The sequence below is a fragment of the Lissotriton vulgaris genome, chromosome 12, assembly GCF_964263255.1.
Source record: "Lissotriton vulgaris chromosome 12, aLisVul1.2, whole genome shotgun sequence".
NCBI classification, from domain to species: Eukaryota; Metazoa; Chordata; class Amphibia; order Caudata; family Salamandridae; genus Lissotriton; species Lissotriton vulgaris.
The window spans coordinates 524,392,617-524,464,705 of NC_141700.1; positions in this window are offsets into that span (position 1 = coordinate 524,392,617).

Genomic DNA, 72,089 nt, shown 5'->3' on the forward strand with positions numbered 1-72,089 from the left:
CACAAGCCACACTATTAACCTTATCTGTGAAGCACTCACACCTTTGTGTAAAGTCTGCACTATATAAAACGCGCCAATTACATAAATAAAATTGCACATCCCTTCGCCTTGAAACTGTGCTCCCGCGCCTCGCCATCACTGCATCCTCCAAACTGACCAGCTCACCCACAACTCAAATCCGCCCCCCCCCTTCTCAAGCTCTTAATGGCGCGTCCAAGCCTTCACGTGTACGCCCCTATCCACGACTTCGCACCTACCCTTCCTTTGATCACTCTCCTCCTCTCTGTCGCCGTTGAAACCTCCCAGAAACTTACAACAATTATGCATCAACTCACACTGACAGTGGCCCAAAGAAGGCATTGCGACAGCGCCGGACCCCGCATTGACCCCCCCCCCCCCCCAGCGCTGAACCCCATCCCAATCTGGCCAGGAGGAATGAAGGGCCCGTGCCGCCCCCCCCCCCCCTGCCCCCCCCCACTCCAACCTCTGCTCCTGGGCACAGTCGACTCGGGACCCCGTCGGCAGCTCCACTCTCGGATCCAGCCTCCTCCCTGCCGCCCCTATTTGTGCTGCTCCAGACACCCTAGCAGCTCTTTTCCATCTTGCGCAACGTTCTTTCCTGAGCCCTCCTTACGCATCATCCTATATCTATTTATTTATTTATCCACGCGCCTCTACACAGCGCGGACCTTACCCTAAGGCGCCAGAGGGCCCCACCAACGAACAGAACTGTCACCCAAGGAGAACACCACCGCGAACAAACCACAAAAGCAGGCGCCAAGCCCCCGAGGCAAAAGCGACAAACCGCGAGCAAACAAACACACGAAGCAGCAAAGGTGCCATGAGGAAAAAATGACAAGTGTGCCCGTCACCGAGAAAACAAAGTACCAAAGAGGTATAATACTTGCAAAATTAAGCTAGCCACTCAGGAACTCTGCCTGGACCCATCCCCCCTTTGGACCTCCGAGGCCCCCATTCCCACCATCATCCGTCTTTCACCCCTTATCCATTACTTTTTGTGTTCACTTCAACTGCCGATCTATGTTCCCCCCCCCCACATTGCTCGTGCCATTGTCCTCGATGCCCAGACACCCTCTTCCTGGCAACAATACTTTCGAGTTCAACTTTCGCTTATTGCGCTCGCCCCGCAGCCTCATGTATTTTGCTTGCTCACAATTGTCACCACTACCTTATGTAACGTAACGTATGCCTTCGCAATCCGCTCTTTTGCAATGTTTCTCACTATATTTCACCCCTGCCCCCTTTCGTGAAGCGCCCTGACACCCCGGGCAAAGTCCACGCCACACAAAATGCACAAACAAATATCCCCTTGACTTTCGTCCACGCTCCGTCATTCCCATCAGCCCTCCCGCATATCTTTCTTTTGACCCCTCGCAGTCCGGGACCCTGCCGCCGCCCGCCCTGCGCCCTTCCACCTTTTGTCATCTCCCGAACCCTCCCTTCGAAAACAGAGCCCCCTCGGCTTTGAGAGCTGCCCAGCTACCCCCCTCCACGAATGCGCACTTCTCATCACACCTTCATTTATCCATCTATGAATAACATGGTGAATAACATTCTTAATTTACAATGCATGAACCGTACCTAATGCTACAAAGCGCATTCAAACCCAAACATTAACTCTTAAACACCATAACCAATGTTACTGAGCATCTGCAGCAATACTGTACCAAATAAAAACACGAGATACAACGGCAGCCAGCGTATCAGTTGTGTCGAGCAGCACGCGTCGAACACCATCCTACATGTGAAGGTTATACAGTGAACTGTCTTATGTACTTTATTAACTCGGAAGGGGGGGGAGAGGAGCGTTTCCAACTCCATGCCGGTACTTCCAAGGCTCCCTGCAGCCTTCGCCCCCCCCTACCCCACTCCCCTTATCTGCCGCTCCCTGCCATGCCTGGTGGAGTGGGCTCCGCGCCCCCCCCCCCCCACTTCACCAGCCCTTACCCTCGGTGGCCCTCCCTGCTCTCCTCCTCCTACAAATTCCTTTCCTCATTCCCTGCCTCCTGTCAGTAACCACCTACGCTGTGTCTTCCCTGGCCGCCCAGTCCCGCCCCCCACCTTGTGGCACCCTTACCGTCCCCCGCCCCCTGTTCTTCTCGCACCCTGCCACCCTCCCCCAACCCCCCCCCCCCCCAGCCCAAACCCGCCTGAATTTCACCGGAACCGCGCCGGACATTCTAAGCCTCCATAGTTCAACTTCGTGTTATCCCTTCATGGCAAGGTGAAACTTATTCCGTTCACTCTGCTAGGACCCCCCCCCAAAGGCCACAAAGTTCTGTGTTACCCAATCTATGCCTCATTCCTGCCGTATACCTTTAGTGCCTATTCGCCCGAGTGCCGATCAAACATCTGCTGATGCTACACTTTTCTAGCTCTTCTTCATTCTGCTCCCTTTGCATTGGAGGCCTATTCTCCGAATGGCACTTAACTGTACGTCTCTCGCCCGCGCCCATAACCCTATCTCCCCACTTTCTTTCTCCTGGACGGCCCCAAACCCAATTCATCCCTCCTTTGCCCTGCCATCCGACCCCCATTAGGCCTCCTCTCTTGGCGCCCTTTTCCGCTATCCTTGTATGTCCGTTCTTGCGCCTCCCATAGTCCCTCCGCACCTTCCTTACCTACCCTCCCCCCATCCTCTAAGCGCTGTAAATTAAGGCAAATCAACGTACTGCGACTTAGCCTTTCAGCCTCGAGAAGATCACAGAGTGAGTTAGCTAGGGGCCAGTTTATTGCCTATGAAAACCCTGTATGTGAGTTACGTTTGGTGCTGTCCTTTATGTGTTGGTACTTACTTATGTGATTTTTAACTTAAACTTGTTTTTATTTCGCCTCATTCATACTGCCCTTAGAGTGCTTTCTGCCGGACAAAACAGTGACAGTTCCCTCTGCTATTACTACTCATACGCTTGACGCCCGGAGGCTGTGCCTTCCCTCGAAAACAGAGCCCCCAGTACCCAGAACCAGCCCCTCCCCTCTTGTTACGCCAAACTTCGATCCTCAGCCCCATGACACTAAGGGGCATATACTACCCGGCCCCCATCTCAGTAACCTTTAAGCCAGCATCCAGCCCTTCCACTCCGTCCTCCTTTTACCCGCCGCCTGGGGGTGTGTGCCCTTCTACACACTTATCCTGGCTCAAATCCCCAACCTCCCATTGAATATCCTTGAGCCCCCCCATAGAAGAGCACACCCTCTACTTCTGGCCCCTCTGGCCACCATCCCTCCATGCCTTTCCTTATTCTAAACTTGCGCTCGAGCCCTCCCGTGGGTCCCCCGTCCCCAAGACTTCGCACCTGACCGACTCGTGCTCGGCCTCCTCCCCCCCTCTGCTATTGTTGTTGCCTGGGCACTCTGACGCCCCGCCCCAGCGCCCTCCGCTGTGTAGGAGCCTGACCCCACTGTCCCGTGCCATTAAAGCCTGCGCCACGGACCCCAGCGCCCCCCCCCCCTCCACAGAGGTACCCTTGCCCCCTCCATTACTTGTTGATATTGCGGGGAGTCTTTAACTTGCTACTCCCACCCCTCCTTACCTTTCTTAATATTGCACACCCTCTTATGGCGTCCCTTCCTTTACTTGTTCCTCTGCACACCCAGCCCCCGCACCGTCCCCCCACCCTTGCTACCCCACACGTTCTCTTCTGTACCCACTACACTGCAGCCCACCCTAGATCCATCCCTCCATCCCTCCCTCCCCCGCTTCCCCCCACCTCACCTCGCACTTTGTCGACGCTGCACCTCTTCTCCTGCCAAAATTCCCCGGAGAAAGAGGGCCTTGTGCCCTGTGCCCACCCTTAAATAGCCCTTATCTCCCTACCACATTCCTACCTTAAATTTATGGCTGAGCTGGCCCAGCCCCAATGCTTGGTGGGCCCGCCCTTTCTCGTTCCCTGCCTTTGCTCCCCTTATCTCCCGCCGATCATTGGGTGCTCGGGCTCTGCCTCCCGGGGGTGGCCTCCACTGAGACCCCCGGTCCAGCCACTGTCCCCCTCCCCCTGGGGAGTGGGGGGGCCGAACCAAGGGCCATTGTTTTCTCTTGTAACCTGCCCACTTGTCACTTATTGCACTGTTTGCTACCTCATGTATTTTGTTTGCTCACAATTGTCACTTTTACCTCATGCTACTTATCATTTTCGTCTGCTTTTGTAATTTTGTTCATTTGAAAATCAGGACAGTTCGACTAGTAGTTTGCCCTGCCAACTTCTGCCTCCTCCCCCCGTCCCTCCCCCCATCATCCCGTGTTTTCCCAGAAAGTCCAGTGGGTGCTGCTGGTTGCGGCCCCCCCCACCCTTTAAGTATAGCGCGTGACGCATGGTGAGCACGTTATCTCTTCCCTGTACTTGTGCGTGCCCCTGCTCGCGCTGAGCACGCCCCTTTCAGTCCCGCCCACACCGCTCTCCGAGACGCGGGCTCCCTCGCGAGCTCAAGACTTGGTCCAGTTCCCGCGTCGGTCTGCCAGGGGCGGGAACAGTCCAAAACGGAGGGTGTGGGGGTGCTGATACTGATCATGCTTTAACTTGGGCATTGAGCTCTCTCCCGCCGGCGGGCGCTGCCTGAGGATTCCGGAGCCTCCCAGTAGGAGGCGCGCTCACCCTGTGACACTCTCAGTAGAAGCGCAACTCCGCGTGAGGGAGATTTATGTTAGGGTGTGCAAATAAGAAAACTACTTTGTCATTTCGGCCCGCGGCGGCGAACCCTCAGTTATCTCCTTTTGGACCCGTGCGGTCGCCACGGCGCACCTCGCCGTTTGGGAGCCGTAAGGCGGCCGTGTATTTTCAGCGGTAAACCGGGAGAAATCACGGGAAGACTCCAACGCTGCGCGCTCGCGGGCAGCTGCACGTGGCGAACTTGCCCATCGGGGGTTTTCAGTGTGTATTTCTCACACCCCGCCTGTGCTGCGGCCATATTTATATAGGCTTGGGATTAAAAATCGGCACTGTAACAAAAAATTGTCCACATTTGCACATTGCCTTTCCGGAACACTGCTTCGGCGAAGTATTTTATAAAAAAAAAAATACAAAAAAAAGTGGGTGTCTCTGACAGGCATGTTTTCTCAACTTTACTTAAATTAAAGAAAAAATGCTCAGATTAGTTCACATTGAAAACAAGTGAGGCCGCTTCTGCTCAGGCCCCCTGCCCCTGCTCAATATGCATACATTAATGGGCCGGCCTAGCGAGAGAAAGGGAGCAGCACCTCTGCCTGTTGATAAAAGGGAGGTAATGGACTCCCATCTGGCTCCAGAAAGGCCCCTCGTGGCACCCAATGGGCTGCTGGCTGCATCCAAACAACACAGACACTGCCCAAATGGGCCCTTAGGCTGCCCAAAAATGCAGCTCACAGCTGGACTCTGATTCCGGCCCCATGGCCATTACCCTTGTGCCCACTTTAGCAATCCGCACCTGTCTAGAGGCCATACCTTGAGGCACTAGGTCTTGTGGATATATGAAGGCCAGTCCTCCACGCGGCCACCCCTTCAATTTTGGGAAACTAACTACTATAGTCCATGTGGTAGGTGTCCAGAGGCATCTGGACTACACATGGTGTAGTGGGTACCGCAAAGGGCGTAATAGAAGCACAAGAACGCTGTGGCCTGTGTTTTCATGGTGATATTGTAATTGTAATTGCATTTATATAGCGCTTACTACCCCTGATGGGGCATCAAAGCGCTTTTTCGGCGAGTAGCACGCTACTCTGGGACCCATTGAGGACTAGTGTTGAATTAGTATAGTGAAACATGAAAGTACATTTTAAGTGGTGGATAGGTTAGTCAGTTATTTGGATTTGGAATGATAGCAGAAGGATAGAGGAGGAAAAAAGGTTTGTATTTATATAGCGCTTGTTGATGGGGTGTTGAAGCACGCTATTCAGGAAGCCCATAAAGGATTAGTGGTGACTTAATATGGTGAAATATGAAAGTAATGTCAGTAGTCGATATTAGTCAGTTATTTGGAGTGAGAAGGATAGCGGAGGGATAAAAGTGGAAGAAAGGTTTGCATCCATATAGCACTTGTTACCCCTGATGGATGTTGAAGCGCTTTTCTGCCGAGTAGCTCGCCACTCCGGAACCCATAAAGCATTAGTGTTGAAAATTAGTATAGTAAAATATGAAGTAATTTGAGTAGTGGCTAGGTTATTCAGTTATTTGGGTAGAGAAGGGTAGGTGGCGGGATAGAAGAGGGAAAGAGGTTTGTATTTATAAAGCACTTGCTACCCCTGATGGGGTTTTGAGGCGCAAGTAGCACGCTACTCTGGAACCCATAAGGATTAGTGTTGAATTAGTATGGTAAAACATGAAAGTAATTTTAGTGGTGGATATGTTAGTCAGTTATTTGGATTGAGAAGGGTTGGGGAGGGGTAGAAAAGGTTTGCATTTATATAGCTCTTGTAACCCAGATGGGGTGTTGAGTCGCTTTATTGGCAAGTAGCACGCTACTCTGTAACCCATAAAGGATTAGTGGTGAATTAGTATATTTGAATATGGAATTTGAGAAGTGAACATGTTAGTCTGTTAACATGTTAATTTTGATTGAAAAGGATAGTTGAGGGACAAGAGTGAAGGATGATTATTTTTTTTAATGTCTTAGCAGTAGGAGGGGAGGAGTCAGAGGGAAGAGTTTAGAAAGGTTTGTTTTAGGGGATCGGTATAGTAAAAAAAGGTGTCAGATGATGCAGTGCATTATGATTCTCGTTTTCTTACTCCCTAAACTGCTGCATTGCATACCTCGATACTTTGACGCATATCGTTTTGATTCTTATTTATTCAGGGTAATGAGTGCCATTTCCGGACCTGCATGATATGCACTGTACAAATGATACATAGTGATTCACATCTTTTCTGCTATAAGCCAACTATTGTATTATATGCCCTGATGTTATAGTGTATGTCGTTCTGATTCTTGTTTGGTCAGTATACCAAGTTCTACCTCTATATTTGCCTAATTTGCGCAGTATTTTCATGTCTACGTTGTATGAACAATACATGGTTTATTTTTATTGAACCTTGTGTGGTCTCTTTTGTGGTGCATTTATAGTGTTACTGGTGTGTGTTGCGCAAACACTTTACACATTGCCTCTGGGGACAAGCCTGACTTCTCTGTGCCATGCTACCGGAGTGAGCACAGGTTATCTTTTGTGTGGATCGTACTTTCCCTGATTAGAGTGATGGAATCTGCCTGTCTGAAGTGCATACCCTAGCCAACCAGAGCCCCTTTTTTTTACATTTGTCCAGCTTAGGCACATTCCCCAGAACAAGCACAAACTGGCAGGACTTCGGAGGTAAGGTAACGTATGAACAAACGTTCTTTTGATCTGAGAAGAAGTTCTGGTTTGCCTAGCAGGGTAGCCGCCACAAATCCTCCTCAGGCCGCCAATAAATTCTCCAATGGAGTAATCAGGCAGAGGCCTCAAGAAAGACCCCCAGGAGGGAGGATGATCTTCTACTGGATGCATCAGGGCCTGGGAAGGCTCTCACGCACCGGGAGGAAAATGTAGGTGGCGCCAGCATTGGTGCCAATGGGACAATAGGAGAGGCTTCAGATGAGGAAGGGCCTGTTTGGTGTCCACAAAAGCTAATGAGCTTTGACATTTTGGCATCCAGCTTACCTAGTCTATCAAACAAAAGTGCCAAACAAGTTTTCAGGGTACCTGTAAAAAAGGGTCAGTAGAGGCTCCCAGGTAGTCAGATCCTATGAGCCACCACTTGAAACCATGGAATGGCCTGGCTTAGGGCAATTCACCTCAGCCGCTCTATTGATGTACACCTTTTTAATCTTCCACTTGCATTTGAGAGCGGGCTCTGAGCCAGAAGCTACTCCTACGCAGCTGGAGCCCAAACTGACTCTGTGAAATATGGAACAACTGTATCCATGGACACTGGTAGAGCTGTGCACTTGGCAGTAGTTGAATTAGATGCAACAGCCAAAATAGAGTTTGGGAGGTCTGGCTGATCCAAGGATAGGCGTCTACCCACCAAGTCCATTTCTTTAGTAATGACCCCCACAGCCCTAGCCAGAAAACTGTTGATAGTTGTGCAGTTTGTGCCCCCTGCCGATTGTGTGGTTTTCCTCCTACCCATTGTTCAATGCAGAAGCACAGCTCAGCCTCACACACTTGTTTGGCAAAACTGAGAGAACAGGCAAAAATCAAAATAAGCTCAACTTACTATAAGGTCTCTAGTCTGCTCCTCCTTGAAACTCAAAGTGAGGGGGCCAAGCCACAGGGTGCAGACGAGAGCTTAATGCGCATTGCTGTCCCTCCTTGCAGAACAAACACCAGCAGCACCCTGGGACGCTGAGTCCAGACTTAAAATGCAGCCAGTCTCCAGCGGGTTGTGTGAGTGCTTTATGTGCGTAGGGCCCCTCCTTGCAGCGGGAACACCAGAAGCGCACTGAAAGCAGGAGCTGTTCCTGCCACTCATAATTTGGCCCCCTTTTATGTGTTCATATCATTTTACTTAATTTTATTTTTTAAACTCTCCACCTACACATTAGGGACTGGGGGTTGATCAAAGCCGCAACCCCCGTCTCCTGATGAGCTGTGAGTTTGCCTGCTCAAGCCAATCTTGGCACTACTCATACTGTGTAATAGCAAGGGAACAGAGTATGGATTGGCTGGCAGCTGCGGTTGCTAGGCCTCTAGTGAAGACAGCATGGCACCTGAGGGTGGGAGACTTTACCGTCGACACTTAAGGTGACTACGGCCTCGTCATCAAAGACCAAATGTCCATTGACGATGGCACTTCTGCCGACCACGTCGACTGACGCTCTTTTCTCGTCAGCAATACTCACAAACACGACGTCATTGACGATCCAGTCGACAAAGGAAAAAACTGCAAAAACAGGAAGAAATAATGCATTTGACCCCTGAGCACACCCCTCCTAGCAAGGTGTCCCAGCTGTTGGAGGAGGAAGACTCTGACCATGGTCCTTTTGGGTATGCACTCAGCCCTTCAGAACTCCATGTCAGGGGCCAAGAGGAAGATTATGATGAGGTGGAATATGAAGGTCAAGATTATTACGCCCTCAGAAGTAATATAAGCAATATCAGCAGGAAATGGTATGCTGGCCTTCCTCTCTAGTTACAGAATTACAATTTACGCTTTCAGATTATAGAAAGTGTTTTCTTACAACGCCTTCTACCACAGTGCCAGTCTCTTCACCAGCAAAATCTCTACTAATACGCCCATCTACTCCACAGCAAATTCCACAATTAATGCCTATGTTAGTCTGCCATATGCCACAACCTAATCTTCTTCAGGACTCTGCAACTTTCACTGACGATAGGGAAGAGGACGACCCCCAACAAGAATGGAATGATTATCTGATGCCCACACCATCATCTCCAACTCTAGTGGATTCCCAACACGAAGAAGTTGGAAGTTTTCACAACTTGCTGAAAAGAGCAGCAAAGAGGTTTAATTTGCACATGCCCACTACGCAAACCGACTGCTTTCTTTTTTATTTTAAAGAACCATTTCAGAAGATCGTAAGAGCGATGCCCATTGTAAGCTACATCTGGGAATAGGGATTAAAAGTCATGAAGACTCCAGCCACTGTAACAGCGTTCCTTCCCTGCTTGGATAAAAAATACAAAGCTCCAGTAGACACTCCTACTTGCTTGACTGGTTACTCAAAGTCTGATTCAGTTCTCTCGCAAGCAGCATAGCGTAGAGCAAAAAAAACATCATCACCAATTACAGCGCTTCCGCACAAGGTAGGTAGCTGCCTTGACCACATAGGAAAATGTTTTCATTGATGTAGATGCCAACAGAGTCGCAAATTCACTTTCTGTTCTTAGTCGATATGATCGCCAAATGTGGATCGATATCACCCAGTATCTGGATCAGCTCCTGGAGGACAGTAAAGCAGAGTCCAAGAAGATCATTTAGGAAGGAGAACGCACATTATCGGAAGTTTTCGACTGTGCCACGGACATTCCCACTAATGCATTTAGACAACTTGCAGGTGCTGCTCTGTTTCTCTTCCAGGGTTGGCTAAAAGCTGCTTCAGTCAGGCTGGAGGTCCAAAACGAAATACTAGACTTCCCTTTTGATGGGGAAGCTTTTTTCGGCAAGCACTTAAATGAGGCACTACAAGCTATCAAAACCGATAAACCGATATGGACACAGCTAAGTCACCGGGGAGGCTTCAGTATAGGAAAGTGCCCTACAGGGGTGGTTACTAACAAAATCCTTACCCCGCTATACATCTCCCTCACAATAATTTAATTTCCAGTACTCCCTACACCAACCACCACCAGCGGCTTACAATCGACCTGCACAAAGAGGTAGACCGGGCGTTAGGGCAAGTACACAGCCCGTCACCAATGGCCACCTGCAGGCTCCGGCTATTCATCCTTTATCATCAATCAAGTTAGGGGGCAACGTTTCTGCTTACCTCCATCGCTGGCAGGATACAACTAAAGACCAATGGGTGCTGAACCTTATTCAATTTGGCCATATTCTAGAATTTTTTTAAATCCCCTCCACCCTTTGTTCAAAAGCATCTACATTTTCTCAAGTTCGAGATCATTACAATGCTCAAGCAAGGATCAATACAACCAGGTCCAGCATTACAACGAGGGAGGGGATTCTATCCCAGTTTCTTTTTGGTCTGCTAAAGTTCAAACAATAGCGACCATTTTTAGACCTGACAACTCTTAACATCTCCAGAAGCTGTTCTTTTCGCCTTGTGACTTTACAGGACTTTCTGTTGCTCTTAAATCAAGGTGATTATATTGCATCCCTTGACTTTCAGGATGCATATTTTCACATACCCATCCCACAAAGTTCCTACGATTTACAATAGCTAGGACCCATTACCAGTTCATAGTCCTAACCTTTTGTCCTACAACCTGTCCCCCGGATATTTACAAAGTGCTTGGCACTGGTAACAGCTTTCCTAGGAAAACAAAGACACAAAGTGTTCCTGTATTTGGATAATTGGTTAGCAAAGGCGCCACCCGTTTGCCTAGCACAGACCTCAACGGTGACCTGTAGAACACTGATAATGACCTGGGTCTTATCCTGAATACAAAAAAGTAAATCTTGCATCCTTCAAAAACTATCACGTTCCTAGGAGCAACGCTCAACAAAGCATATCCTTTAGTGGAGAGACAAAACTAACAACCTAAGCAGAACTGATGCGAAAAAATTTCAGTTCCTCTTTGCAAATCCCTATTGGGGATGATGGAATTGTGCATCCCCCTGGTTCCATTCTGCTGTCTAAGGATGAGTCCCCTGCAAGAGGAACTAAATAAGCATGGCTGCAGGCAACGGGATCTTTTGAGAATCTACTCATCATCACACCTTCCTGGAAGGATGGGGAGCGTACCTTCAGGAGCTGCAAGTCAGTGGCAGGCGGCAAGAGCCTCATTGTGAGAAGTTGGCCTGGTATATGATGTTCACTATTCTTGTGAGCACCTTGCACCAGTCCAAACAACCCTTATGGTGATGTTTGTAAAGTCAACCTTATAGACCAGCTATTCTAGAGGTAGCATGGACAAAGCAGTCTTAGGCTAAACTCAAGAGGGCATGTGAAGCCAGCTGTTTTACCATATGCAATCCCTTTAATACCAAATGAAAGGACACCACACAGGATATATATTCAAAATATATATGTATTTATTTCTAAAGAAATCCCCTGAACTCTTTATGAGCACAGAAGCACAAGCGCATAACAAGTACCTTAATATAACATACAAAAGTTGCACAAATATGGATAGGGCCGGGTGGCCCGCTAAACCATATACTTAAAAAATTGTATAAGTACCACGTCACCAACAATGGTAAGGCCTAGGGCCTTGGGAATCGCTGGGGCTACACTGGACTAACAATGGTTAGGGAGCAGGAGGTCCACTGGATGCGTGTGCATTGTCTAAAGGCACAAGTGTGCACACATAGAAGTCAATGGGTGCGTAAAAATAGAAAGTTAAAGGTTTTGGAGTCTTCCGACTGGACTAGAAGCTAACCACTTGAAACTAGGACACTAGGAGAGTTACTCTTTACAGGAGCACCGCAGTACTCGCGTTACCTAACCCACAGGAAGTGGGTGCATAGGTCCCAAAGTGTGTCGGGTTTTGTCGTGGAGTTCTATGGAGCCTTGGAGAAAAGATGCTGCAGGCGGCCAGGAGAGAAGAGTCCGGTTGGATCCAAGGGTGGATCGAAGATGTAGAGGACCTGAAAGCAGAGGGGACAGAGTCCGGGTCACTAGCCAGTGACCAGGAAGGAACCAGGAAGGAACCAGGCGATCTTGCGAAGCAATCAGGTGCTGATGGGAAGCTTGTCTCTGCAGCCACGTGGACCAGGAGGCGTCGACGATGACCAGGAGTCAAGCACGGACTGTACCACGAAGGTTCTCACTGTCGGCGCTGTCGGCTTCAGGATTGGAGTCAACAAGCCTTGGCAAAGGCAACCCACGCAGTATACGATGTAGGCTTCTTACTCAGACCAGCAAGGTCTGAGGGGCTGCTTCTTTTGAGGGAAGCAAGGGCCAGTCTGGAGCAACCAGACCAGCGGTGTAGATTCAAAGGATCGTCGCCAAGATGGCCACTAGCCAACGGGCAAGTGACCGGGCAGACGCATCAAGCACGAAAATGCAAAAGGGCCCCACGCAGAACTCGTGGAGCGTGCAGGGCTGATCTTTGGTGCAGATGCTGCTCGGGGCTGGGGCTTCTCAATCCCCAATGCACAGCTTCGAGGAGGCCTTGGGGGCTTCACAGTTAGCATGTCGCAGACTTTTCAAGATGGCTGGTCCCACGTCTCTCGTCGCCTCCACGGGTCTCAGCTTTGCAGGGACTGTGGTTCAGGCTGTTGGATGTCTGGGAATCCGGTTCTTGTCAGGCTCTGGGCTCTGGCTCCTGCGGGAGGCGGCGGCAAAGCAAGTCGTCGATCGCTGGATGGTGCCTGCTTGTGCAGGGTGGTCACTCCTTGACCACAAGGGAGATTCTTCAGTCGTCTTCTTCAAGTAGAGTGATGAAGGTCTAGAGTTTCGTTTCAAAGTTTCAGTCCGGATAATCTAAAGTCCTGTGACTCAGCTCCTACCTATATACCAATCTTAGGGGCTGGATTACCTGCTAGGTCCCTCCTATGGGTGGGACCAGGGAAGGGGGTGGTTACACCCCTTTCCCTTTGTCCAGTTTCGCGCCAGAGCTGGGGCTGGAGTGCCCCAGCACCGGTTTGAACTGGACTATGCATGGGACACCTGGTGTGCCCCAGGCAGTGTCCCAGGCAGTGTCCCTATCCTTTCAGCCCTCCCTGTCCAATACACAAAAGCCTGTGTGGGGTGGTGCTAGCATCTCCCAAGGCAGGAAACCTATTGTCCAAACCTCCCTCGCTGGAAGGACTCCCAGCAGCAGGAGGTCAGACTTGTGTCTGTGGCAGCAGCATCCATTTTGTGATGCTGAGGCTCTGGTTAACTTTAACCGGGAATAGTAGGAACAACATGTCTTCTCCCCCTAGAAGGGTGGAATGCTACCCCTGTCGCCAGAACTGGTGAGGGGTAGTATTCCAAATCGTATGACACCGTACTCGACATGTTTTGATAAAGCTAAACCAGAGTTAGCATTTAACCGCAAGGTTCATAATGCACTTAAGAGTATATGGTATGGCAATATCCTAGAAGTCAAAGTCAAAGTCAGATAATTTATATAGCGCGCTACATACCCAGAGGGTCTCAAGGCGCTTGAGGAAGGGTGGGGACTTACTTGTCGAATATCCAGGTTTTAAGTTGCTTTCTGAATGCTAGGTGGTTTTGAGTGAGGCGAAGGTGAATGGGAAGTGAGTTCCAGGTTTTAGCTGCCAGGTAGGAGAAGGATCTTCCTCCCATGGTGGTTTTGTTGATGCGAGGAACAGCAGCAAGGGCTTGGTTGGAAGAGCGTAGCTGGCGGGAGGGGGTGTAGAAGGAAAGTCGCGTGTTGAGGCATTCGGGTCCAAGTTCGTAAAGTGCTTTGTGTGCGTGGGTGAGGAGGCAGGATTGTTAAGGCCTGCCATAGGAGTGACTTATAGGTGTATATGTGTCTAGATATAAGGTTAGATATAGTTATACTATATCTAAGCAAGGGGTGATTACACCACCTTGCCCCAGCTGAGTGATCAGTCAGTTGTGTCAATTTGAATGGCCAGCCAGGGGTGGCAAAAGATATGCTGCAGCCCCTGGTAGGCCCTGGATGCACCTATGCCCTGGGTACCTATAGTACACTCTACAGGGGCTCATAAGGTGACCCAGTATCCAATTGGAGATGTACCTAGGGTACATGGAGTCCATTTTAAAAAGAGAGCAGATAGCCTGGGGCCCTGATTAGCAGGATCCCAGGCCAACTAAGTCGAAAACCAGCTAAACACTAGGCAAAAAATCTGGGGTAACCATAGTCGGGTATCCACCTTGCTACACTCATTTCCTTCATATCAATTTGTTGGACCTCAAGGCAGTCCATCTTGCCATGTAGGTTTTCCTTCCAAGAATAAGGAACTCGGCAATACTCTTCCGGACAGACAATATGACCACAATGCACTACATCAACAAGCAAGCCGGCACAAGATTGTACCTCCTCTCTCACGAAGCGCAGTGCATCTAGGAGTGGACTATTTTCAACGTTGTGTCCCTATGGAACATGTCCCTGGAAAGCAAAACACGATAGACCTACTCAGAAGACTAAGTTCATCTTGCCACGAATGGGAACTGGATCAGGAAACTCAACAGCAAGTTTTCTCCAGTGGAGCAAGCCAAGTTTCGACTTCTTAGCGACCCCCCCAGAACAAGAAATGCCAGTTTTTCGCAAGTTGGTGTCACCATCTGGGATCATGGGGGAATCCATTTTCGATGACATGGGCTGGTATCTTTGCCTACGCCTTTCCCCCCATTTCTCTCCTCTCAAGAGTCATCATTAAGATGAAGGCCAAACCATGCAGGATGATTCTCAAAGCCTACGCCACGCCAGCACTGGTTTACGAAGCACCTCTCTGAGAAACCTCACATCCAGTTCAAACAGATACTATCTCTTTTGACAATGCCCTGGGGCCGAGTGTTGCACCAGGATCCCAAATCCCTCCATTTATCACCCTGGATCCTGAGCACATTGAGTTTTCCCATCTGAACTTATCTTCGGACTGCAGGGAAATACTATACAGAGCCCGAGCAGAAAGTATTAACAAAACCTATTGCCTCACTTGAAAACGTTTTTGCATTTGATGCCAGCGAGCTAATGCGCATCCACTCTCTACTTTGCCGTTGTCTTTATCTCATGCACTTAGCCAGATCAGGATTGACTCATTTATCCATCAAGGTCCACTAGGCAGATATCTCCCGCTTTAGGAGATCATCTACCTTGCTTTTCTTATTTTCCCCTAGAATTGTTAAACAATTCCTCAAAGGGGTTTAGGGTTTTTCCACCAGTGAGACCTCCTCCACTGCTCTGGTAGCTCAATATTGTCCTCTCACAGCTTATGAAGCACCCACTCAAACCCATTCACAGAGCTGATCTGAAGTTAATTTCTTGGAAAGTTGCTCTCCTAGTAGCTTTAACGTCTGCCAGGTGAGTTAGCGAAATTCAGGCCCTCACCATTCAGGAACCTAACCTGCAAATTCAGGACGATGGAGTGGCTCTTCGTACGGACCCTAAGTTCATTCCTAAAGTCCTTTCAGACACCAGCTGAGAGCCCTTCATTTAGACACCAAGAGGTGTTTAAAATTCTATTTACAAAGGTCTAAAGATTTTCACAAGTCTAATCAATGCTTTGTCGCTTACAATGTGCCACAGAAGGGTTTTCGTCTGTCTAAGCAAAGCATTGCTTGATGTATATTCAGTGCCATTCACTACTGCCATCAAGCAGCAGGTAAACCACTACAGACGTCAGTTCACCCTTACTTTACCAGAACTGTTTCTGCCTCAACTGCGCGATTGCTGATGTGTCATTCAGGGCATCGCTATGCAGCTACCTGAAAAAAAATACACACACCTTTACCAGGCATTACTGCTTGGACTCCGCCGTCTGCAGCGACACAGCAATGGATCAAGAGGTGCTGCGCCAGCTTTTCCAGTAACAGTGAGCCTTCCTTTTCTTTCCACCATCCTTTTCTAGTTATACACATTTTTTTCTTTGCACTGTATTCTTGTATGTGTGTGTGTATATATATATATGTATATATATACACATACATACATACACACACATACACACACATTTCTTAAGTCAAGATGTTTATGTATCTTGTACATACTCAACCCTTGAAGAAAAAAAAAGAAAATGTGCTTAATAACTGCTATTTAATCTGATTGAAGCATGTGAATCTATATAATTTCCAATACTGGAGTAAGAAAATAAGTTACCTCTAACTGCACTTCTCCAGTATTGCTTGTTTTTTGGTCCAGGGAGGAAATGGCCTGGTAGTTTGGGCTGGACTGTTCCCATAGGAAGCTGGGTCAAGACTGGCATGATTAGCAAAAAAACAATAGATTTAACCCAGATGTGTGACTGGGGGTGGCTATTTGATTTGTTATGCATTCTGTCCATCATTTGTGTATTCTTTTGTTTTGTTTATTCCTATGATAGGCCTGAATTGGGGAACAAATGTGAGGGGTCGATGGACCCTTATGGATACCAGTAAGAAGAGACAACTGGTACAAGGATCTGGTGGATACCAGTGGGCTAGACTCAGACGCAAGCCTGATCTCTCCCCCTACCGTGACTATGAAGGAGGGTGCCTCTTTTGCAATGGTAGTGTGACGGACAGATATGGTCCTGGACCTTACGTTGCCCTAAGTGGCAGTCAAGAAGAACGTCTTGACAGAGGTGCTTCAGCCGGCACTTACATCCCTCAGTACCCTTTCTTCCATTTAATGAAGCCCTTACGAATGTCGTTCTTGGGGTCTGGTCCAAGCCTTGCACAGGGGCTCCTGTGCCTAGGACAATTTCCCACTGCCATCCCCCTGACCGCAGTTTCCACACCCAGCACCCCACCCCGGATACCTTGGTAGTCCAGGCCACCCCCTCCAAAGATCATCCCACCGCATTCCCTTCCACTCCATTGGATAGGGAATCCAAAAGGGTGGATACCGTCGGGAAGAGTATGTGCTCAGATCCTCAGTGATTGTCATATCATGCCAGTGTGTACACATGTGTAGTAAATAATCACTCACCATCCACTGTGGTAAAATGCTGACATGCTACACTACCAAGAAGGCATATTAGCCTAGGGGTTAGCAATGGACGTTGCTGTTGACTTCACAACACTATACCCATTGCAGGTACATGGTGCAACAAGTAAACACAGAATCAAGATCTGTAGCTGCCCCATCAGGTTACAGCAACACTTGTCATGGTGAAGGATGACAAATGGATGACCTAGTACTGAATATCTGTGTGCAAACAGGAACAGGGGTATCCATTGAGCAGAATGGTGGTGCGCAGTGTTTTGGCAGAATTGATGATGATGTGCTCCAACATTTGGATAATGCATGGAAGCATTGAATGTGCAATTATACGGGGCACCCTTGCGTTTTCCCAAGCCTCGGAGACATATTTAGCTGCCTAGCGCCAATGCAGGCACCATAGTGCAAGGGCCCCTGTGTTGGCACTATGCAGCTAAATCTGGCACTGATGCTTGGGAAAACGCAGGGCTGCTCCGTAGAAAAGTACATTCGAGCCATCCCTGCATTCAGAAAATGTTGGGGTGCAGTGCAGCAGATTTTGCTGAAGCTCAACGCCACAGCATCTTCTCATGATTTTACCTCATTGCGATTGAGGTAATATCCATGTTATGCACATACAGTGTGGAGTCAACACTTTACAGGACCAGTCATCACAAACACTACTTTGGGGATCAAACATACATGGACTAAGGCACTCACCAGTGGCGTGGGGGTCCTTGAAGGCATCAATGTACCCTTGTGTGAACAATGGGCGTCCCGCTGTAAAACAGGAAATAGAAGTGATGATCAGTCATCATGTGGCACATGTATCATGTGTCGTCACAACTTATCTAAATACAACATCTAGTAATTTAAACCATGTTTAGGGTATGTTGAATGGATGAAGGGGTGTGAAATGACTGACTCACACACAACACATTATCAATGCAGAATTGTGTTCAAGACAATCCGGGGACAATAGGTGCTGCCCTTGTGATTTCTATTTGAGAGTGGTAGTCACACCATTCAACGCTGAACCTCCTATTAACAGCTGAATGTCAGAAGACACCTGATTTACATCATTTGTATTCAAGCCCTACAAGGTGTTGCTTTTTTCCATCTCACCAGCACATAAGATTCAGACATCAGTGTGAGAAAGTGGCTCTATATACACTGGACTATAATGAAGTACAGTTTGTATAGAGTCCACAAACCCCAAAGGTATAACCAAGGTTAAAGTCAGGACTGACCTTACTCTCAAAAGTGGTAGCTTGGTCGAGCAGTAAGGCAGTACCAGAGGGCAGTGCGAAGCATTTGTTGTACACACTCAGTCAGCAAAGGATTTCACACACTCAAAGGCTGAACTCCAGACCAATTGTTTTTATATCCAAAAGATATAGATGTTTTATTTTTAGAACAGGCATAAACATATACTTTGCTAGATATGAGTACTCTCATGTAATTACTTTGCAAGGAAGCAATAAAGTTAGTGAACACAGTAGGTACAGGGTTGCTGAAGGCAAATCAAGTCTAGACACACTTTAGCATTGAACTCAATGGATTGTCATCATAAAAGTACTATTGATTACAGTACAGATTACTTTAGTAGTTCCGGGACTAGATCCTAGATTCAGTCCTGGGGTCTAAGCTGAAACCAGATTAGCAAAACCGTTTTAGTTACTGTAGTGAATTTTCATGAATATAAAACTGTTTTAAAAGTTCACAGTTTGAAACTTTTCAATGAAAATCTGGCAATGTTATTCAATGGGAGAAAATTCAGGTTGCAGGTAAAGTACGATTGCGTTACTTTTGTAATCCAGTACTGGGCTCCTAGGGCCAGCACTGGGGTCTTAACTTAAAACAGGTAGGTAGTTGCGTTTCAGTATTTTGTATGATTTTTAAAGAATATTTCAAGTTTTCAAAAGTAGATACTTAGAAGAAATTTCATAAAAAAGCAGACAATGGGTTCCTATGGAGAAAATACAGATTACTAGTAAACCCGGTAAGGATTACTTTTGCGGTTCAGTACTGGGCTGCAAGGTACAGTACTGGCTTCTCCCCTGCTCACAGGTGAGTACTTCGGAATTTGGCTTATTTTATATGAATATTTTCAGTTTCCAAAACTTGACACTTAGAAAATTTTCGAGTCAAAATTAGTCTATGTTATCCAATGGGAGGTAAGTGAGTTACGGGTTTCCAGGTGAGTACTTGGCTGGTGAAGTTAAGGTTCTGGGCATAGACTCACGGGCCCCCCAGGGTCAGGTAAGTACAGTTGATTCAGCCCCAGCAGCACAGGGGGGCCGGGTGCAGAGTGGGCTGGTCCGGAGTTTCCTGGCTGGCACCAAGGGGGTTGTTGCAGCAGAGCCACTGCTGATGGAAGTCCCAGTCTTCAAGAGGGTCAAGGCAGGCAGGTCCTCTGGGTGTCCCAAGGTTGCTGTCCGCAGGAATCGCCGTGAAGTTAGGCAGGAGCAGGTTCCAGGATCGACAGGCGGTAGGGCAAGTCAGTTGTTGTCGTCCTGTTGTTAGCAGCTGCACGGCGGGTCTTCTTCCTCTTGATCCTCTTTCTTCTTTTTTCTTTCGGGATCTAAGGAAGGAAAGTTAAGGTTGCCCCTAAATACAGAATTAAGGGGTTTTATAGGTAGACCAATGGGTCCCTGTCCTGGGGTGAGTACACCCCCTAGCCTGCTCCTCTCCTGTGGGAGGGGGGCAAGAACCTAGCTGGGATTGGGCAGGGCTCCCCATCTACAAGATGGCCGGAGCCCGGGGTCATGCTTCACCTCATCTCCCCCACCTGAGGGGTGGGGTTGGCACAGTCTGGCACAACCCCCTTCTTGATGTAGTTTTTCCTGCCAGTCTTCCCGCCAGAGTGGGGGTTAGGACTGGTGGGGGCCAGTTGCTGGGTACAGCAAATGATCTGGAGAAGCTCACAGAGGCGGCATGCCTTTGAAGCTTCCCCCTGCCCGTCCTGGGGGAGGAGACCTAGCACCTCGCCCAGGATGTGCAATGTTGCAGGCCCAGGAGAGCGGGGGGCTCTCCACCCAGGGGTCCAGCAACATGTCTGCTGTGTGACAGCCTCTGCAGGCACTCAGCCCAGACATGGATGGTAGGTCAGGGTTTCAGAGGGCATCTCTAAGATGCCCTCTGGTGCATTTTACATTAAATCTCACACTGGCATCGGTGCGGGTTTAATGTGCTGAGAAGTTTGGTACCAAACTTGTCAGTCTTCAGTGTAGCCGTTATGGTGCTGTGGAGTTCGTAATGACAACCTCCCAGCACCATATACTTTTAATGGCATCACTGCACTTACAGTGCCCAGGAATGGCCCTGGGTACTGTAGGGGCACAGGGCTCATGCACCTGTGCCCACACCTCTGGCATAGGGCACCCAGCTAGAGGGGTGACTGAAGTATGCCAGGGCAGAGGGTTCTGTGGGCATGGCATACACAGATGTGTGCCATGTTGACTCTTGGTTTAGTTCTGTACTTAGGCACTCAGCCTGCACAGGCATTGTGTGGATGCCAGGGTACAGGGCCCCTGAGGGTGGCACAATATGTGCTGCAGCCCTCAGGGGTCTTCTCTGGTCACCATGCCCTGGGTACCTAGGGTGCCATTTACTAGGGGCTGAAAGGTAGCCAGAGATGCCAAATGGGTTTTTAGTTTCAGCACAGTTTTAGGGAAGGAACACAGGCCCTGGGTACCTGGTTGGCAGGAACCCAGGGCACACTCAGTCCAAGCACACCAGCAGTTCAGAAAAAAGGTGGGGGCATACCAAGGCAAGAATGGCACTTTCTCCCCCCCCCCCCCTCTCCCCCAACGAAAGGTGATGAGACTAACCTTGCCCTAGGGAGTCTTCATTGTCTAAGTGGAAGAACCTGGAAAGTCCATCTGCATTGGCATGGGCAGTCCCTGCTCGGTGTTCCATTTCAAAGTCCATCCCCTGTAGGGAGATGGACCATCTCAGTAGTTTTGGATTTTCCCCTTTCATCTGCATTAGCCATCTGAGAGGTCTGTGGTCAGTTTGAACCAGGAAGTGAGTTACAAACAAGTATGGCCTCAACTTCTTCAGGGACCAAACCACAGCAAAGGCCTCCCTCTCAATGGCACTCCAACGCTGCTCTCTGGGGAGTAGCCTCCTGCTCATAAAAGCAACAGGTTGGTCTTGGCCTTCCTCATTGATCTGGGAGAGGACCTCTCCTATCCCCAGCTCTGAGGCATCAGTCTGCATTTGAACTGCTTGGAGTAGTCTGGCGCTTTTAGAATGGGTGCTGAGCACATTGCTTCTTTCAAGGTGTCAAAAGCCTTTTGGCAGCTAACAGTCCAGTTCACTTTCTTGGGCATTTTATTGGATGTGATTTCTGTGAGGGAGGGGAGTCACAATGGACCCATATCCCTTCACAAACTTTCTGTAGTACCCAGTCAAGCCAAGGAATGCCCCGATATGGGTCTGGGTGGTTGAAGCTGCCCAGTCCAGGATGCTCTGGATCGTGGGCTGTAAGGGTTGGACCTGGCCTCCACCAACAAGATGGCCCAATACACCACAGTGCCCTACCCTATCTGGCATTTTGATGCCTTGATAGTCAGTTCTGCACATTGCAGGGCTTGTAGAACCTTCCCAAGGTGGATCAGGTGATCCTGCCAGGTGGAGCTAAAGACAGCAATACCATAAAGATAAGCTGCACTAAAGGACTCCAGCCCAGTCAGGACTTGATTTACCAATCTCTGGAAGGTAGCAGGGGCATTCTTTAACCCAAAGGTATCACAGTAAACTGATAGTGCCCATTAGGGGTGGAGAATGCCGTTTTCTCTTTGGCTCCTGGGGCCATGCCAATTTGCCAGTACCCTGCAGTTAAGTCAAAGGCACTTAGGAATTTGTCTGCCCCTAGTTTGTCTATCAACTCATCTGCTCTTGGAATGGGTTGAGCATCTGTCTTGGTGACAGAGTTGAACCCTCAATAGTCCACACAGAGCCTCATCTCTCTCTTTCCACCCTGTTGATGAGGTTTGGGGACCAGAACCACTGGGTTAGCCCAGGGGCTCTCAGAAGGTTCAATCACCCCTAGCTCCAGCATCTTGCTGACTTCAGCTTTGATGCTTTCCTTGACTTGCTCTGATTGTCGATAGATTTTGTTTTTGACAGGGTTACTGTCACCAGTGTCCACATCATGGGTACACCAGCTGGTCAGACCAGGGGTCAAGGAAGAGAGGCTAGCAAACTGTTGCAAGACTTGCTTGCAGTCAGCCTGCTGTTGGGGAGTGAGGGTGTCTGAATAGACTACTCCATCCACTGGCCCATCTTTTGGGCTGGAAGAGAGAAGATCAGGGAGAGGTTCACTCTCTGCTTCCTGTTCCTCATCAGTCACCATCAGCATGGTGAGGTCAGCCCTGTCATTGTAGAGTTTAAGGCAGTTCACATGGATAACCCTTTTGGCTGTCCTTGCTGGTGCCCAGGTCCACTAAGTAAGTGACCTCACTCTTTTTCTCCAGGATAAGGTAAAGGCCACTCCATCTGTCTTGGAGAGCCCTTGGTGCCACTGGCTCCAAAACCCACACCTGTTGTCCAGGTTGAAATTCAACCATGGCAGATTTTTGGTCATACCAGTGCTTCAGCAGCTCCTGGCTGGCCTCAAGATTCTTGGATGCCTTGTCCATATACTCAACCATTCTGGACCTTAGGCCAAGCACATAGTCCACAATGTCTTGTTTGAGTTCTTGGAGAGGCCTCTCTCAACCTTCTTTCACAAGACTAAGTGGTCCTCTCACAGGGTTGCCAAACAGAAGCTCAAAGGGTGAAAACCCCACTCCCTTCTGAGGCACTTCCCTATAAGCGAAAAGCAGGCATGGCAACAGAACATCCCACTTCCTTTTGAGTTTTTCAGGGAGTCCCATGATCATACCTTTCAATGTCTTGTTGAACCGCTCAACAAGACCATTGGTTGGTGGGTAGTATGGGGTAGTAAACTTCTACTGCACCCCACACGCCTTCCACATGTGTTTCAGGTAAGCAGACATGAAGTTGGAACCTCTGTCTGAAACCACCTCCTTAGGAAACCCTACCCTGGTGAAGACACCCAGGAGGGCCTTGGCAACTGAAGGAGCTGTAGTAACCCTAAGGGGAATTGCTTCAGGGTACCTGGTAGCATGATCCACTACTACTAGAATGAATTTGTTCCCTGAGGCTGTGGGAGGTTCAGTTGGACCCACAATGTCCACACCTACCCTTTCAAAGGGTACCCCTATCACTGGTAGTGGTATCAGGGGGGCCTTTGGCTTGGCACCTGTCTTGCCACTGGACTAACAGGTAACACAGGAGCTCACCAACTCCTTCACCTTTTGGTTCATCTGGGGCCAGTAGAAGTGGCAAACTAGCCTTTCCCAAGTTTTGTTCTGCCCCAGATGTACAGCTAGGAGGATGTCATGAGCTAAAGTTAGGAGGAACTCCCTGTACTTCTGTGGCACCACCACCATCCTGGTAGCTCCAGGATTGGGGTTTCTTGCCTCAGCATACAGTAATCCCTCTTCCCAATAAACTCTGTCGGTATCACTGACATCTCCCTGGGCTTCTGAAACAGCTTGCTGCCTCAGGCTTTCAAGAGTGGGGCAGTCTCGCTGACCCTGGCACAGCTCTTCCCTAGTGGGTTCCCCTGGGCCCAGAAGTCCAACCTGGTAAGGCTCAAGCTCTATGGGCTCAGTTCCCTCTAGGGTTTGCAAGTCCTCTCCCTGAGGTGAAGGGTTCTGAGAGGCTTGCTGTGTAGAAGCTGGTCCCCCAGTCTTCTTGCATTTTCTCTTTGTTAGTTGGGCCATACTTTCAGGCTCCACACCTACTTGTTCACCTTTCTTTTTGCTCTGCGCTCTGGTTTGCACATACACCAGTCTAGGGATACCCAGCATGGCTGCATGGGTTACTTGCTTAACCTCAGCCCAGGCTGAGGTTTCAGATAATTTCTAAGCAGTCATCTGGTAATTGTGGAGAGACCACTACTAGTTTCAGGCCAGTAACCTCCCCCCAACCTAATGTCACCATAGCCATAGGGCGTTGGATGGTAATGCTGTCAGCATTGGTGACTGGCTAACTTTTTACAATCAAGTATTGTTCTGGGCAAACCAGCATTTCCTTCACCATAGTGATACTGGCACCTGTATCCCTCAGGGCTTCTACTTTAGTTCCATTAATGGAGGGGTATTGCAAATAATTTTTACAGTTGGGTGGCCAACCAGCTACAGTTGCAAATTCCATTTCCCCCAAGGAGACTAGACTAGCTTGTGTGTATTCCCAGATCTGCTCTGGGCACTCCTCTGATCCCATCTGTAGATTCACTGTCCCTGGAGTAGCTGGACTGGGTGCCTTAGGGGCTTTGTTGTAGGGGCAGTTTTTGTCTACAGTTAAATATCCCAACTTTTTACAGTTGTTACAATAGGCCTTGTTAGGATCAACGTTTCTTCCCCTATAGGGCTGAGGCACATAGGGAATAGTTTGGGACCCACCCACCTGTACACGTTTTTGGGGCCCTTTGGAAGACGCAGACTTTTTATCTGGGGGATTCTCACCACCTTTCCCCTGTGGAGTTTTTGTGCCCACCTTCTTTTGGTCCCCCCATGTGGCTGTCCTTGTCACCCTAGTCTTGACCCAGTGGTCTGCCTTCTTTCCCAATTCTTGGGGAGGAATTAGACCTAGGTCTACCAAATGCTGATGCAACTTTTCATTTGTGCAATTACTCAAAATGTGTTCCTTCATAAACAAATTATAAAGTCCATTAAAATCATGCACATTGTGTCCAGTTAACCAACGATCCAGTGTCTTTACTGAGTAGTCTACAAAATATTTCCAGGATTGGGTCTGGGTTTTGTGAGCCCCCTGAACCTAATTCTGTGCGCTTCAGTAGTGAGTCCAAATCCCTCAATCAGAGTTTTCTTTATGAGGTCATAAGACCGTGCATCTGGCCCAGAGAGGGTCAGAAGCCTGTCTCTGCAGTTACAAGAGAACAGTTCCCACAGGAGTGCCCCCAGAGAAGTTTCTTTAATCTTCTGATATCACAAGCCCTCTCAAAGGCTCTGAAGCACTTGGTGATATCATCACCTTCCTCAAATTTAGGGACAATCCCTTTGGGGATTTTAGGATCATAAGATTGCTCTTTATCCTTATTACTAGCAGCCCGCCCCAGCGTTGCCCGGGGCAGAAGGGGGCTGGGGGCAGCATCGCAGAAGGAGAGGCGCAGCAGAGCGGCCGGGAGCAGCAGAGCGTACTTACAGTGTTTCCTTGCTCCCGTTTTGTTGGTCCTGGCCGCTTCTGCCCACGCTCGTGTCCGCTGGTTCTCTGCGCTCGTTTTCTTTGTCCTGGCCGCTTCTGCCGACTCTCCTGTCCGCTCTTACTCTGTGCTCCCCTGGGCATGTCGACGCTCCTCTACTCGCTCCAGACCTTGGAGGGTGTCAATTCCGCTGTTTCTCCGCGCTTGTTTTCTTGGTCCTGGCCGCTTCTGCCGACTCTCCTGTCCGCTCTTACTCTGCGCTCCCCTGGCCATGTCGACGCTCCTCTACGTGCTCCGGACCTTGGAGGGTGTCGCTTCCTTTCTCCTGTCCGCTCCGCGCAGGGTGTTGCTTCCGGCTTCCGCACTCCCCCGTGATGTCAGCACGCATCAGCACGCACATCGTTAGCTGGCGCTACTTCTAAGGGACTACTTTCCCTTAAAAATTACGTTTCCCTTCTAACATATATATTTTGTTTTTATATAGCCTATGTCCTACTGCTTGCCCTGACGTTTTCAAAGATGTATTTGGTGTTTAAATTGGTGGTGTACTTTTCGAGTTTACCTGGCTCAAAGGACACAGTTCTCTCTATATTAATAGTAGTATAGATTGGTATTGCTGCCACCAGAGAGGGGAGCTAAGCCCATCTCTGTCCTTTCTATTTCTAGAGCCAAGAGTCTGGTCTCTAGGTCTAATCTCTTGGCCATCTTTGCTAAGAAGCTGTCTTCTTCATTGGGGCTCTCCCCAATGTGTTCTCTGGGGCCCAGTCCACCTGTGTAGTTCCCAGGCTCCCAAAGGATGACTCTTGGAGTTAAGGGTACAGGGACTTCTCCTTCCCTAGGGATGGTGGGGGGATTCTTATCATCCTCCTCTTCCACCCCTTCTTCCTCAGCAGGGCCGGCCCTAGGCATGTGCAAAGTGTGCACCTGCACAGGGCCGCCAAACCCCAGGGGCCGCCACGACGTCGAGGATCGGATCGGAAGGATCTGATAATCGTGGCAGTGGCGGCCCCCTGGCAGGATTTGGCGGCCTCCGGCTCCGAGCAATGGCAACGTTGTTCAATTGTTGTTACAGTTTCACTTTCCCAGCGACGGGGTCCCAGGGCCGTCAATCTTAGCCCTACCAATGACCGTATGACGTGACGGCCCTGGGACAGCCCCCGTGACGCGCGCTGTGCGCAGTGCTGAACTGCACACCTGCTGCCGCTCTGACGTGTCACGGTGGGTCACGCTCCGACCCGCGCCACTGCCAGGGAGAGGCCAGGGAGAGTGCGTGAGCGGTGGTCATCATTGATCCCTCCTATAACCAGGTAGAAACCTCTTATTTTACTGATCGAGTATTAACGTAAAGGCCAAGAAACGCAGAAAGTAAACTGGTCTCTTAGAAAGTTGTCTGATTACTTTTTATTAGAGGTGGCACTGGCAAGCCAACAAATTAACAGGGAGGCCAGAGCCGAGCCAAGGGTCGTGTCTGGCTTTAAGAGCCCATGCACGAGGACGAGCGGAGTTCTGGAAATAGTTGGTTTGGATAAAATCATGCAACGAACATCATGTAAAAATGAACATGTTCTAATTTCCCTTAGAATATATAGAACAAAATATGAAAAAAACTGCCTTTATATCTTTCACTGACTCTTAAGAATGTTTTGTCTGTTGAGTCCTCACCCCGGAGATCTGTGTGTGACCTGAATGGCAACGATTCGAATCTGGGCAGGACCTACTCGGCCTCTCATCCTACTGAGGCTGCTAACACGATCACCTTTGAGTCGCGTAACATCAAGAATAATCGGCAAATCCCAAAGTAAATATTTTGTTGGTGAAAGAGCTATATAAACGGCTAATATTCTAATTATCAGCTCTTTGAGTTTGCAAACACTTGCAATAAATTATTCAAAGATCGAAGCAGCAAATGAAATGCGCCATAAATGTTCCATACAAGCCTCATTTTCCAGCAGTGACATTGGCCTCTGGTTATTCACTCACTGCAGATCTATGCACAGCAGCCCTGCTCTTCTATTTCCTAATTTTAGCTGCATTAATCCAGGTATGCCACGGAGCATATATATATTTCTGAAATACATAGCATAGCGAGTCCAATTTAATTATCTTTCCACATTAGTGTATCTTGCACATCAAAGGGCAGCCCTCAGCTGTCATCTCGACCCTATTGTTTTTATTGGCTCCCTGAAGGGATGTGAGGTCTGTGTCTGTGATGTGTCAGAACACATCAGTCACGCTTTCTCCTGCGCCTGAGACGACTTGTTACCGCTCTTTACACTCAGGTGCTTTTCATGATAGATTCCGTGGTGCCACTGACTGTGCGTCGTCATCGTGTCTGGAGTGTGACTGGTGACTGTGAGAATAAAGAACAATTACGCGGCCACCAACGATCATCAGAGAACACCTGTCCCGTGTCCGACTCAGAGTCTCCGGATTGCCAGGTAACTCATTGTTGAACATTAAAAGAAGGAGACTTCAGGCAGGATAGAATTGGTGCTCACTAGGCAGGTCTTACTTTCGTTCTTGGATCTGACTATGTTGGCAGCACAAACTTCGTATCTACAGATGTTGGATTTGTCTTTGTAGATCCTGGCTTGTTTGGCTCATTTATTGTTAAAATTACTTTCACCTCATGAATTGTCCCTCAATGGACATAAAAGATTAACCATTGGTGTTGGCAGCAAGGTAAGCAGGGCCGGCCCTAGGCTGGGGACTGCGTGGTAATGGCATTTTGTTTGCTTTGATACTTGCACAAGTGCCACCAATGCACCATTGCCTTTGCCTACGAACATAACGTTTGTTCTTGTGCTCGAGTGTCTACCATATATTGCTGTATTATACCTCCTCTAATTATACTTTGTTTTCTCTCGAGCGGAGCGGGCTTCACTTTAAAATAGTTTATTGCAGGGGATTAGACTGTAGACACCTTGATCTTTGTTTACCCAACAAATTCCAAAGCATTGTAGCTGTAAGATAACTTTGGTGGTGAATGCACTTGCTGGCGACTGGCGAGATCTGTGTGCAGCCTAGTTACAGGCCGGCCTCAGTCACTCATACAAAGTATAAAGAGACAGAGTTAAATGTGATGTCCCAGCTGCAAAGTGAAGCATGCACCATGCAGGTCACATATTTGTATTTTACGTAGGAAGCTCAGCGAGTTACTGCTTTCATCATTGCAGACATTCTTTAGTGAGATAGGTCTCAGGTTAAATACCACCTTGTAATATACCTGCTTAATGAATTATGAACCATCTTTTAGGAATTGCATGGATGGTAACTGCAAGGTATAAGTTTAGAAACAGTGCTTTTTGCTCAGTATTTCATTATTCAAATTTTTCCCAAAAGTGTTCCTTTAGTAATAAAGAAGCATTAGTAGTAATTGCTTTTATACACTGGTATTAGTTTAATTGCTCGTGTAGATAATTCATCTTGCATTCAGACAGTGGATGTGAAGCTCTTACTTTCAGGGATTGGAAAATTCAAAACCTGCCTTCAGTCATCGTTTAAGGACTTGTGTAACCTGCACACATGTCACTTTTTCCTCCTGTAATGCACCGTGTGCAGCCTCATGTATTTTGTTTGCTCACAATTGTCACTTTTGCCAATTGTAACTTAACGTTTGCTTTTGTAATTTGTTCACTTGTAATTTTCTCCTCATGTTTCATTACTGTTCCTAGCAGCGCGCGTGCCATCATTTTCGCTTTTAGGAGCAGCCGCAGGTACTGGTCAATCATCTGACGACTTTTCTGGACGTATTATTAAAACACCTTCCGGAGCTCCGCCCCGTCCGCACCCCCTCTTCCGGGGCCCCCACCTACGCTCCCTGCACAGGGCCACCATGAGCCTAGAGCCGGCCCTGTCCTCTGGCTGGCTGTCACCCTGCTCAGATGGGTGGTCTTTTGCATACTCAGCCAGGAGCTCCTGGAGCCCTTGTTTGGTTGGATGCAGGCCTACAACTATTCTTTTAACTTTGCATAGGGCCCTCAGTTCCTTAAAGTTCAAGTGCAATTAAGGATTGAGGTCGAGTTCCTCCACCAGGTCCACATTATCTTCACTAATAGCTGGGTTCTTTTTGAGACATTCTAACCTGACAGTTCTAACCCTCTACCCTAGTTCATAGTGACTTTTATTTTTCAAAAATTCTAATGGGACTTAAGCAAGGCCCTACCAGACTTTTAGTATTTTTGGAAAAGACCAATTTCAGAATCCGAAAGGCAATTTATGAGTTCTGTCGTGTGATCAGATGGTAACCAAGTAGTCCAAAAAATGCAAGTTTTATCCCACCGCTGATCCATCCATGTGAGAAAGTGTCTCTATATACACTGGACTATAATGAAGTACAGTGTGTATAGAGTCCACAAACCCCATAGGTATAACAGAGGTTAAAGTCAGGACTGACCTTACTCTCAAAAGTGGTAGCTTGGTCGAGCAGTAAGGCAGTACCAGAGGGCAGTGCAAAGCATTTGTTGTACACACTCAGTCAGCAAAGGATTTCACACACTCAAAGGCTGAACTCCAGACCTATTGTTTTTATATCCAAAAGATATAGTTGTTTTATTTTTAGAACCAACAGGCATAAACATATACTTTGCTAGATAGGAGTACTCTCATGTAATTACTTTGCCAGGAAGCAATAACGTTTGTGAACACAATAGGTATAGGGGTTGCTGAAGGCAACTCAAGTCTAGACACACTTTAGCATTGAACTCAATGGATTGTCATCATAAAAGTACAGTTGATTACAGTACAGATTACTTTAGTAGTTCTAGGACTAGATCCTAGATTTAGTCCTGGAGTCTAAGCTGAAACCAGATTAGCAAAAACGTTTTAGTTACTATAGTGAATTTTCATGAATATAAAACTGTTTTAAAAGTTCACACTTTGAAACTTTTCAATGAAAATCTGGCAATGTTATTCAATGGGAGAAAATTAAAGGTTGCAGGTAAAGTACGATCGCGTTACTTTTGTAATCCATTACTGGGCTCCTAGGGCCAGCACTGGGGTCTTAACTTAAAACAGGTAGGTAGTTGCGTTTCAGTATTTTGTATGTGGAGAAGTGTGGCTCAGGGGTTAGAGGCGGCAGACCCGGAAGCTGAGATCGGTCCTGGACCAGGGTTCAATTCCCCGCCTCGGCGGGTCTTGGGCTAAAAATTCCACGGACTTGATAATTCTCGCTCCGGTGCCTTCTCGACTCACGGGTTCACACTCTGCGACTCTGGGCAATAGCTTGCTTAATCTCCACAACGGCCCCTCGCGGCGGGATGCCTGACTTTCACCTTGTGGATACCCTGCAGGGGCTATCACACAGGGGAATATCAGGACGGGTTCCCTAAGCAAGCGCCGGGAAACCCACTGCGGGTAGCTGTGCGCTATATAAGCTCAAATACATTTACATTTACATACATTTTTAAAGAATATTTCAAGTTTTCAAAAGTAGACAGAAGAAATTTCATAGAAAAGCAGACAATGGGTTCCTATGGAGAAAATACAGGTTACTAGTAAACCCAGTAAGGATTACTTTTGCGGTTCAGTACTGGGTTGCAAGGTATAGTACTGGCTTCTCCATTGCTCACATGTGAGTACTTCGGAATTCGGCTGATTTTATATGAATATTCTCAGTTTCCAAAACTTCACACTTAGAAAATTTTCGAGTCAAAATTAGTCAATGTTATCCAGTGGCAGGTAAGTGAGTTACCAGTTTCCAGGTGAGTACTTGAAGTTATGGTTCTGGGCATAGACTCAGGGGTCCCCCAGGATCAGGTGAGTACAGTTGGTACAGCCCCAGCACAACAGGGGCGGCCGGATGCAGAGGTAGTTAGGCCCAGTGATATTCATTGAGGGAAAGGGGGCCTTCGGTTGGTGGCTGCTGGCTAGCAGGCCACGCAGCTGTGGGAGCTGGGCTCCTGGTCACTTGCTCAAGGCAAGGGGGGAAGTAGGATAGGACAAAGGTGGCACAGCCATCGGCACTCGGGCGGCTGGGTGCAGGGTGCTCTTGAGCCGTCGGGCGCTCAATGTTATCCAATGGGAAAGTTCAAAAAGGAACAAAGCCGGCAGGCTCGGGGACAGAGAATCTCCAGGGGCAACCAGCACTTCGATAGGTAAGTTGGGATCTTGGAGCACAGGTAGGTACCCCAAAGGGAGGCACAGGGGGCTGTAGGGCACCGGGTTGAGGGGTGTCTTTGGGTGTCGGAAAAGCTTACCCTCAGCTGGTCACGGTTAGGGTGGCCCCTGGTGTCGAGTCTGCAGGTGTTGTCTGGTTCGTCGAGGAGGGTCTTTGGGCACTGGACTTCGGGTCCCAGTCACAGGGGGGACGTCCTTGTGGTCCTGGTTCGTTTGGTCATGGCCCGGGCTCGGCGGGTGCAGAGTGGGCTGGTCCGGAGCTTCCTGGCTGGCACCAAGGGGGTTGTTGCAGCAGAGCCTCTGCTGATGGAAGTCCCAGTCTTCAAGAGGGTCAAGGCAGGCAGGTCCTCTGGGTGTCCCAAGGTTGCTGTCCGCAGGAATCGCCGTGAAGTTAGGCAGGAGCAGGTTCCAGGATCGACAGGCCGGTAGGGCTGGGGCCAAGTCAGTTGTTGTCGTTCTGTTGTTAGCAGCTGCACGGCGGGTCTTCTTCCTCTTGATCTTCTTTCTCCTTTTTTCTTTCGGGATCTAAGGAAGGAAGGTTCAGGGAGCCCCATAATACTGAATTTAGGGGCGTTACAGGTAGGGCAAGGACAGGGACCAATGGGTCCCTGCCTGGGGTGAGTACACCACCTAGCCTGCTCCTCTCTTGTGGGAAGGGGGCAGGAGCCTAGCTGAGATTTGGCAGGGCACCCCATCTACAAGATGGCTGGAGCCCGGGGTCGTGCTTCACCTCATTTCCCCCACCTGAGGGGTGGGGTGGCACAGGCTGGCACCCCCCCCCTTCCTGACGTAGTTTTTCCCGCCAGTCTTCCCGCCAGAGTGGGGGTTAGAACTGGTGGGGGCCAGTTGCTGGGTACAGCAAATGGTCTGGAGAAGCTCACAGAGGTGGCATGCCTTTGAAGCTTCCCCCTGCCCATCCTGGGGGAGGAGACCTAGCACCTCGCCCAGGATGTGCATTGTTGCAGGCCCAGGAGAGTGGGGGCTCTCCACCCAGGGGTCCAGCAACATGTCTGCTGTGTGGCAGCCTCTGCAGCCACTCAGCCCAGACGTGGATGGTAGGTTAGGGTTTCAGAGGGCATCTCTAAGATGCCCTCTGGTGCATTTTACATTAAATCTCACACTTGCATCAGTGCGGGTTTAATGTGCTGAGAAGTTTGGTACCAAACTTGTCAGTCTTCAGTGTAGCCATTATGGTGCTGTGGAGTTCATAATGACAACCTCCCAGCACCATATACTCTTAATGGCATCACTGCACTTACAGTGCCCAGGAATGGCCCTGGGTACTGTAAGGGCACAGGGCTCATGCACCTGTGCCCATACCTCTGGCATAGGGCACCCAGCTAGAGGGGTGACTGAAGTATGCCAGGGCAGTGGGTTCTGTGGGCATGGCACACAGGGATGTGTGCCATGTCGACTCTTGGTTTAGTTCTGTACTTAGGCACTCAGCCTGCAAAGGCAGTGTGTGGGTGCCAGGGTACAGGGCCCCTGAGGGTGGCACAATAAGTGATGCAGCCCTCACGGGTCTTCTCTGGTCACCATGCCCTTGGTACCTAGGGTACCATTTACTAGGGGCTGACAGGTCGCCAGAGATGCCAATTGGGTGTTTAGTTTCAGCACAGTTTTAAGGAAGGAACTCAGGCCCTGGGTACCTGGTTGGCAGGAACCCATCGCACACTCAGTCCAAGCACATCAGCAGTTCAGAAAAAAGTGGGGGCATACCAAGGCAAGAAAGATGGCACTTTCTCACAATCAGTCTACCATTGTACTCACAAACTTGGGTGAATTGAAGCAACCACTATATTGCCAACGAAAAAACATTTTTGGGATGCGCGGTGGTGATGTATCATGTACAATAATTACAAAGTGGCGCAGTGCCACTTAGCAAGGCTTGGGCCACCTTGTAAATATGACCCTTACCGCTGCAGTCCACTATAGCACAAGGGCAGGCAATAGGTGTTGGGGTGAGCATACAAATACAAGACCCATTTCTTTTGACACTGGCCGAGATTTGCAAATCTGTGCCAAGCCAAAATCTAACAACTTCAAGAAGTAGGTGTTAGGGTGGACCTACAAGGGGCGATGTTCACATTTAATGTGGGCTACCTATGCGTACTTCATTCTGCAGCACACATAGAAGCATAAATTCACAGTGAGATATCATTTTTGTGCAGGAAGGTGTCCCTTCATACACAAAATCCATCACGCCTGCAGCGCAGGCACACTCTAAACATGGCAGCAGGGTGCCTGCGCAGGTGCTAGTCAGATAACCCAACACAAACCCTATGGGATGCATATTGGTGTCTCATCACTCATATCCATGCAGTGCTTCCCTGTGTTATAAAAATGTCAGACTGTGGCACTAGAAAATTGGGCACAGCTCCACAGTCTGTGAATTTTGGGTACATGACATGACACAACACCTTGCCATATCTATTAGCCACAGTAGACATGGAGCCTTCAGGCTGTTTCCGACATGACATATCAACATTGTATAAAGTTGTATACATGCGACACACATTGTGAAGGCAGACAATTCTATTTAAATACTTACCACCTTGCCTGCCAACAATGATGCCCAGGTTGTCCAAGAGGTCACCCTCCCGACTAACACAATCCTGCCACAGAGTGGCGGCTGGTGACATTTGAAAGTGGTAGGGCGTAAAAGTTGTTGATGGGTGTTGTGTTGTGAGAATTTTGAAAATAAGTGGGAAAATAGTGCATTTTAAAGTACATTTGATAAATCAAGATGGTTTATAAAGCAATTGTGTCAGTGTAGACATGGAATATTGAAACATTAAAAATACTCCATATTTACAGAATTAACATTGCTTAATTACTGATCGCAAAGGCAGGTTACAAACAAAATTACAGCAAAAACAGAATATTTAAGATATCGGCGACAGCAAGTGCGATTAATAACAAACTTTAGGAAAACAAGAGCGCCAGATAAACCAAGATAGGGATCTCTTCTCAGTTCTGTTGAGGAGGTTGCACTTAATGACATGTAATGATGGTGAGAGCGGAGACTTGCTGTGGTGATGGAGTGATTATGCCGCTGTAGTATATTGATTAGGAATATGATTGTGTTCTTGTTTGGTTGCGCCACTTCCGGAGCATGGAATAAAAATATAAGAGGGTTTTAGAGAATCCCTCAAATCTGGAGGTCAGCTCACCCCAGTTTATGGACGGTGGATGTTTCCGGAGCCTTCTGGCTTGCTCACTCTTAAGGGCCGAGCTTTCAGATTCAGACAGAGGAGGAGGTATCACCAGTGAACACCTACCATCGCCAAAGAGGCCCTGGACCCAAAGAAAGGACACATGCCCAGTCCGCCTATTGTTCCTCTATAGGCCCTGCTGCAGCTTGCCTTGTCTGAATGTGTGTTTGTTTGTGAAGCAGCCCACGCTCTTTTGCATTACAAACAAACACACATTTGGACTGCCACTCTGCAACTGAGGCATACCAGCACCCAGCGGTGGCCCGTGGATTCACACAACACACATAGGATTAAACAGCTTGCAAGTGACTGTATGAGCAGTAAGAGCTGGGGCCAACAGGGGACATTAGCAAATGGGAAATACACTGCGCCATGTGGGAGACAGTAAATGAATTCACCAGGGCAAGAGGGGATGGCACTCACTAATGTGCCAACATAACACTCTGCATGAATCTGGAAATATCGTAACACAGAGGATCTCCGTGTTAACCTGGGCTATGCAGTCTCGATTAGGGGCACAGAGTCGCTGTTTTAACTGGGGGTGCCTCGTCAACCACAGCAGAGGACCGTAGATTCCCACACATTTTTAAAAGGATTAAAAGTATTAAGGAATTAACGGAAACAAGGCGTTTAGTAGGTCGGGCTGGGAAGGGGGTGCCTGAATATTTCTATTTTAAACACGGGCGCGTCGACACGGAAAAGCTCAGGGCTAATGACAAGCCTCGCTAAAGCTGCTGGAACTACACACTGATATGTTTACTCCTGAAGCATTATGTACGTCAGTGAGATAACAAGATTACATAGTTCATAGGGCCTAATAACCCCTCACTTATGTCACAACATTACTTTTCTCGACACTATCTAGGCCTGAATTTGAAACCACCTAATTAATTTCTCTGCTTCTCGTCTGCATAGCGCAATGTGATTTCATGAGATGGCATAATGGATCCAAGGGTCATTTGATGTAACTTCGGGTGTATTCTCGTTCTTAGTGTCTCCCTGTGCGGTGCGAGTCATGTGCATTCTTGCGTTCCATGTCCCATAATGCCTGCTGCATCCCTGGCATTACACAACAATGTGACATTGCCCTTCGTAGGCCACGAGTGTTCCATAATATGTGGCATTCTGTCATAAAAATAGCAAGTAACTGACAGTTATATGAGCAATGGGAAGTGGAAGTAAAAATAAATATTTCCTCTAAACCAACCAAATCTGTAGTGTATCATATTATTAGGCAGTCGCTGTGGGTTTGCGAGGGGGGGGGTTATCTATATAAAGTAAAATAAACGCACCTTTCTCCAGTCTGTTCTGGATCACGCGCTGCCGCCGCCTCAGTTCCTGCTGCTCTGGAGTCCTGGAACGTTTTAGGCAGCCTCTCTCCTCCTGCTCCTCTTAACCAATCACAACGCTGAAATGGCAGCGTTGTGATTGGTAAGGCGCAGCGGAGAGTGCCCCAGTCGGGCCATTTTCTCTATGTACGCTGCATGCAGCAGCCTACATAGAGAACAAAGGGGAGTGCGCATGACTGCTTTGTTTGACCCTGTGGCCGACCAAACAGTCAGTACTCACAACAGTGAGCAAGCCACTCCCCCCTGCCATCGAGCAGGACGACCTGCCCGCCCTCCCACAACCAGGCCCTTCTGCTTTCTCGCTGTGCGAGAAGGCAGAAACATAAAAGGGTAGTTTTACCATTTTATGTTTCTGCCTTCTCGCACTGCGAGAAAGCAGTGGGGCGACACCCCTATGGGGGAGCCGCTACTCCTGCCACCGATGTTAAAGTTGGCGGACCATCCTATTCACACCAAAGATGTGCAGCATGTGCCTGCAGATATGGTCCCAGCGTACTTTCTGGACCTTCACAGTGTAGCTCACCAACACACGTCCCCCACTCTCAGCCATCCTGGGGAAGTAGAAGTTCACTAGCTAGAGGAATGCCTCAAATGTATCCTCAAATATCCGCACCTCCCTTCCCCTACAGTCCTATGCCCTCTAAGAAATAAAAACCCACCCTAAAGTACCACTAACTAACCAATAATTAACTATGCACTCAGTAGACAGACACCCAACAAAAGTACAAATGCAAAAATCACAACAAATACGCAACACAGGACTTGACAGGGCAGTAGGGACAGCAGTCTAGACACCACAACTACACTTTGATCAAACAATCTATGATAGAGCGCGCAGGTCACCCGACTCAGATTACCATACTCACCTGGGCCCATAAACAAAATGTGATGAGATTTAATCAGGTAACCTGTGCACTTACTCTAATCAGTGATTTATAAATTTCATTTAGGACCTATACCATTGACTTACAAATCCTTGATCATCGGTACCTAGAGTCGTAAGGGATCAAAGGTGTTAGAATAATAGGTAGAAAAAGAACATTTGCACTCATAAAATAAACCACGACTCGGGAAAGGTTTAAACTCTTTACCTAAATCTTTAAATTGTCATAATCCAAGCATTGAATAATAGAAGATTCTCAATTCGGAAAATAATGATTAGAATGAAATAATGCAGATTTCTTATCAAGCAGTCTTTGCGCATTTGACAAGAGGGTGGGAAAAGAGAAGGAAATCAGAACTATAATATATGACAATATGTAACATTTTTATCATTTAACATTTAGGGTGGGAAGAGAGAAGGAAACAGGACAATGACAGTACCCACATTTTTATATTTACCTAGAATGGTGTGAAGAACTAACCCTGGCCACGGGTCAGTTTAGAGGACAGAGCCCCGAAAATGAGGGCACCATTAAAGGCAGGCAGGTCCAGATCAGAATCAGGACAGGTAAAGCCAAATTGGATCAGGACAGAACCACCAAGGCTAAGACCAGCACAGCAAAAGGCAGGCAGGTGCAGATCGGAATCAGGACAGGTAAAGCCAAATTGGATCAGTACAGGACCACCAAGGCTAAGACCAGCACCCGCAGTTAAAGTTGCAACGCCTGCATTACTCCCTCTCTGCAGCTAACAGCCAGAACCCGGTGGAAGTTATCGATTTCTCTAACAAAGTGCTTCGCCGGCACTTCAGCTCTCAAACCCCGATCTGGGTTTTGAACCTTCTGACAGAGGGCTCCGCCAGCACCTCTGCTCCGGATCACCTTTTGAGTGCGTTGGGTCAGTGACAGGTCAGCTATTCGGACAAGTCGGACAAACTAACTAGCTAAGCCTACCCTAATTATACTATTTTCCAGGTCAGTATAGCACCCCCCAATGTTGCAAGTGTAAGAATACCCAATTTTGATTGGACAAAAGAATGAGGAGCGGTCATCACACCATACCAAAATGAGACTTTTTGAATGAACATTAATGTTTGCGTTCCCGCCCATCATTTTATTTTCTCACGTATGTTTTATTCCACCCGGCAGTGAATGTATCAATAATGATTACAATGTAGTCCATATTTTAGTTCAGCTTCCTTCCCAGGGGTCAGGAGTTGACTTTCCCAGGAACATCTTCTAGCAAGTCATGTCTTGGCCGGGTTTCAATGCCAGTGCTTCAGGGTTTGTGTTTTGTGACGCAGTTTCTTTCAATATGGAGTTCAGTGATAGGCGTCAGGCCCAAAATGATTTACATGTAAGAATAGAAAAGAAACAGTTTGAGAACACGGATTAAATTATTGGACGGTATACCACTTATCTCTTTTCTATTCCCATTACTTTATTTTAACTATTGCATTAGGAATTAGGCAGAACAAACAGCTTAGCAAAAGCAGCAGTGCAAGCTTCATGCATGCAGTAACACAGAGCAGCCATCATAGTTTTCATGCGCAGAAGCGAAAGTTTCCCTCCAAGCCGAGAAAGACGTCATGTCACAGGAGTATGACAGACGCATGCGCAGTAGGAAATCCCGTGTAGCAGCGGCCATTTTTAGTACAAGCAGATTATCGTTAGTAGAAACACATATGCAAGCTTCTTCTGGATACCCAATGATTTTGTGAAATGCAATATTAATAAAACAAACATGTTGGTTAGCGCATTAACGTTATGTCGAGAGGACTGAATTCAAGCAAGTCGCATTACGTGCGGATCCTTGCTCCATCATCTACATCCGGTCAAAAAATTAAAGCTAAGTGGTAGTTGACCTGTGATTGTGATTTTTTTAGCTGTTGCGTGCCTGGCAACATTGTTTGGTTTAAAATGTGTCTAGGCTCTCTACATGAAAACCTTCACAGATTCATGTTTCACAATTTTTGATTGGCAATGATTGTAATTGTACAAATTATACTGTTTTCCGTATGTTGTATGTGTAACTACATATGTGGCAAGTACTTACCCCATTCCAGTAAGATGAGTACCACTGTCATGGGGTTGAGACACACATATGTGTCAACAAAGCATTTACTGGGAGGAGCTACGACATCAGCCAAGATGGCCGCATAGTCTCCCGGCTCCGCTGACCTCCGTCCTATGCTTCACTATCCTGGCGATAATCCTGCTCACCTGAACCGTACCCGTGTGGGTGATCCGTCCCACACTCCAGTGGTGTAATCCCAGAGTTTTTCCGCCGTCGTGGAGCAAAGATACGTCGAAGTCCGTACTGAGGCCTAACCCACCTGGGAAGCTGGGACCTCTAGTGCTGGCCCTGCCGGGTCCGAGCTGAACAACAACGGGCTACTGAATGCGGTTGGGCCCGGTCTCCGGTTCACTCGCACTTTTTCCTCAATTGTCTTGTTACCATCAGCTGCCTGGTGCCCTATTGCAGGTGAGGCGACGAGTGACGCACGATACTGTATTGTGAGGGTCCCCGACCGGGGATCCGGCACTCACATCGCCGATCACCCCGTGTCGGTGCCTCGCCGCGTGCCACTGCTCGCTGACCGCCGTTCCCTCACAGCTTATTACTGCTCCGATTGGCCTTGCCCCGGAGAAGGCGCCTCTCCGTGGGGACCGCTATGCCTGAGGACAGAGTGAGTTTAACGGAGTGGGTTCGACCTGGCCCGTCTTTGCTGACGGTGCTGGAGGCACTTATGGCTCTTCAGGGCACTATCAAAGCCCGGACTCGAGACTTGCTGTCTGCGATGGATGAAACCACAGGCTTGAGACCGGACCCTGACTCGACGCTTGTGACCCGGCAGCCAGCCCATGTTGCAATGGATGTTTCGGAGGCGTATTTAGACCCGGCGGTGGAAACAGTGTTTGCCCCTATTGTGATGGAATTGCCGGACTGGAATGTGCCTGAACACCCAATTGAACCGTTGAAACTTTCGATCTTGCCCCCTTCGGATCAGTTACATGCCGTCCCCATTACGGACTCATCTACTTTGTACTATATGCTGTCTAGGACTGTGTCGATTCCCCTCCTCCACCGGTCTTTCAAGATGGCGGATGAGATGGAGCTCGGTCTAGGAGATGGGGAGGGGCGACAGTGGTACCAGCGACCTACATCTATGTGCTCCTGGTCTGCCGACTTCTGTGACATTGTGTGTAAAGGACTTCCCTTAATTACCGACCTCAGTACATTTGATCGAAGGGGCCAGGGTTGAGATCCTTGTCTGGGTTACTCGTTGTGGGATTATGGTTGACGGGATTGATTTATTGTCCTACCGGATTCCGGGGCAGGGTTGGCTATGGTGGGGGAAGGAGACCAGGAGTCCGTAATATTATGCCCTCCTCTGACTTCCCCTCTCGAGTGGGGTTTCTTTTCTTTCTTTTCTTTCTTTTCTTCCCTTTCTCCTATATTTCGGGCTCTGGTTGCTGGGCGACAGGCACGCTGCGTGGGGGGTGGCCGTAGTCATTTGCAGGGGTGCAGGGTGGAGGGGGGGTGGGGGGGGGGGGGTATTTAGTTTTTTATCTTTGTTCTATGGCCTCTTTTTCTTCTTCTCTTTTCTAGCCTTTCTCTCCTTTCTTTTCCGGGTTAGTGCAGTGGGTTCGGCTTTCTTTGCATCCTTATTTCTGTACCTGTGCCTTGACCTCTCTGGGGCCTTGGCGCTGCGGGGCGGACAGTGATGATGATGTAGATATTAATAATGTGCTGTTTATCCTGATGCTGCATGTCTAAACGTCGCTGATTCTCATGGTTGCGAACTTGGTATGGACACATCGTTTTTCTGTTCGCCCCCCTCCTTTTTGTGATCCGAGACACTATATGATACCTGATCCTTTCTATTTTATATTGAAAAATGAAAACCTCCTATCCTGATGCCGCATCGCACTGCATTCACAACCGCTGTGCTTGGTAATTTGAGTTACTATGCTCCCCAGGGGCGATTGCTCTGACTTTGATTGTGACACAGTATTGAACTGCTTAGTGGCCAGCCCTGGGGGTTGTAGGCCCGGTTTTGTATATGTGTGCAAACGTAAATAAAGGTTTAAAAAAAACAAAAAACACATTTACTACTTGTGCCAAAGATTTTGGGGGCATTCATACAACGCAAAAATGCCCATGGGACGTCACTTTTGTTTAGGCTCCGGTGGTGTTAAAAACATCCCCATATTTACAGTGTGGTGCAAAGACAATTAACGTTGATTTACGCCGCTATGTTTATATTCACCTTACCACAGTAGTCCGCTACAGCAAAGGGATGGGAAATCGGTGTTGGGTTGGACGTTCCACTACAACATCCGTAGCTTTTGATGCGGCTCCTGATTCACACATCTGGGGCTGTGTCAACTTTGACAGCTCTGAAAATGTGACGTTAGACAGGCAAGACTAGGAGACATGTATTTAGTTCTAGTGCGTTTCAACTCATTCCATGTGTGCTGCATTCTGCAGCCCACTTGGATGAGGCAATTCCCCTATCAAGATTATTTTTGTGCTGGAAGGTATCCCTTTATGCACAGACAAATTAAACCATGCAGCGCAGTCACCTTTGCTACATGGCACAAGTGTGCCTGCACTTACACTGCCCAGATTTGTTGGCACCAAAACACTCAAGATGATGGACGGAATGTTGCCCAATGGCAAAACATTCACCCCAGTCACAGATCTGGGTTTAATCCATAATTATTTTGCTCATCAAGCCACCCCAGTTCAGACATGGCCTTATGCAAATCAGTCTTGACCCTGTGCCTCATGGGAACAGTCCAGCCCGAACTGCCAAGCCATGTCTTTCCTGGGCCGGAATCAAGCATCGTAGGACGGTTTTCTGGCTATCAGCCGTCTTCAGCCAGGATAGCTTGACTCCAGTGGCTTAGTGAGCAAGGGACCCACGTCTGGGCATACCCTTCCCACATAGGGTGAATAGCAAAACACACAAGATGATGGACGGAGTGTTGTACAATGGCAAAACATTCATCCCCAGTCACAGATCTGGGTTTAATCCATCATTATATTTCTCACCAAGCCACCCCAGTTCAGACATGGCCATATGCAAATCAGTCTTGACCCTGTGCCTCATGGGACTAGTCCAGCCCGAACTGCCAAGCTATGTCTTTCCTGGGCCGGAATCAAGCATCCTAGGACGGGTTTCTGGCTATCAGCCGTCTTCAGCCAGGATAGCTTGACTCCAGTGGCTTAGTGAGCAAGGGACCTACGTCTGGGCATACCCTTCCCACATAGGGTGAACAGCAAAACACACAAGATGATGGACGGAATGTTGCACAATGGCAAAACATTCACCCCCAGTCACAGATCTGGGTTTAATCCATCATTATTTTGCTCACCAAGCCACCACAGTTCAGACATGGCCATATGCAAATCAGTCTTGACCCTGTGCCTCATGGGAACAGTCCAGCCTGAAAGGCCAAGCCATGTTTTTCTTTCCTTTACCGGAATCAAGCATCCTAGGACCGGTTTCTGGCTATCAGCCGTCTTCCGCCAGGATAGCTTGACTCCAGTGGCTTAGTGAGCAAGGGACCCAGCTTGACTCCAGTGGCTTAGTGAGCAAGGGACCCATTGTGCAACATTTCGTCCATCATCTTGTGTGTTTTGCAGATTTGTTGGCACCAGCGTAAGCGCACGCAAAGGGATGTGCCATAAATATGGTACATATGCCTCCTCCCTGTGTGTTAAGATGAGGCAAAGCGCCTTGATACCAATTTTTGCACAACACCAACCTCAGACCTTTCGTCATAGTTTACCCCTACCAATTCTGATTGGGAATTTGTCGTTTCAATGTGTGCAGCAGCAAGCATCACTCATTTGAAGAACAAACTAAGGGGAAATGCAGATTTATACATGTACCCCCCTTCTTAAGCCTCCTTTTCAGAGCCATTACATATTTTGGCGCAGCCTTGTAGCGGGAATTCCGTTCTCCTACAGAACTGTGCATAGAGACCTGGAACCTTGGTGAATTAGGATGGCCCAAAACTCACCTCAGTACCCAAAATCCCCTTACCGAGCTAGCTACAGTGTCTCATTGGTCATAAAAAACTCCCAATGCTTAGACAGACCAGAACATGAACTTAGAATACCTCAGGAATCGTGGAACACATGAACACTCTTTCGTTATATAATCATCACAAACCAGAACGTGGAGTAAAAGAGGACACGTGCATGTTTGAAATATTTATTTACTAATGCAAGGTTCTCAGACGCAGTATCTTGTATAATACTAGCAAACATATTATAAGCAACAAAGCTATCAGCATAGTTATTAGTACATAAAAGGTGAATGGGGACAGCATACTAAGATGCTGGAATGAATAGAAATTAACAATGTCTAATTCACAACCTCCCTATTTAGCATAGTATTTTATATCTATGAAGGTCTCATTTGGGTTTTAGCAGGGCGGGCCCATACCTCAAAATCTCAGTGGCAGGAGGATCACATCACCTTCCACCAGCTCTCTGCATGCGAAGCACATCAAGTGTGTTTTTGTGCGTTCAGCACAACAATATAAAACTCGCCTAGAGCCAGATTTTGGCAGCAGCATGTGTGTTATGTCTATAGGGGTCCGAAGATCAGACCTTACAACAACACTGGGTTAAGTTATCCGTGTAGCCTTCAACACTCGCTGTGCAGACAGAGTGCAGAACAAAACTGATATCAGAGCAATAACATATTATTTCTCTAGTAAATCACGAAGCTCTTCTGGGTTGAAAGCTAAAACAACAATTATGTGTTGTGTGCAAAAGTGAAGCAAGAATGAAAACGGCGTGCAAACATTTAATAAGCTCATGCTAACTTAACACAGTATGTAGAAAAAAAGTAGCTATATGACACCCCCCCAATGATCAGAGCACTGTCAAAAATCATGTAAAGGCAGAACCTGGAAGGGGTTTAACCTGAAAACAGAGTTCAATAATAATGAGTTAATCTATTCTCCAAACGTATATATGACGGCCTATAGTGGCCAAGCGTAATTGTTCCAACCTTTTGAAAATATAAGTCAATAGGTCTGGGGCGTACATAAAATAATTTTCACACATGAGAAAGGCACTGTCCAAAAATATAAAAAGCACGTGCCGAAATAAGTAAAATAAACTCCATGGCATCTTACGATAGAACTGAATATGCAAAATATGCAGCCACAGCCTCCAATATGAAATCACTGTCATCATCCGAAAACAGTTCAGCCATCCAAGTAAGTAGTGGGAAGGAACATACGTGCTGCTCCGTCACTGGATCCTCTATTAACATCAAAGGACAACTCAGTGGGTTCTCAAGAAAGCTCCTTGCCAAGAACTCATGCGCTGCTGCGATTACATCCCAACGACCCATTAGTCCATGCATCGCTGCCAAGGCCATAATCCTTTCGCCAGAACAAACCAACTCGTGAGCAACTACGGGGCTCATCAGATGATTAAAGTCGACGTCAGGAGACACCGTCAAGCAGAGACACAAATCAAGGGCCCAGTGGAAATCGTAGCTCAGGCAATGAAACACAGGCTGGACACATGTGAAATAGGAAAATCGAAATGATAATCCAAACGCCGTGCTTAATGTCGCAAGCGGCAGGGTGCCATAGTAATCAAGCATCCGGTTGCGCAACAGTGACAAGAGGGGCTCTTCTGCTCCTAATGCAGGATGGGCATCCATTTGTAATAAAGCAAAATATCACCAAAACGCCTGCAGCTGAAGCCAGCAAGGCAGGGAAGCCTCCAAACAAACTCGAAAAAATAGAATGAAAAAAGGCAGGGATGACCCCAAATATTTTTTCAAATGAAGTCACGTGACCGCTGCAAACTAATTTAAAAAAGTGAGCGAGGCCGGAAGTGGAGGAGGCATTAAAGATTTGATGAACCAGCTCGCTGAAATGTAACGGTAAATCAGTATTTAAAAGCGCCTGCACTTCTGTGTGTGTGTTAGCTATGTGAAGGACGAATGTTTCTCGGGCCGAACTCAGGGCCACCTCTTTCTGAGACAAAAGGGCTCTTATTCTAGTCATACCATTGAACTCTGCCTTCAAGGTTGGGATGCGCGGACAGATGGAAACATCTGAATTCCCATGCGTAGGAGGATACATAACGTTTTTGCAGCACACAACACGTTCAGATACAGTTACCACATAAGCGATACCAGCAATTAAACCACAACACTCCTCGTTATTCAACAGCAAATAACTACCATTTGCCAAAAGTGTAAACGTGGGAACAACTGCGGGTACAGGAGTCCCTTTTAATACACAGGCCAGATTAGGTTGTTCCTGGTTGCAGGAACCATGTAATTAGATGTGTCTGCATATTAATGAATGGTCAGGGGACTCAGTGCATTCTTCCCCATTAAGATAAACTTCCCTGCCGTCTTTCAGGCACCTATATGTAAAAGGAAGAGACCATGCTTCATGGAGGAAGGCACCACCTAACGGTTCATAACGTCCTATTGCAACATGTCGCATACAACTAGTGAATTTGTACAACGCGAAAGGTAATGTAATTAATCCGTGGATAAGCCACGTTGCATCAGTGGCCTCAGCAACAGAGAACGGTAAAGATTCCAACCTCTCAATGTGTAACATGGAAAATGATGCATCTCGCATTGAAAGCATGCGCTGTTTGTCAGTCAAATTAAACGGGGCAAAGAGGGAGGAAACGTTCATGTAATTCCAGGGCACACGGCCAGACTTAAGAGTCTGCAGAGTCCATGCAAACTGCATTACAGAACGCAATTGATTTTGGCCATGGTATAAAACAGATACCTCATCATTTACAATATCAACCACTGAAGAAACAATGTTATTCAACGTGTATATGCGGGAAGAAAGCATGTTAATACTGTTATCGACAACTGCAAGCACCTTTTCTAAATTTGCTTGATCAATTGCTCTCAGGCGCTTAGCAGCCTCAATCTGTGATAGCTTCCAAATTTCATTGTAAGCAGCATAAATCCAACGTTTAGATCTACCGCTTGCCGGGCCTTTTATAAAATCATTAATATCCACCTCATCAGTTAGCTTAGATAGATGTAATTTAACAGCAGCTAATGTAGAATGTTGTAACCAATTTTGACATAATTTGCCAACTGAGTATGATGTAACAGTGTGGTCAGGATCAAAACGTGGATCAGGCCTGACTTTTGTAAAACCTTCAGTTAAACCCATAAAGCGACGCTGACAAGAGTCAGAGCTTCTGTGCCACAGCAGCCAACCCTTTGGATCAAAACTGGACACATTAAAGGATGCATTACCTAGTAATATTTGCAATTCTCTAATGGAAAACTTTGTGTAATTATCCCAACCAGAATATTCTTCCAAATCAGGGACACCAGGGGTATTTAACTTTTTTGAAGTAGCCAATCCAAAGCACGTTGTCTGAGAAATAATAGAATTAAAAAACAACATGTGATTCGGGATGAGACATGCACGGTGCAAAGCCTCAGTGCCTTGTACCTGCCAACTTTTAGAACCCCAAACCGATTTAAGGTCAATGGTTTCCTTCCATAGCTCATAGCCTTCTACAGCTAATTTGTCTAGAAAGGACTTCGAATACAACAATTTAGTATCAGTAAGTCTAACTTTGGACATGGGCTTCTGTGTCATCTTAAAATAAAAGGACTCAGGACTTGAATGATTAAAGTCGGTAAAGTAAGTGGACTTCTTCAAAAATGTACTGGAGCTGCCTTGTAATGGTGCTGGGCAATGTTCCCACTGTGTGTAATTTACAGTACTCCTTCTGGAACTTGTTTTATGCAGAAAATGGTTACCAAAATGTTGAAAGCAAAATAAGTCACCATAATTAGCAGATTCTAAATATAAATCTTCAGCATCAAAGGCAGCATAATATTTTAAATCAGTAAATAATGATTCTACGGCCTGAACATTCCAATCATCAGAACGTATGTTTTGTTTAACCACATACCCCATGTTCACTCTTAGTACATTTGGGACATTAACCACTTCAATTGGGCCATGAATTTGAAATTTAACTGCATCCCACACAATCCCATCAAGAACCGGCCAAGCTGTGATGTTAACAAAGTTCAAGTCTCTTTTCAGTCTGTGTGCAGAATGTGAAGAGGATAAGGGGGCCAAAGTTCCATTAAGATGCCGAATGCATGTTCTCTCCTCGACATAGTGTCCATCCATGATACGGAAAAAATAAAACACAAAACCAAATGACATAAAAAGGTATACTGAAAAAAGCATTAGCCAAATATATGTCCAAGGGGGAACCAAAAAATGTTTCTTGAATAAAGAGGCATAAATTGCACTACGTGAGGGTTTTGTCGAAGTCACTGAAGCAGAGTCAAATGAGAATCTAGAGTCTGTGGCCAAACGTGTTTGTAAGTCAGGCATCGATAAATCAGCAGGAAAGGAATAATCTAGGTCATCAATGTTATTAACTGGGAAAGTGTTCAGTAAAGGATTGGAAATAACAGGCATCTCTAGGGCCACTTCTGGCTCAGCAGCTGCAGTAATGGCCAAAACGAATTTCTCACAATCGAAGGACAGGAGACTGCCGGTGTCATGCTATGAAGAATCGGCCACCCTGTGTATCTTGACATTGTCAATTGAGATAAACCTGTTTTCCTTACGACCTGGAAGTGGTGGTAAAATTACTGTTCTTGTGCCCTTCACTCCAAGAACGGGGACCGGTGCTCGATAGGAAGGACCAAATTCTTTCTTGTTATCGATCTTCTCTCGAACCAGTTCTCCAACTTTGGGTAGCCAGCCAACTACCGGGATCTGCAACGCATCATCCGATGTGGAGGGCAAATGTTCCTTTGAAAGACTGTCTCTGGTCTTTTGTAGATCCTGTAAAACAGTGCAATGTTCATCTACGTCAAAGGCCGTGGCTTGAGCCACGCAGTCTAGACCGTCGAGGTCAGGGACATACATCTTGATACCAAAGAGCATTTCGTATGGGGTCCGCCCCCCCAGAGACCGTCTAGGGAGATTATTAAGAGCACGCTGCACGCCATTGAGGTGGGCCAGCCAGTTTCTGCCAGTGCCTATAACTCGAGCTGTCAAAGATTGCTTTAAGTCACGGTTCATTCGTTCCACTACACTATTACCCTCAGGTCTGTATGGAGACGAAAACTTGACTTGGACCCCCAACGAAACCATAGCATCCTTATACGCCTTAGAGGCGAAAGCCGGACCCTGATCCGAATGGAAGGTATCACAGGCAAAAATCCCTACAAAGGCACGCAAATCTCTTATGACAGTCCGTGAATCAGCGCTGCGATGGGGCCATACCCACACAAAGCGTGTGCATGAATCAACTGCTACTAAGATGTACTTATATGCAGTATCAGAAGAAAAAGGACCGCAGTGATCTAAATAAACGCACCCCAGTGGTTTATTAGAAATGTACAACTGTGTCTGTGGCGGACGCGCAGCAGTCGAAGGTTTGATCTGCTGGCAAATGTCACATTGAAGGACATAATCACGCGTCTGTTTGTACAGTCCCCGCCACCAGAACCTTTGTTGTAGCTGAGACGCCCGCATGCGCAGACGCCACACCTTCATGAGCCGCTGTAATCAAAGTAGCACTGCAATCCGAGTTGGGAATCAAACGTTCGCCAACATCAGGAATTTTCACGTAAGGAACCTTATCAGGACTTAAGTGGTATGTGTACTTCGAAGGGAACCCCGCAGGATATTTACCTCCCTTCTCAGTGGCAGCAACAGCCGCCAAGATGTCATCATCTATTTTACTTTTGGACCGTGTAACGCTGCAACTAAATATTTAGATACTGCTGACTTCGCCGCTTCATCAGCAAGCGAATTACCGACAGCATGGATTCCCACGCGCTGATGGCCGAGAGTATGAATCACAAACACAAGTGGCAACTGCTCTTTAAGCTCAGCCACTCGGACCCAGATCATTTTATGTTTTATTGTGCTACCCTTGGAATCACGAAATTCATTCTGAATCCAAAAGATTAAGTTCTCATTGTAAGATTGGACACAGTAGTAAGAATCACTTACGATAAGAGTAGTCACCCTAGGATCTGCGTACTCCAATGCAAGCATCAGAGCACGAAGCTCTGCTAATTCTGCAGTGCAGTCTCCAAGTGTCTGCGTGTGCACGACACTGGACCTGAACTCATCGTTCACCATGGCACCGACCAAAATGGCGCATGCGGAAACGTAGGCATGTTTAGAGCCATGCGCAACCTGCGCCGAACCATTGGTGTAAATGATGCAATGGAAATCCTCCAGGGGTTGCATTGCTAATGGAGCCGGATGAACGAATTCATACTGTAAGTACTCCTGCGACCATAATGTGGCGTCAAAGATAAACGTGACATCCTGAGATGTCAAGGACGCAGCCCATTGAATCCACTGAGGGTGCTAAGCTTTAGAATTAGGTACACTGGCTTTTGTGACTGCCTCCAAGGCAGGACACGGGGTAACAACCAACATGCGTTTTCCTTGTGACAGGGCACATTCCTTAAGAATAGCCATCTGCACAGCCGTCAAAACTTTCTCCACAGTGGAAAAGCGCAATTCAGCCAAAGTGTACAAGTGTGACTTGTAAGCAATAGGTACTGTGTCTCCTTCATTAAAAGTCAGGTACGTGAAACCTACCGTCCCAGGGATAACTCTTATCACCAGGTTGGTCTGATTATCACGAGTCAGTAAGAATTTAAAAGCGAGTAGATCAGCCTGCAAAGACTGCAGAATAGCCAAATGCTCAGGCAGCCAGCATGATTTGGAAAAAGATGGTTGTATGAAAGCATACAAAGGCTTGATACGCTGGGCATATTCCGGAATGTAAGTTCTCCCGAAATTCAAAAAGCCCAGTAAAGATTGTAATTTTTTCAGTGTTGTCGGAGCGCCCAATTGTGCGCATTTCTCCAGGAAGTGAGGAGCCACTCCCTTTCCTTCATTGTTAAGCTCGTAGCCCAGAAACAACACTGTACTCTGCAATATGCGATTTCGCAAAGTTGAATTTGTAACCTAAATTTGCAAAGGTACAAATAATTCCGTTTACACAACACAGATGCTCCCAAAGTTCGTCGTCTGTGAGATATATGTCATCCACATCCGAACAAGCATCCGGGTCGATTCTCTCCAAAAGAGAGACTATGCGGGCAGAAAAAATCCCAGGACTATTCTTATAGCCCATAGGCAAACGCCGAAAGTGTTTTTGGACACCGCCGCATGTAAAACTGGTCCATTGGGAACTCATAGCATCCAATTGGTGGGCATAGAAACCATTAGAAATGTCAAGCGTGGTCTTAAACCGCTTACGCACAAGACTATTCACAAGAGCAGAGCCGTGAGTATTCTGTACTGCACAGTTACGGCAATGCGAGTTTAAATGCCGGTAATCCAAAACCAAACGATGCGAACCGTCAGGCTTGTTTACAGTAAAAAGAGGGTTATTCATTGGTGACACACACGTTTCAATTACACCTTGATATTCCAATTGTTCAAGGATTGCCGCGACGGAAGCTTTCGCTTCACGTCTTATAGGATATTGAGGTTGAGGCTGCGGCTGACACCGTAAAGGTATCTCGTGGCGTGGGGACAATTTATCCCACCCACACTGATTGCGGTACACAGCCGGCACCAGAGCTAGAGCCCACTCTTCTGCATAATGCAGCGCATCCTCTTTCGAGACTGTGTTCGCGAAACTGGGGAGGATTACCTCCTCCCCTCGCGGAGCTGCGAGCACAAAAGGTGGGGGCCAGTCAGCCTCCGAAAGCAAAATGTCATATGTAGACGAAAGATTTTCCCAAAATACCCCTTTTATGGTTCGCTGTATGTCACCTTCAATTAACAGGACAATTTCAAAAAGTCTATCAGGCGGAGCAACTCTGGTGTCAGCTGTTTCAATGACAACATAAGTATCAGTCGCTGTCACCTTCAGTAGTGGACGGAGCGCCTCTCTCACTATGGTAATCTCCGCCGCGCTGTCCAGCAAGGTCAGAGCCCACGTCAGATTCCGAAGCCGCGTTCTCACTATCTGGGGCATATCGATGCGCTGTTAAGGCTGCAACTTTCTTCTTTGCAAACTGTGGTCTCCTAGGCGTAGAGCCTTCCTGCTTTTCTGCACCGTTCCTCGGGCGGGGCTGGTCACGTCCTTGCTGGCCACCCCGACCCCTGCCGCCCCCTCCACCACCGGTCGTCAGAGCCGATGAGTCCTGAAAGGAACGAGGAGAGCGTTGGTCAGAAGCCTGAAATCGATCAGGAGTCTTAATCATCGCGCGGTCGCGCAGGTCATAAAGACGTTCCGACTGCGTAGGTAACGGAGACGCAGGACGAGAAACCTGTGTTTGTTGTTGTTGGGGTTGCTTTCCCTGTTTCTGTTTTTTAGGCCAATTTTGTTTTTTGGACTTGGGCTGAACTTCCGTCTCCGAAGTTTGTCCCAGGGGCTGCTTTTTATCTTTAACAGAAAAAGGCTTAACGCCCCTACTATTGCGACCAACGGTTTTATAAGCCGCCACAATAATCCTCGCTAACTGTCGGGGTTTCTCGGCCTCGGTAAGCGCCGCTAACGGGTTAGCAACCTGAAGGTTCACTGCATCCCCCTTGACATTAGCAAGGATTAGATCGCAAACTACGTCAAAGGTGCCACACAGGCGCATACCCAACTCGACCGCTGATTCCGGTCCGTGATCATCTTGAACACGTTTAAGGACCGAAGACAGCACGGACATAGACGGGGTGCCATAGCACCGAGCATAGACCGCTGCAAAAGTCTTCCTCCAGGTCTCACAGTCAACAAGCTCAGGGGCCAAATCCTTCGGCAAACTAAGCGTAAGAATACAGTGTTTTTCACCAGGAGTCGTATTAGGAAATACAGCTTCCAGCTGGTCAAATTTCTCGGCAAGCCAGAAAGGAAAATCATCCTTTTCGTGGGGCTTCTTGCCCATAACGGCATTGACCGTGACAGGACTGATTTTCAAACCACCCTGCCCTGCCGGAAGCTCCGCACCCCCCCGGGGCTCCACCCGGAAGATTGCGGCCCATGTAATGCACTAAGGCTCTAATCACGGCAATTGCGACTACATGTAGTCATCGTAGTTCAGCCACATTACAATTGCCGTTTAGAGGATGAGGAGTAAATCCAGCCAAAACAGGCCAACTAGCGCCTGGAATGGACAAAGTACCTAACCTCGGAGCGGTTAAAGAATGGGGTAGGGCGCCACCAAACCAAACTCCATGCTGCCAAACATCAATAGGTACTTCCTGTGTTCTGTACGGAGTATACTCATTAGGTACAACCGTGGGAGTGTATGTGTGGAATACGCCTAAATTAGCGTCCACTGCCGGAAATGTCACCCACGAATAAAAGAGTTCGTAAGGGTAAGCATGTTCCGCACTCACCACCATAATCACAGCAAAGCCCTCCAAAGGTACATTTTTAAGCCCGCAAATGATCTCGCACCGCAATGCGACTATGCTGCGGAATGTCCACGGGTTGGGCCATGACAGCACAGGAATAAGAAAAAACAAAGTAAACTTTGTAGCACAACTGGGTAGTAATTCAAGGAAACCGTTTTAGAAAGAATCAAGCTTGAAAAGACCTATTTCAAAAATAGGTAGGTTTTTCCGACACCACCGTTTACCGGAAACGTCAGTGAAGGGGTTAAGGATTGAATGATATACTACTCGAGTGTCATGATATAAGGCCAACAACGTATGGGCGCCATGTAGCGGGAATTCCATTCTCCTACAGAACTGTGCGTAGAGACCTGGAACCTCGGTGAATTAGGATGGCCCAAAACTCACCTCAGTACCCAAAATCCCCTTACCGAGCTAGCTACAGTGTCTCATTGGTCATAAAAAACTCCCAATGCTTAGACAGACCAGAACATGAACTTAGAATACCTCAGGAATCGTGGAACACATGAACACTCTTTCGTTATATAATCATCACAAACCAGAACGTGGAGTAAAAGAGGACACATGCATGTTGGAAATATTTATTACTAATGCAAGGTTCTCAGACGCAGTATCTTGTATAATACTAGCAAACATATTATAAGCAACAAAGCTATCAGCATAGTTATTAGTACATAAAAGGCGAATGGGGACAGCATACTAAGATGCTGGAATGAATAGAAATTAACAATGTCTAATTTACAACCTCCCTATTTAGCATAGTATTTTATATCTATGAAGGTCTCATTTGGGTTTTAGCAGGGCGGGCCCATACCTCAAAATCTCAGTGGCAGGAGGATCACATCACCTTCCACCAGCTCTCTGCATGCGAAGCACATCAAGTGTGTTTTTGTGCGTTCAGCACAATAATATAAAACTCGCCTAGAGCCAGATTTTGGCAGCAGCATGTGTGTTATGTCTATAGGGGTGCGAAGATCAGACCTTACAACAACACTGGGTTAAGATATCCGTGTAGCCTTCAGCACTCGCTGTGCAGACAGAGTGCAGAACAAAACTGATATCAGAGCAATAACATATTATTTCTCTAGTAAATCACGAAGCTCTTCTGGGTTGAAAGCTAAAACAACAATTATGTGTCGTGTGCAAAAGTGAAGCAAGAATGAAAACGGCGTGCAAACATTTAATAAGCTCATGCTAACTTAACACAGTATGTAGAAAAGAAGTAGCTATATGACAGCCTCAGAATACTAAATCTGGGGCCGCATCATAAGGCTAAGTAGGTTGCAGCAGAAGACCCACTGCAGCACTCTTTGAACCCCCCTTTCACTCTAAGTGGAGCATGTACTTGTGCCCCATTTTCAATGCAGCATTCAGCTACGTTATGTGGCTTGACATCCCTTTGAAAATCAGGAGGATGGGGAGTTTGCCATCAGAACATTACTAAGAGTAACGTTCATTTGGCAGTATCCCTTGGTAAATGTGGCCCTAAGAAGTTTTGACACATTAGATGTGTCCTTTTACATGCTGAAATATGCAGATGTATGTCCTGCAAGATGTAGCCAAAGTTGCTTGTGTCCCACTATGTTTTTGGGACCATATGTGCATGAATGAGTGAGGAGATGGTAGCATAGGAGGATGTGACACCCATATGATTTGTGTGTGTTCAGGAGTGTTGTTCACATTCCTGCTGACAGGCGCCATTATGTGACATGACCTTTTCTTAGGAGTGCATGCTCTTATTTATGTTCAACTATGCTCCCAAATATATAGATATGTTGACAGGTGTAGTGCTAACAAATACCTAGATTACATCCATTAACCTATCAATCTTTCAATTGGTTGTGTAGAATTTTCGAGCAAGGTGATGCCTCTTCATTGTGGTACCATTAGCTTTTTGAAATTTCTGAGCACATTGTATTTACCTTTGAGGGTATAAATAGTTGTATGTCACCTTGCATGTATTGGCCATGCTTGTTGGTATTCCTCAGGCACTCTACTCATAAGACTTGCATCAGTTGTTTTGTGGATTGAGACACACAGTAAGTGTGCTGTGATGAGGATAGCGCCTGCTATCAACTTTGAGTGCCAGGGCACATTTTTGGTGGTGGGCATAAGACATCCACACATTCTCAAAATTACATTGTTATCCTATTTGGCCTATGGACACATTAGTGAAAGATGTTGCTTTCTCAGTTATCACATGGATAACCTATGTTTCAGTATTTGTGTTGAGTGTTGTAGGGTAATGTAAGATTAGTACAGTGTGGAAAGATGAGTCATACACAGTGTTTGCATTTCAAGACATTTACCAACTGTTAGAAATGGCGATTTCCGGTTGGCTAAGACTTGCGCCAAAGCCAGGCAGAAACCACCATTCTACATCAGGGCAAGGAAGTCACCCGCCAAGACAACCCCTGCTCACCCCCTTGGTAGCTTGGCACGAGCAGTCAGGCTTATCCCAGAGGCAATGTGTAAAGCGCTTGCGCGCGCACCCAGCAACAACAACCAAGGCCCACCACAAAGGAAACTCCACACAAGGTTATATATAAAAATAGCCTTTGTATTATACCAAACACATTAGATAACAAACACACACTTTACAATGTGCCATAGGCACGGGCAGAATTTACAGGGGATTATGTACATGGGTCAGGGCCACATGGGCCACTGTCAGGAATAAGCACTTTTAGAACTACCACTTGGTAGAATTAGCATTTTGTAGGAATAACGCTTAGCAAATAGAACATATAATAACTGTAGCACCAAATAGCGAATGTAGCACACAACCAGTAATCACTGGTAAAAGGTAAGTACCACCTACGCAACCCTAACCACCTTAGGCATATATCATGCAGGGAACCATGAACTCACTAGCAGAACCTATACTAGGAAAAACAACCTCCTAAACATAAACATACATTTAGGGGTATAGGCATAAAAGCATTGCATATGAAATAACAATCACATTAGGCAGGTAATCACATTTGCGCAAAAGATTACATAGGGCATAAACATGTACCCCACGCAAGGGCACAACACATGGAACTGTCCCCCAGCCCAACTGGCCTCTCAGGGGCTGAAACGCCCTGTGTCCAAAATGTTAGGGCAGGCTGTGAAAGCAGCCAAATGAGATGAAAAGGGGCCTAAATGTAGCAGCTGCCCACTAAGTGCTGGGCAGCTGTGGAATTGCGTATGGGCACCAGCGTGCCTTCTGAGCCTCCTCTGGGCTCCTAAATGACAAAATGCCCCTCACAATGGTGGAGCCACGTAGGCTCGAAAGAACAATGCTGCCACCACTGGGGGAGCGGCCCGCTGCCAGCTGGGGCCGCTCTACCACCAGAAATGCCCCCAGGGTTGTTGGAGCCTCCTGAACTCGAGAAACCAAATGCCCCCTGGAGCCTTGTGGGCTCTGAATAAATGGCCCAGTCGGAGTCCCCCCTCTGGGGACTCGGAAACAAACTATGCCCGGGTGGAGCCCTCAGGGCTCTGAATCAAATATGCCCCCTCAATCGGTGAAGCCCGACAGGCTCTAAACACAATGCTGCCAACTGGGGGGAGCCTCGTGAGCTCGGGATCAACAATGCTGCGGGCAACGGGGGAGCGGCCCACTGCCGACCGGGGCCGCTCTACCCTTGCAGACACTGCCCCCAAGAATGACGATAGCACTACTCGGGGGGCGGGCACCGGCAATGTGCCCCGAATGCCTCCTCTCTCCCCACAAGAACACAACGGGCCCCCACTCACCCGGACCTGTGGCGGGGGCTCCTCCTCCGGTGCTCCTGCCTGGGGCGGCTCTCCTCCTGGGCTGCGGGGCTCTCCCTTCATTCGGGGAGCCTCGCTGCTCTGGCGGCCGGTCTCCTCTCGCCGGTCCAGGGCTTTGGCTGCCGGCCTCCCTCCTCGGGACTCCTCGTCCGCTTCCTGTCGGTGCGGAAACACTTCCGGATCGTCGCAGGCAGCACGGCGGCCCGGAGGGGGGGGGGGAGCGGCTCACAGAAGAAATCTGGGGTAGGCTCCCAAACGATGCACAAGTCCCTGGCGGGGAGAGCACCCGCTAGGGATTAGGAAAGTATGATTACACGGGGTAGGGTCCCGCTATCTAAAATAAAAAGGAAACACGGCAATGAGCGGGGTGGGCACCCGCGCCGATGGCTGGATGCAGGAGATCCCCACGCCGGGGAATCCCTTAGAAAGGCGATCGCAGCTCTGGGCTGTAATTAGAAGTAGGAGTGCTCCCAGCACTCAGGACATACCGCTCCTGAAAGTCGGAACAAGGCGCTTTTCAGGCAAAGTCCAGCCAAGTTCTTTAGGAAGGCGGGGGGCAAAGGCTGGGCCCAGGGGCCAGCTCACAGGGCCCTCCAGGCAGGGAGACAGTCCCCAGTGGCAGTCCTCCTGGCGCCCAGCAGCAGCAGGCCCCCTTCAAGGTAAGACCCAAGGAAAAGAACCCCTTGCATGGGGACACAGCCCCTTTTTATCCACAGAGCTCCTTTGTCTTTGTCTGCAGGGTGGGGGGAAAACCAGGCGCAGCTGGTTTTGGAGCACTCTGTTGTGCTCAGCCCCTCTCACCATTCACTGGCCAGGCTAGGGTCATCAGTCACACCACAGGGGCGGAGCCAGCATTGTGTAGGGAAAGCCCAGCCCTATTCAGGTCCCAGGTGCACTCCTCCCTTACATCAATCATGCAGATCTCTCCACTCACCACTGGGGCAGACCCATCCTGACTCCTGGACCAGGCTCACCAGCCAGCTCCAGCCAATCACAAGCCAGACAGCCATTTCACAGTTATTACACAGACTTGCCAACTTCTAGAAGTGGCACTTCCACTCTAGGCACATTAACGCCGTACACATCATCGCGCAGCATTCAATCTCACGAGTCCGCACATACCAAACTCGAGCTTGCACTCCCCACGCATCAGGAAATACCAGGGACACATACATTCCCCATGCATTCCTATGGGAGGGCAGGCCAACCTTACTACACGCACGCACTTTACCCTGGGACACAGTGGTAAAGTGCGCAGAAGCCAAAAATCACTAACACCAGGTCATAATTAAAAGCAAAAAGTTCAGGGGTGAACCTGCCAGAAGGGCCAAGTCCAACACCAACCTATAGTTACAGTGACACATGTATGAGGTATAGGAGAAGTATTTACTGCAACACCGGACATTATGTATATGATTGGTGAATGTGGTTGTCCCTCCACTGTATTGCTGCAATAGTTGGTTTTGCTACCTTATCCTTTCCTTCTTTAGCCTTCCCACCTTCCAGGTGATCCTGCTCACCATTGTAATGTAGCTAAGGGACTTTTTGTTCTGCACGCATATTTTATGTGAGATGCAGCACACTGAGAGGATTTCACCCACCACTGGCAGTGAGAAGAGGAGTCTGGCCCCAGATAAATCTATGCACCCGAAGCAGGATATCTTCACTCCTAAACTCTAATGAATGATGAATTCGGTGCTGCATACTTCACAACACACGAAGCACCTAGTATTTCCCCATCTGCATTTTGTAGTTGACATGCACTACAAATTGAATGGTGCCAGGTTATGTCATAGGTAGTGTCATATACTGTGCTAGATGATTGGTATGTGTGACAGACTTAAGTGGATCAACTACAGTATGCCAGCAGTGTAATATTCAAATATGATCAACAAAGCTTACAAGATTTTAGTTAAGTGACTATTTATATACATAATCATGAATGTAATTAGTCCATATTTAGTAATGAATATTAAATTAGTGTGTCATTCTGTAAAGAAATTATTGATGATTCCTTCCCTCCTCCAGATTGCTGATGTTGCACTGGCAGGTTGCCTCTGGTCCTCTTCTTCCTCTCCATCCTCATGATTTTCCCGATCCACATTGTCGTCGTGCAAAGGTGCATTAGTCAGGACCCATATGTTGTGTAATATACAACAGACAAGAATGTTTTTGCATACCACGGGTGATGAGTTGTGACGAGGGTGGCCCGTCCGGAACCGAGAAGGGAAACGCTCTACAAATAGCAACAAGGGATATACCGATCTCACCTCTCTCCCCACAGCAACCCGAAAATTGGAACAGGGCAGAGACACCACTCTTCCGCCCTGCCGAAGAAACTGGACCCTGCTTCTTTAACTGGGCCGAGTTTATGGAAGGCTCCGCCCCCTGGAACAACATCATGGGGTCAGAGCCGGTAAAATCAGGAGGTGAGGAATGGAAGGTGTGTCCTACACCCAGGGGAGGAAGCGAGTACGAAGAGTGTGACGAGTCGAATGAGGGGAGAAAACCGAAGGAGGAAGCTGCCGCAGAAGATCTAAGCCGACGTCTACCGGAGCCAGAAGGCCAACAACACGGCGCATCCCCCAGCCACGCTTCAGTAGAAGCGTGGCTCACTCAGGTACGGGCGCGTATCTCGGGTTGGGTGGGGAGGAAGGGTTTTAAACCTCTGTAACCGCACCGGTGAGAAACCCAGTCACTCCCCTTCCTGAGCACTACCGGCACAAAGTACCCAGTTACTCTTTTGTTTATTTGTTTGGGCACCGTGTGACTCCTCACGATCCTTCCCTTGAGCACTGTATATATGGGGACACCCGACTGAATCAAGTCTTTGTCTTTTCCTTTCCGCATACTCCGGACGGGCGACTGGCCCTGTGAGCACCCTGGAGTGGAGGAAAAGAGGAAAATCCCTTCTGAGAGGGCGCATATCCTCCGATAAGGAGCAGGAAGCCTCGCTACCTTACTATAGACTCAGTCCTAGGAGAAAGATGAGTCATACACAGTGTTTGCATTTCAAGACATTTACCAACTGTTAGAAATGGCGATTTCCGGTTGGCTAAGACTTGCGCCAAAGCCAGGCAGAAACCACCATTCTACATCAGGGCAAGGAAGTCACCCGCCAAGACAACCCCTGCTCACCCCCTTGGTAGCTTGGCACGAGCAGTCAGGCTTATCCCAGAGGCAATGTGTAAAGCGCTTGCGCGCGCACCCAGCAACAACAACCAAGGCCCACCACAAAGGAAACTCCACACAAGGTTATATATAAAAATAGCCTTTGTATTATACCAAACACATTAGATAACAAACACACACTTTACAATGTGCCATAGGCACGGGCAGAATTTACAGGGGATTATGTACATGGGTCAGGGCCACATGGGCCACTGTCAGGAATAAGCACTTTTAGAACTACCACTTGGTAGAATTAGCATTTTGTAGGAATAACGCTTAGCAAATAGAACATATAATAACTGTAGCACCAAATAGCGAATGTAGCACACAACCAGTAATCACTGGTAAAAGGTAAGTACCACCTACGCAACCCTAACCACCTTAGGCATATATCATGCAGGGAACCATGAACTCACTAGCAGAACCTATACTAGGAAAAACAACCTCCTAAACATAAACATACATTTAGGGGTATAGGCATAAAAGCATTGCATATGAAATAACAATCACATTAGGCAGGTAATCACATTTGCGCAAAAGATTACATAGGGCATAAACATGTACCCCACGCAAGGGCACAACACATGGAACTGTCCCCCAGGCCAACTGGCCTCTCAGGGGCTGAAACGCCCTGTGTCCAAAATGTTAGGGCAGGCTGTGAAAGCAGCCAAATGAGATGAAAGGGGCCTAAATGTAGCAGCTGCCCACTAAGTGCTGGGCAGCTGTGGAATTGCGTATGGGCACCAGCGTGCCTTCTGAGCCTCCTCTGGGCTCCTAAATGACAAAATGCCCCTCACAATGGTGGAGCCACGTAGGCTCGAAAGAACAATGCTGCCACCACTGGGGGAGCGGCCCGCTGCCAGCTGGGGCCGCTCTACCACCAGAAATGCCCCCAGGGTTGTTGGAGCCTCCTGAACTCGAGAAACCAAATGCCCCCTGGAGCCTTGTGGGCTCTGAATAAATGGCCCAGTCGGAGTCCCCCCTCTGGGGACTCGGAAACAAACTATGCCCGGGTGGAGCCCTCAGGGCTCTGAATCAAATATGCCCCCTCAATCGGTGAAGCCCGACAGGCTCTAAACACAATGCTGCCAACTGGGGGGAGCCTCGTGAGCTCGGGATCAACAATGCTGCGGGCAACGGGGGAGCGGCCCACTGCCGACCGGGGCCGCTCTACCCTTGCAGACACTGCCCCCAAGAATGACGATAGCACTACTCGGGGGGCGGGCACCGGCAATGTGCCCCGAATGCCTCCTCTCTCCCCACAAGAACACAACGGGCCCCCACTCACCCGGACCTGTGGCGGGGGCTCCTCCTCCGGTGCTCCTGCCTGGGGCGGCTCTCCTCCTGGGCTGCGGGGCTCTCCCTTCATTCGGGGAGCCTCGCTGCTCTGGCGGCTGGTCTCCTCTCGCCGGTCCAGGGCTTTGGCTGCCGGCCTCCCTCCTCGGGACTCCTCGTCCGCTTCCTGTCGGTGCGGAAACACTTCCGGATCGTCGCAGGCAGCACGGCGGCCCGGAGGGGGGGGGGGAGCGGCTCACAGAAGAAATCTGGGGTAGGCTCCCAAACGATGCACAAGTCCCTGGCGGGGAGAGCACCCGCTAGGGATTAGGAAAGTATGATTACACGGGGTAGGGTCCCGCTATCTAAAATAAAAAGGAAACACGGCAATGAGCGGGGTGGGCACCCGCGCCGATGGCTGGATGCAGGAGATCCCCACGCCGGGGAATCCCTTAGAAAGGCGATCGCAGCTCTGGGCTGTAATTAGAAGTAGGAGTGCTCCCAGCACTCAGGACATACCGCTCCTGAAATTCGGAACAAGGCGCTTTTCAGGCAAAGTCCAGCCAAGTTCTTTAGGAAGGCGGGGGGCAAAGGCTGGGCCCAGGGGCCAGCTCACAGGGCCCTCCAGGCAGGGAGACAGTCCCCAGTGGCAGTCCTCCTGGCGCCCAGCAGCAGCAGGCCCCCTTCAAGGTAAGACCCAAGGAAAAGAACCCCTTGCATGGGGACACAGCCCCTTTTTATCCACAGAGCTCCTTTGTCTTTGTCTGCAGGGTGGGGGGAAAACCAGGCGCAGCTGGTTTTGGAGCACTCTGTTGTGCTCAGCCCCTCTCACCATTCACTGGCCAGGCTAGGGTCATCAGTCACACCACAGGGGCGGAGCCAGCATTGTGTAGGGAAAGCCCAGCCCTATTCAGGTCCCAGGTGCACTCCTCCCTTACATCAATCATGCAGATCTCTCCACTCACCACTGGGGCAGACCCATCCTGACTCCTGGACCAGGCTCACCAGCCAGCTCCAGCCAATCACAAGCCAGACAGCCATTTCACAGTTATTACACAGACTTGCCAACTTCTAGAAGTGGCACTTCCACTCTAGGCACATTAACGCCGTACACATCATCGCGCAGCATTCAATCTCACGAGTCCGCACATACCAAACTCGAGCTTGCACTCCCCACGCATCAGGAAATACCAGGGACACATACATTCCCCATGCATTCCTATGGGAGGGCAGGCCAACCTTACTACACGCACGCACTTTACCCTGGGACACAGTGGTAAAGTGCGCAGAAGCCAAAAATCACTAACACCAGGTCATAATTAAAAGCAAAAAGTTCAGGGGTGAACCTGCCAGAAGGGCCAAGTCCAACACCAACCTATAGTTACAGTGACACATGTATGAGGTATAGGAGAAGTATTTACTGCAACACCGGACATTATGTATATGATTGGTGAATGTGGTTGTCCCTCCACTGTATTGCTGCAATAGTTGGTTTTGCTACCTTATCCTTTCCTTCTTTAGCCTTCCCACCTTCCAGGTGATCCTGCTCACCATTGTAATGTAGCTAAGGGACTTTTTGTTCTGCACGCATATTTTATGTGAGATGCAGCACACTGAGAGGATTTCACCCACCACTGGCAGTGAGAAGAGGAGTCTGGCCCCAGATAAATCTATGCACCCGAAGCAGGATATCTTCACTCCTAAACTCTAATGAATGATGAATTCGGTGCTGCATACTTCACAACACACGAAGCACCTAGTATTTCCCCATCTGCATTTTGTAGTTGACATGCACTACAAATTGAATGGTGCCAGGTTATGTCATAGGTAGTGTCATATACTGTGCTAGATGATTGGTATGTGTGACAGACTTAAGTGGATCAACTACAGTATGCCAGCAGTGTAATATTCAAATATGATCAACAAAGCTTACAAGATTTTAGTTAAGTGACTATTTATATACATAATCATGAATGTAATTAGTCCATATTTAGTAATGAATATTAAATTAGTGTGTCATTCTGTAAAGAAATTATTGATGATTCCTTCCCTCCTCCAGATTGCTGATGTTGCACTGGCAGGTTGCCTCTGGTCCTCTTCTTCCTCTCCATCCTCATGATTTTCCCGATCCACATTGTCGTCGTGCAAAGGTGCATTAGTCAGGACCCATATGTTGTGTAATATACAACAGACAAGAATGTTTTTGCATACCACGGGTGATGAGTTGTGACGAGGGTGGCCCGTCCGGAACCGAGAAGGGAAACGCTCTACAAATAGCAACAAGGGATATACCGATCTCACCTCTCTCCCCACAGCAACCCGAAAATTGGAACAGGGCAGAGACACCACTCTTCCGCCCTGCCGAAGAAACTGGACCCTGCTTCTTTAACTGGGCCGAGTTTATGGGAGGCTCCGCCCCCTGGAACAACATCATGGGGTCAGAGCCGGTAAAATCAGGAGGTGAGGAATGGAAGGTGTGTCCTACACCCAGGGGAGGAAGCGAGTACGAAGAGTGTGACGAGTCGAATGAGGGGAGAAAACCGAAGGAGGAAGCTGCCGCAGAAGATCTAAGCCGACGTCTACCGGAGCCAGAAGGCCAACAACACGGCGCATCCCCCAGCCACGCTTCAGTAGAAGCGTGGCTCACTCAGGTAGGGGCGCGTATCTCGGGTTGGGTGGGGAGGAAGGGTTTTAAACCTCTGTAACCGCACCGGTGAGAAACCCAGTCACTCCCCTTCCTGAGCACTACCGGCACAAAGTACCCAGTTACTCTTTTGTTTATTTGTTTGGGCACCGTGTGACTCCTCACGATCCTTCCCTTGAGCACTGTATATATGGGGACACCCGACTGAATCAAGTCTTTGTCTTTTCCTTTCCGCATACTCCGGACGGGCGACTGGCCCTGTGAGCACCCTGGAGTGGAGGAAAAGAGGAAAATCCCTTCTGAGAGGGCGCATATCCTCCGATAAGGAGCAGGAAGCCTCGCTACCTTACTATAGACTCAGTCCTAGGAGAAAGAAACAGTTAAAGCCAATAAAAACTGGGTTACCACAACTTAAAGTCTCCGAGATTTCCTCTAACCTGCTTACACTGGTGGAGAATGCGGGCATAGAGGTAGTTATCTGTAACGAAAAGATGGAGGATCTATTGCAGCATCTAGTGAAAGGCCAAGAACAGCTAGGGAGGGCTGTAGAACAGCAACTAACATCTGCCCAAGCAGATAGAGAAACCTTCAAAAGCACCATATCAGTCCAAATCGAGGGGTTACAGAAAAGGATAACGGACCCCCTGACACCCCAGTACCAGAAAACACGAAGCCCCCATTCCAGTCCCTCAAGGGTATCCCTCCAGAAATACATACCAGGAGAAGACCCCGACGCATTTCTCCTAAATTTTGTGGTTGGACCCTAGAGAAGTAGCAGTTTTTTCTTGCCCCCCTATTGTCTGCAGAGGCCCAAGCAGTATATCAGGTGGCTAATGCCTCAGGGAATGTCCCCTATGTCACCATAAACAAAAATCTTCCTAGTCCATCTTGGCCTTGACTCGGAGGCATATTGTGTACGAATTAGAAAGAAGAGGGGCACGCCAGGGGAAAATCCAAAGACCTTGTTTTTTCGTTTGAAAATGGCCATAACAAATGGCTCACCTCTGCAGTGTCATCCAAAGTGGAAATCATGGACAAAATATATTTGGAGCAGTTTTTGGAGGCATTGCCATATAACACTCAGAAGTGGCTGCGCCAGCACCCCAACCTGACCATGGACTAAGCCATGGAAATGGCGGTCACATTCCCAAGGGCTCAACCCCGGCTGCCACCCTGGGAGCCCGACAAAACCTTACAAATTTCGTCCAACAAGATGGAAAAGAAACCTCGAACCAGCAGCGAAACATACCAACCCTGCCCCCACAAACCTGATATACCCAGTTTCCGGGGGCTGCAATGTTTTGAATGTGGGGCCTGGGGGCATATCGCAAGGCTTTGTCCCCAAAGAAAGACGGCAGAAGAACCCATGGAAGTGGGGTACCTCCCCAAGACTGTTCTATACTCGACTGAATTAGGAGGAGCATATCATGTGAGAGTAAGAGTGAATGGGGAAGAAATTAAGGCGCTCCTTGATTCAGACTGCAAACAGTCCGTAATAAAAGGGGTGTTCGTTAAGCCCAACCAGGTTCTCCCTAACTCCTGGGTATATATTAAATGTGTCCATGGGGATGTAAAAGCGTATCCCATAGCAAACATAACTTTAGAGGTGACCGGGGGAAAGGCTTGCATGGTGAGGGTAGGGGTTCTTGAGACTCTTCCAGAGGAGATCATCATAGGAACAGACAACCCTAATTTCCTAGATGTGTTCACCCACACCCTCAATCTGTCTCCTGCCCCTAAGATAAATAAAGACAAAGACCCTCCTGCCGTTCCAGCCTTACTATCCCCGAACCATGGGCAACCAATAGAAGCTTTAGATTCGCACAGGTTAACGACGCCACACTGTTCAATGCCTGGGAACCTGCACATATTACCCAAGACACCCCTGACCCCAGGTTTCCCCGTTTCATTATCAAGGAAGGGCTGCTATATAGACAAGGTTGAACCTCTCCAACTTCTCATACCTGTGTGCTTTAGGGAACAAATCATGTTTTATGCCCATACACATCTATTAGCTAGAAACATAGGGAGCGAGAAAACCACCCAAAATGTATTGAGGCACTTTTATTGGCCGGGGATATACAATGACATCAAGACCCATTGCCAGTCCTGTGATGTGTGCCAAAAAAGGAACACCCACCGCCCACCCGCTGTTCCATTGCAACCACTCCTGATAATAGGCACCCCGTTTAAAAGAGTGGGAATGGATTTGATAGGGCCCCTACCTAGAACCAGGAAAGGTAATCCATACGAGCTTGTCATTGTTGACTACACTACCAGATTCCCCGAGGCCTTTCCCCTGAAAGTCCCTACATCCCGAGTCATAGGGGAGAAGCTTAGCCAATTGTTCTCCCGGGTAGGGTTCCCTAAAGAGATCTTAACTGATCAAGGCACGCCCTTCGTGTCTAGGCTAATGCTGGAGGTATGCAAATTGCTGGACCTTCGACACATTAAAACATCAGCATACCAACCGCAAATGGATGGATTGGTCGAGCACTGCAATGGCGCCCTCAAGTCCACTCTCAAAAAGATGCTTGCTGTGAATGGGACGGAGTGGGATCGTATACTACCCTTGGCTCTTTATGTCATCAGAGGACAAACTCAAAGTAGTCGCGGATGCTCGTCATTTGAGCTACTATACGGTCGCCAGAACACTACTCGAGATGACGAAGGAAGCGTGGGAAACAGAAGAAGCAGGGGAGGAACGTGACATCTTGGAATACAGCCAAACCCTGAAAAACCAACTAGGGAAAATACGAGAGTTGGCCTATTCCAACTTGGAGAAAAGTCAGGAGAACCCAAAAAAATGCTACGATAAGGGAAAGCGTTGGAGAAGACAAGAAGTGGGTGACTGGGCTCTGGTCTTGCTTCCCTCCAGCACAAAAAAGTTTCAGGCAGAATGGATGGGACCCTATAAAGTGACCAGAACGGTAGGAAAAGCGAGCTATAAGATCCAGGTCTCCTCCCACAAGAACCAGATCTACCATATAAACTCACTATAAAAGTGGATCGGACCCTCCCCAAAGAACAGCCACCTTACCATACCCACGGGCTCTTCCCCTAAATCAACACTAGAACTACTAGTGGTAAACGACAAACTCAGAAGGCAAGAACAGGAAGATCTACTGAAAATTCTATTACCTTTCTCTCCTCTATTTTCCGACCTCCATGGGAAGACCTCGGTGGTTGAACATCGAATAGAGACCCCGCCGGGTGCCGTGGTTAAACAGCGACCATATCGAATTCCAACCGCTAAAAGATCGGACGTGCTTAGGGAAGTACAGGAAATGTTGCGTCTCGGGGTGATAAGACCATCCAGGAGTGAATGGTCCTCCCCAATAGTAATGGTCCTAAAACCAGATGGGACTACAAGGTTCTGCATGGACTTTCGTACCTTGAATCATATATCTTCATTTGACGCCTACCCGATACCCCGCAACGATGAGCTCATAAAAAAACTTGGAGAAGCCAAATACATAAGTACGCTAGACTTGACCAAAGGATACTGGCAAGTACCTTTAAAAGAAGAAGACTGGAAAAAACAGCTTTCGTAACACCCGATGGGCTCTATGAGTTCAACGTGCTCCCCTTCGGACTGCATGGAGCGCCCACAACTTTTCAGCGCCTCATGAATGAAGTATTACGGGAACACCAGGCCTTTCAGAATATGGGGTGGGGGCGGTCCTATCTCAACTATCTCCTGAGGGGATAGAACATCCAATACTTTACATCAGTAGGAAGCTTTTCCCTCTGGAGTTAAAGTACCCAACCATCGAGAAGGAGTGTCTCGCGATAAAGTGGGCTGTGGACAAATTAAGATATTATCTTTAAGGACGCCCTTTTACCCTTTACACAGACCATGCTCCTCTTAAATGTATGAGCCGTAATGCCTCCCAAAATCCCCGAGTCCTGAGATGGTTTTTATTGCTACAACCCTTTTCCTTTACCGTATGTCATCGGAAGTGAACCGATAATGTTAATGCTAACTTCCTCTCTCGATTCCATCTCCTTAATCGGGAGAATCCAGGGGGCTGGTATGTGACGAGGGGGGCCAGTCCGGAACCGAGAAGGGAAACGCTCTACAAATGACAACAAGGGATATACCGATCTCACCTCTCACCCCACAGCAACCTGAAAATTGGAACAGGGCAGAGACGCCACTCTTCCGCCCTGCCAAAGAAACTGGACCCTGATTCTTTAACTGGGCCGAGTTTATGGAAGGCCCCGCCCCCTGGAACAACATCACGGGATCAGAGCCGGTAAAATCAGGAGGTGATGAATGGAAGGTGTGTTCTACACCCGGAGGAGGAAGCGAGTATCAAGAGTGTGACGAGTCGAACGAGGGGAGAAAACCGAAGGAGGAAGCTGCCAGAGAAGATCCAAGCTGACGTCTACCGGAGCCAGGAGGCCAACGACATGGCGCATCGCCCAGCCACGCTTCAGTAGAAGCGTGGCTCACTCAGGTATGGGCGCGTATCTCGGGTTGGGTGGGGAGGAAGGGTTTTAAACCTCCGTAACCGCACCGGCGAGAAACCCAGTCACTCCCCTTCCTGAGCACTACCGGCACAAAGTAACCAGTTACTCTTTTGTTTATTTGTTTGGGCACCGTGTGACTCCTCACTACCCTTCCCTTGAGCACTGTATACATGGGGTAAAAGTCCACCTCCTTCATTTCGAATGCAATCTGTCTCACCAATCACTCTCGTGTCCCACAATGACATCGCTCTTAAAGCTTCGCGTCTTATGTATCATGGGCGCTTGTCCTATTCGGATCGACCGCCAAATCCGCAGTCCTACGGAGAGACAGGTTGCATTCGAAATCAAGGAGGTGGACTTTTACCCCAATTTTGAATATTGAATATTGGATTTGGTGAACAAACTACAGGACTGTTGTCAGGACTCGCCACAAGATATTGTAATTACTCTCGATACGGGATTTACTGTGTATTTAGGAGAAGGAATTAATTGGATTCCATGACTAAACTGGCTTAACACGTTTTCAGACGCCCAGAAGAAGTTCTGGTTTCAGAACGAAACGCGTTGGCTGTGAATGTTCAAATAAAGAGAAGAACACACACCCTGAGAGAAGGAATTTCATTTATTGGATGAACTTTTTATATTTATGTACACTATTGCAAGTAGATATTGAGGTGGTGCACCCTTGATAAAAGTTTTTGGGAAGTTCATTTTTTGCATAATGGGAATAATAAATTATTTCCTTTCTTCTGAATAAAATGTACAGAAAAACAAAAAGTGTAAATCATTCTGTACAGATCGTTGATCACAGGGACAAAATGGGAGGTCAGAGGCAATAAAACTTTACAGGGGGAGCCCAACATAAGCGGAATATAATTGAATTGAAATCTCACCAGAATGTACCTGTGCTGTAAATCAGTGACGAAGGAAAGATATATTATATTTTTGTCCATTTGATTTATATTTACTGTCGACAAATTGATGTTTTAATTTCCCTACTTATCTGCCTGGTCGAAAGTAATTGACTTTTAGATCATTTTTAGAGATGGAACAACAAGTAGTAGGGAGATGTAGCCCAACTGCTTTCAATGTGGTTTCAACATAAGTTAACCAAGTGATATTACCCACCCCATCTAGTTTCAAAATATCCTTTATAATCTCTCTTGTTAAAGCAAGGGTCTCCTTTCGCCATACTGAGTGCCACATGAGAATCGGGGCCACTGCAATTTTATCTTTAATATAGAGTGCTTCCAATTCCATGTGGCACTTATATTTGGCACATGACTTTGGTAAAGAAAGGACCCTTTTTAAAAAGTTATCTTCAAGAATCTGTAGTTTTGAGCAATCTCTCATTCCCCAGACAGCTGCTCCATAAGTGGCAGCAGAGATGGTCTTAGCTTGATACACTGTTTTTATTACATCTATAGGTTTTACGCCAGTTTTTAAAATAAATTTGTTAGTGCCCCAATATTCTTTTCCATCTGTGACCCTCTATTAGTAATTATCTTTTGCCAATTAGCTTGGGGGTCAAACATTATCCCTAAGTAATTGAAACAGCCAACAGCTCCCAATTTCCCCCCTTCAGTAATCATTTGCGGGTGATTTCGCTGCTTAGTACCTGCAACTAGAATAAAAGACTTTGAATAATTAACTTTCATATCAAGGGAATCTAACAATGCAGATTCCACACCGTTGGTATAGAGTCACTCAAAGGATCCTAGTAACTAGATGTATCATCCCCACAGAGGTACTAAAGATAAAAACTTTGCGTGAGTGCTAGTACGAAAAATGTGTACCATATTGTAAAGAATCTGACTAATAGATCATCTTAAACAGTAAATATGAGGTATCCACGTGGACCTAAAGTGAGGGAACAAGTGGACGATACAAGCTACCAAGCTGGGCCAGAGTACTTACCTGTCTGGTTATAGGTATTGTCTTTGTCGAGCAACTGCTGCCACGAAAGGCCCAGAACATAGATAGGAGCCCCAAAAGAGAAATCTTCCTGAACTAATATATTCTGGGTTAATGAAAATTAAACATGAAGTGTTTGCCTGCGCACACCTGTTCTAAATGCTAAGTTTTCTAAATGTAAGGATAGTTTAACTAAGTTAGTGTGCTATTTGGTTGAGAAGGCAGCCAGCCTAATTGAAAGAACAACTTCTAGTGGAATCCCCACTAGTATGCCAAATGCACAACTGGTGTAAAGTATATCACATTAAACAGTACTTAGTATTACTCATCTGTAATCAGTAAAAAGAAACCAAGTTGTAAATTCTGTTTTGTATTTTCATTTACTTTTTCTGAAGTCAAAAAATCATTTGAAAACTTTGTTATTGCATATAACAAAACTCAATCAATATAACGCTACTTGTTATACAGAATTGAAGAAACATAACTGTCAATCAATCATATACATATTTGTTACATTATCGCAACTCGAAAAAGGCCCAATGCATTTCGGGAAACTCCCTTCCTCAGGGGCACTGTGAAAATAATGAACATGAAACATATTGTCAGCTCTTGGTATGAGACTAAATTTTGTGACCAACTTATAGCTGGATGCTTATACGAATCAAAATTAGAATTAAAATAAGGGATTTACTAGATAGCAATTCAGAAAGACTCTGGCAGCGATATGGGTACATTGCAGCATACCTGATGAACTTGTTACTAGGTCAATTAGATGCGGAGTGTGATAGAACAAAGAAAAAAGTTGCATATGAAAAGACCTCCACCGAAATGAAACACCCAGAGAAAACATGATGTAGCACTTATGTGAAAAAGAGTTCACTCACTTATCATTCTCTAATCAAATCTCAGCACAAGGATATAGGAATAGGTCAAAAGGCTAGTCTGTGGTGATAGAATCGAACTGTGGTTCGCACTCACCGAAAGAAACTAGTCAGATCCCTCTGGATTCTGATGTCACAATACTGCTCAAAATAGTGTAGAGGCGAAAAGTTTGTTCAATCAATGAACAGAGGACTCTGGGTGTAAAATGCTGTTGTATGTTGTACACAACGCGTTTCTCGCTAACATCTACGTGAAATTTCAGTCCACAACTCACCAAAGGTGTAGGACACAGGCGAATCCCTTTAAAGACGCTGTATGTTCATTATTGCACCAGTTCTGTAAAAAGACCGTAATGCTGTGAGTGTGTCTGCTGTGTGGCTTCATGATCACTTCATCTATTCTCAAATGCGTTTTTCAATTAGATTTACCAAAAAACTTGAAACCGAATCACCAAAGATGATAGTTAGCGTGGGGTTCCTTTCAACCCAATCTTTATTCATTAAGTAGCACGCTCTGTAAAAAGACCGTAAATGCGATAAGTTTACCCGCGCTCAGACTTACATATGCCTCCCCGAGTTCCCCGTTGCAAATAAGCACTTCTAGAATCCTCTACTCACCAGTCGAAAGCAACCTGTGTTATTGTCTCCTAAACACAAAAAACGCGACCAGCACGGAACCAAAAATCAGCGGGTGACTGAATTTAATAGACCTGTGCTTCCTGAATGCGCTACCTGCATGCGCATGAAAAGAGGACTAAGTTTGTTCGCCATATAGAAAAAATTAACCCATAATTATTGAAATTACAACATATACCGAAAAAGAGTTCCAAAAGGTCACATGACAGAATCAACATGAAATACCTTAACAGTGCTGGCAAAACAGATATCAGAAAGAAAAATGATAGGGTCTCAAAGCGTCGTATATCGTAAATTAGGAGAGATAAGGAGAGTCTAGTCTGTAGGAGGGCATAGAGGGACTCAACGTCCACAGGCATCTGCTTCACATCGGGTTATTCGCAGATCTAAATGGGGACCAGAAAAGCACATAAGACAGAAACAGCACAGATTCAAGAGAGCCGAAATCTCTAGCAACGTATAAAAGAACAGGATCAGGTAACTAGTCCAAAGAGTGCCCATGTATGAGGTAAATGAAAGCATATAGATCGCATTTTAGATACAATCTACTGAGATTAAATATGGGTAAAAGTGGAACCGGGTGTACCCTCTTGGATCTGAGGCAGAGCGCCTTGAAGATAAGCTACAAAGAAGGCATGCCAAAAAAAGGAAGAAAAAACATACAAAATGGGACCAGCGAAATGGGAAGTCCCGAGTGAGTGAAATGAAACTAAACCAAAATGTCCCATGGCTGTATAGGCAGAGTAAGTTATCGAGGTAAGATGAAAGAAAGAGGAACTTGTTTTACCTAGGGTTGTCAACAGGCGAGGTTTAGCAAATACTCAACACATTGTGTAAAGTGAATGAAGGTCAGTGTGGGTGGCTGATTGCGGAGTCTGGAATAAAAAATAGGAATCCGGAAATACTTGCAGTCAGCTGACAGCTGACAGCGAATACGTTTAGACAGAGAGAAGGGACTGCTGCAAGTACCAGTGG